The sequence below is a fragment of the Euprymna scolopes genome, chromosome 12 (genome assembly GCF_053919585.1).
Source record: "Euprymna scolopes isolate OS-2025 chromosome 12, ASM5391958v1, whole genome shotgun sequence".
Lineage (NCBI taxonomy): Eukaryota > Metazoa > Mollusca > Cephalopoda > Sepiida > Sepiolidae > Euprymna > Euprymna scolopes.
In genome coordinates, this window is record NC_136493.1 from 151,315,444 (window position 1) to 151,387,532 (window position 72,089).

At 35.0% G+C, this 72,089-nt stretch overlaps 2 protein-coding genes across 2 annotated transcripts; both read left to right on the forward strand.

Annotated features, from left to right (window-relative positions):
- The first annotated feature begins 2,836 nt into the window (after positions 1 to 2,836).
- On the forward strand, positions 2,837 to 16,011 carry LOC145291551 (translationally-controlled tumor protein homolog). The gene is made up of 6 exons (XM_080137565.1): positions 2,837 to 3,021; positions 3,112 to 3,182; positions 13,744 to 13,928; positions 14,284 to 14,399; positions 14,544 to 14,650; positions 15,781 to 16,011. The coding sequence occupies exons 1-6, from the start codon at positions 2,994 to 2,996 to the stop codon at positions 15,781 to 15,783; spliced, it is 510 nt and encodes a 169-aa protein (XP_079993691.1). The 5' UTR covers positions 2,837 to 2,993; the 3' UTR covers positions 15,784 to 16,011.
- A 17,487-nt stretch (positions 16,012 to 33,498) lies between these two features.
- Positions 33,499 to 52,747, forward strand: LOC145291552 (putative peptidyl-tRNA hydrolase PTRHD1). Its single transcript, XM_080137567.1, has 2 exons — positions 33,499 to 33,726; positions 52,520 to 52,747. Exons 1-2 carry the CDS (start codon positions 33,538 to 33,540, stop codon positions 52,688 to 52,690), a joined length of 360 nt encoding a protein of 119 aa, XP_079993693.1. The 5' UTR covers positions 33,499 to 33,537; the 3' UTR covers positions 52,691 to 52,747.
- Positions 52,748 to 72,089: the final 19,342 nt, after the last annotated feature.

The window sequence follows — 72,089 nt, forward strand, 5'->3', positions numbered from 1 at the left end:
TAAAAGGTATAAATGTCTTCTCTCTTCTCTCCCCCTCTGTAATATCTGTATAAATGTCTTCTCTCTTCTCTCCCCCTCTGTAATATCTGTATAAATGTCTTCTCTCTTCTCTCCCCCTCTGTAATATCTGTATAAATGTATTCTCTCTTCTCTCCCCCTCTGTAATATCTGTATAAATGTCTTCTCTCTTCTCTCCCCCTCTGTAATATCTGTATAAATGTCTTCTCTCTTCTCTCCCCCTCTGTAATATCTGTATAAATGCATCCCCCCCCCTCATCAATATGAATGTCCAAAGCCTATCTCCTTAATAAAAGCTATACAACATGAGATACTCCTGCATTTATATCATATTCTTTAAATGTACGACCGTCAAGGACAACCTGCATTCTTCTCTTGCTTAATCTTTCTCGAACGTTCCAACCTGTTTACTGTATTCATATGGTATTCTTGGCAATGCTATTTTATGCCTAATAGACAGAGTCCGGCATATTTGATAACCATGGGTGCAATTAATTGTGACTTTTGATAATATTGTTGGGACTATTTCAATTTAGTGCGTTAACGCTTGTATACTATCTTTCTCAAACGTTCCAACCTGTTTACTGTATTCATAAGCAAAAAAAAAATAATGTAGTCCTTTGGGTTTGTGTATCAAAGTGACGCATTACAACGCGTTTCCTTGGGTGATACAGATTTGCCTAGGCACACGGTTACACAATCAAATTGTTCCCACAATGAATAGATTCCGGCTGTATAAATTCTTCTGTTTATGTGACGAGTGACTTGGTTTAGCTGGTCACTACAGATGTATATTCATTATGTAGTTTAAATTTAATTTTATTTAATGAATGTGAAATATTTATAATTTTGGAACTGTTGATTCTGTGAAAATATTCGGGGGGGGGCGCTGATTTCTGTGAAAATATTCAGGGAGGGAGTGCAAATCGGCTGCCTCCTCTATTTCCTATGAATTGCCACAGAGAAATGGCTCGAATGAGTTAATATGCGTCAGTCGTCATTACCACAAATATAAATTAAAAAAATATAAACTACTTGTTTGTTTTCATTAAAACTTTAGATAACTTTTACTTGAATAGATTAAATTTATTTAAATTTTGATGTTAATCGTTTGAAAGTATTTTTTCTGCATAATACTCATAAATAAATCAGATATATTCATTATGGTTAAAGTTATGGTTAGGTACTTAATTTAATTCTCATAAATAAATGAGATATATTCATTATAGTTAAAGTTATGGTTAGGTACTTAATTTAATACTCATAAATAAATTAGATATATTCATTATGGTTAAAGTTATGGTTAGGTACTTAATTTAATTTCTGGTTGTTGTTACGCAAACCGCTATCGGTGACAAGGCAGAAATGAATCGCTCTCGTCTTGGGGAGGCCTCATGTTTTGACAAGCTTGACCTTTACTCCTGATCTTAAATGGAACACATAAATTAAATCCGTTGCCAAGGCCGCTGGAAAAATGGTGGGATCCTTCTATTGATCCAGTAGATATCTCACTGCTGATGCAATTCTCTATCTATATAAGAGCCAGGTACGTCCAAGGATGGAGTACTGTTGCCACATCTGGGCAGAAGCTGCTAGAAAGGACTTATCCTGCCTTGATAGAGTTCAAAATAGATTTCGTAGCCTTGTGGGGGGATGTCCTTTTCTCTTCCCTGCAACCTCTTTCTCACAGAAGAGATGTTGCGAGTTTGTGTCTGCTTTATCGTTATTTTCATAGCAGGTGCTCGTCTGAGCTCCATTCTATGGTCCCCCCTTGCCAAACTTTCACCAGAAACGCCCGTCTAGCAGAAAACACTATCATTAATTTCCCCTACTCTTTATCTGTGCCTAAACCTAAACGGAGATTCCATGAGCAAAGCTTCTTTCTGTGGAATTGTTTTCCGTTTTTCTGCTTTCCAGCTGACTACAATATGGTTATCTTCAAGTCTAACGTAAACAAGTTTTTAATGAGCCGTTCCATATAAGTTAACAAATTTACCGAATCTTCATTACTAACGGTTATTATATTGTCCAATTTCTACTGTACACTCTTTAACCTTTATCCTCGAGTGGCCTCTGGGCCTTGATAAGTGGTGATGCCTATGTAAAAAAAAAGTGTACCTTCTGGTTATCTTTTTTTATATAAACTATTATTGGAAAAAAATGCGGATCTGTAAAATGAAAAATTATTTATTAAATTTATTTATTTTTTATTTAATATTGAAAATTTGTTTATTAAATTGGAAACATGAAATACAGTGTACTTAATACAGAATACTTTATAAGCCCACCTTCCCATATCCACAATGGCTTTCTAAATAATAACGTTATTTGGAAAGTTATTCTTAACCTGGGGAGAGGAAAGCCTTTTTTTTTTTTTTTTTTTTGTAAAATTAATAATAAAAGATACAATACCAGTGCACTTATTGATCCGTGCTCAAATAATAACGTTATTATTTAGAAAGCCATTCTTACCATGGGGAGGGGGAGAGTGTTTTGTACATATTCTCTACTTTAACCTTACAATTTAATAAAAATAGATATAATAAAACTTTAATTAAACTTGAAAATACTATTTTTTTTTTTTTTTTTTAAATAGCACGGATCAATAAGTGCATTAGCACCAAAGCTACGGTAAACATTCAATTTTAATATGTGAATTTTCATGGTAAGCACTTTCTGACAAGTCACCACGCAAACGTCTGCATATCAGTAACCGGAAATGAAATTCAGGACCTAATCGTAACTTTAAAGTTCATTATTATTTTTTTTTTTTAAATTAATATTACTTGAATAAATAAAATGTGTTGTCAAATGATGCGCCCTTAGTAAAGGAAATAGTCGACAAGGTGGCGTTCAACAAATAGTTTTACTGCGCATGTGCGAAAGCGGCGATCTTTCTTTTTTTTCCCAGTCGTCGTTCACTTCAGCTCGTTGGAGATTCGTCTGCGTGACAAAATCCAATTGAATCCGCCAAAATGATTATTTACAAGGATATTATTACAGGTAAAACTTAATCCTGAATTCTTGAAACACAAATCGAACGTATTTTATTGTTTGTATTACTTATATTTTGTTCATTTCTTTTTATTTTAGGCGACGAACTCTTCAGCGATTCTTACAGCATAAAAACATTCGACGATTGTTACTATGAAATCGAGGGAAAGGTACGTTCCATCCGGGATTTATTTTAAACGATAATTCAATATATTTTGTAATTTCTTTTGTATTTTGTATAAAATATATATATTTTATGTATGTATATGTATGTATTCCTACTTTTATTGCGTAGGCGTTAATGCCGTCTATTAGTCATATTATTGTAGTGGATGTATTAGATTCTACATCCAATTTTTCTATCGTCTTTTTTTTCTTAAACTATGGAATAAGTTTTTGGTATTATTTTGTCGGTTTGATCGCCATTAAATTAACTGGAATAGTTTTCTTTGACAAAATGTCGTGAAATCGAATACTTACGCCTTGTTCTACTTCAGTTTACCAAATTCTCTTCAAGAGACTTTAGTCACAGCTTAATATAAAATTTAAATACTTTTGTTAAATTTGTACATTACACCCTCGCCGCCTCTTTAAAAATTGGGTTACATTCAAACCCTTTAAACTATAATTTAGAGGGATATTGTATCGGTTTCGTTTGGATTCATTTTATGGCAGATTATTAAAAAAAAAATCACCAAGCCCATGTGGAAAGGTCCTTAAACACGAAATTGTCTACCCTCTCCTTACCACAAATAAAAAAAAAAAAAATGTACATTTCCATATCCTATAGAAATAAATCTGCAACGTAATTTACAATTTATAGAATTGGAAACTATCCAAATTCCATATTTTGTGATTAATTTAAATCACACAAGTTAATTCATTCTAACTTCGCTCATCCTTCACATTTGGTTTTGTATTTAGGTTTCTGTAATTCTCCCAACTCCACAAGTGTTTTATAAGTATTTATAATTTACAAAATATGAAACCAAACTCCGAATAATGAGGGAGGTGTCACATGTTGAATAGTTAATTAGATTTTTTTTTCACCATGTGAATTATCAAAATTAAGACGTGGGTCGTTAACCATATTGTCGCGGTTTTTATTTTTGTACTTGTGTATTGTTAGTACCGCGCTGAAATGTTATTTCGAAAGCCATTTTTAACATGGGGAGAGAAGTGTTTTGTAACTATTGTGCTTTCGCTTAGCTATTTAATAATTAAAAAAAAAATCATGAAACTTTAATTTAACCTGAAAAAAATATTTAATAGTTCGCCAAGTACTCTTATTTTTCTATTGCTATGAGAACGATTCCTAACCCTACCATATTAAACACTTGATTCTATGAATTATCCATTTTCTTTATGGACATTTTTGCGTTGTGCATATAACTAATAAACCTGAAGCCATTGTTAATTTTAAAAAAATTTTAATCGGTAAATATATTTGTTTGAAAAGTGCTTAAGAGTCGCTAGAGATCGATTTTTCAAATATGCTGTTTTAAACGAACATTACGTAATGTCAAATAGTAATATATTCAAAAAATGCGAAAGTTTATCGAGTAAAAACTATTTAGTTAAAAGTAATTTTCTAAGAAAATTGCATTTTTCTAAGATGTTAAAGAGTTCACACACAAGGGAAATAACTAAGAATGCAAAATTGAGATTACACCGACATTTGTAGATTTTTTTTTTTTGTAAAAAGTGCGCTGGTTAGTAGTCACCCTCCAGAAGTTGGGTATTTGTTGAACGTATTCTGCTTTGCGGTTAATTTAGAAACCTATTGTTTAACATGGGGGGGGGGGTTGTAACTAATTTGTAATTAAACAATTTAATCCCAGATTCTTAAAGGTAAAGGTGGTCAACCAGCGTACTTTCACTTTTTAAAACACAAAAGCAGTTCTAATTGATGAATTTTCGTAATTTTTGAATATATTACTATTTTCCACATGACAATTACGTGATTCTTTGCTCAATGACATAAAAAAAATCGATGTATCTTAAGCACCTATTCAAGAATTGCTTCAATTAAATCTGGTAAAATGTCTCCGATTTTTAGAAAAAAAATCATTTAGTATTTCTTTTCGTTGGAATTCTTCAAACACTAAATCCCCCCCCCCTCTTTAAATACTCTAAAATGATTTTAATCGTCCATGTTGCAACTATTCTGTCTTTTGGAGAGTTTCCAAGTGTTTAACGTCTTTTCTGTCAGATGGAAGCCTGCCACGCTGACTACTGCCATAAAAAACTAAAAATTCGAAATCTGAAAACTTTGCCAAAATTCTGGACATTTAACGATTCCGACGTGTACACATCGTTTTCTCACATTAAAATCTTTTGTCTTACAAAAGACAACGGCACGAAAAAACAAATGCAATATAATCAAAGGCAAGTTTTAAGTTGGATAATTTTTTTTACTTATTTTCGAACATTTATTCTGTTCGAAAAAAGTGTCGAACGTTATTACGGGAGAACATAAAATGGCTGACACGATAGAATATTTTTCGGTTATCCTGGTCTTTTTGTCTCCCAATTTTTCGTCTGCTAAAAGTTGAATCATGTGATTTCGGTGTAGCGAGATTAAAATAAACATTTCAAGTGCTGTCTACGAGATTTCGTTTTGAGGTGTGGGCCTACCATTTATTATGGAGTTAGTCCCAGAGGTAAAAGTGCACTGGGGGACCAGGGACCACCCGAAGACTTTAAGTTGATTACAGGGAGGTTGAAAATAAAATACCTTTCGGAATCCCCCCCCCCCGAAAAGCTCCCCATGTTAAGAACGGCTTTTGGCATAAACATCCTTTGAAGGTCTTACAACCAGTGTACATTGACTGTCCCGGAAATTGCTGAAGTAGTTTACGAAAGAGATCCGAATATGGAAAAAACGGACAGTCTTGCAGTTAAGTCCCGGCAAAGTTCGACAACTCTAGAAGGGTCACACACAGTGTTTTACACCAAGTCACGAATATTACGAATTAGTTTTTAAATAAAAATATTTCAATATTGAAAGTAAGCACGTGATTAAATAAAGTAAACTAACAAAATATACAGTTTTATAACTATTTAACAGAAAAATGAATTTTTAGAAAGTGTATTGTCTTAACAGAAAAATAAAATCTGAACCAGAACCACGTAACAAAATATAACGGTCGACCTAGACGAGAGGATCCAAAATGGCCGACCAGGACTGAGATATGACACGTGCCGTTGTTTCCTTAATAAATTATTTCAGTTAGGAAGAAATATCTCATGTATTAATAAATGTTAAATAATAATGAAACCTTACCAAAACAAAACGAAGTAAAAAAAAAAAAAAAAAAAAAAAAAAAAAAAAAAAAATATCTGACAATTCATCGGCTCTAGCTGAAATAATTTATTAAGGAAACAACGGCTCGAGCTTATACTAATAAATAGCAACTTACACACAAATAAATGTTAAATAATAATGAAACCTTACCAAAACAAAACGAAGTAAAAAAAAAAAAAAATATCTGACAATTCATCGGCTCTAACTGAAATAATTTATTAAGGAAACAACGGCACGTGTCATATCTCAGTCCTGGTCGGCCATTTTGGATCCTCTCGTCTAGGTCGACCATTCGTGGAAATGCGTGTCCTTTTTCACGCCGTCTCCACAACTCTTCGATTAGATGGGAATGGAACAAATTTTCATTTTTCATATTTTATATTACATACTATTTTAAAACTAATTCGTGATTTGACGGTGTAAAATACTGATGTGACCCTTTTAGAGTTGTCGAACTTTGCCGGGACTTAACTGCAAGACTGCCAAAATTTAGGAAATAAACCAATTTTAATGAAATTAAGTATTTATCAAATGATGATCGCGGAATATAATGAACTAATATTATAACTGCAAAAAATATTTCTATTTTTTTTTTTTTTTTTTTTTTTTTTTTTTTAATTATGGGTTTTGCATAATTTTTATATGCAAGATTTTAATTTCCTTGCTTGCAAGAATCTGAAAATTTCGGCGTAACATATTTTTTATATAATATTGAATAATTTAAAAATGGGAACAGAAAAATAATTAAAAAATGCAAAAATTAATACAAACTTTCAAAAAAGGAATGTACGGATGCGCGACTTGGGGGGGGGGGACTTCCTCCCTTTTAATTACATGACGTCATTTTCAGTTTTTCGACTGCCTGAAAATTCGTAATTTTCGTGTTTTACAAAATTTTAGTTTGTTGCGTTTATGGGATAATTTGTTTTGTACAAATTTAATTCAACATCTCAGGACTTTACTAATTATCTTTGAAATAGACCCAGAAAACTAATATTTATCTTTTTAAAGGATTTTTTACAATGAATTTAACTTCAAAATTTAGCTGATTTGGTGAGCTTGCCGTGAAAACATTTTCATAACTTTTTCACGTGTACAAATATTTTTTCCTTTAGGAAATTAAGTTTAGTCCTTTATCTTTCAAATACAATCAAAAAGTAGCTGGGAACTTACAATTTCCTAAACGTCCGCAAATTTTTTTTTTTATTACATTTTCACCCCAAATAAGGCACATTGCCACTTTGGTGTAGGGGACTACTATCAGGGGCAGCAACTGCTGCGGCACTGGGGATTTGGGCAGCAAGATGTCGGTTCACGTTACACTTGAACTTCTGCATGTCAGTACAGTTAGGAAAGCAGGGACCTGGAATGGAATTCCAGAGTCTAGCGGTTCTGGGAAAGAAACTACTGGAGTAGAAAGATCTTTTACATCTAGGGATCTCTACTGTGTGGGGGTGGGATTTAGCTGCCTGTCGAGGGTGTCTACGTCGTGGGGGCACAAGTGTCTGCAGTTCGTCAGAGCATTCACCATTAAAATACTTGTAGAACGATGCAACGTTTCGTCGATGGGACAGAGGCTGAAGCTTAGATGCCAGTTCAGGGCCTATCAGATTGGCGACTCTTTTGAACATTGTCTAAGAGCGAGAGAGACTAGTAGCAGATGCACCAGCCCAAATGTGACAACAATACTCCATACATGGGCGAATGGTGGCCTTGCTTGCGCCCTTGCAGAGTTTAATTTCTTGGCTGGAGCAAGTTCGTTTCGCCTGATCTGAGTTTTGTATTGCCTATTTATGATAAAATATTAACTTTAAAAAAAAATAAACAAAAAGCACCGAAGATAAAAGGTCTAAGAATTTTCGATATTATTGAAAAACATTTGGTAAAATCCATTGAAGAAAGCGGTCGGTGGTTCTATGAGAAAATAAATCTGTGTACGCATTATGTTTCTTTTCTGTGTCTTACGTTATACATTTAGTACATTAGGGGTCATTTCTAGTTAAAAGTTTATTTACTGCACTCATCTGGACTAGAGAAAATCATGATTTAAATGTGTATGTCTCGTCTAAATAACTAACGATAATTCTCTGATGCATCGCGTGCATTTATTCTACATAAAAAAACATTGAAAAACAAATTTTAAAAACATTTGAAAAAAAAATTAATTATAATTATTTTCCATGTTTTTTGTTGCAAGAAAATAAAATTTGTTTAAATTGTTTCTTTTAGAATTACCGAGTTGTCAATTTGGTCTCATTTCATTTTGCGGTACGCTCGATCTGACTTTCTGATCACCCGTCTGGTCGGCCATATCAGAATTATCGTTAGTTATTTAGACGAGACATACGCATTTAAATCATGATTTTTCTCTAGTTCAGATGAGTGCAGTAAATAAACTTTTAACTCGAAATGACCCCTAATGTAGCAGTATCAGAATTTTTGTAGGAATTTTTGACACCCCTAACACGAAACTGCGAATACAATATAAAAATCTCGTAATTTCTCTGTTAAAAGTGGGTTATTTATTTTCTTTATGGATTGTACTTCCAAAATAAACTATTACAGTTGTTTTAAAAGTAATAAAAATATTTTTTTTTTTTTTTTTTTTTTTTTTTTTAAACGGTAATGAATTTTCCGAACTCAATATTTTTCAATTTTTAAACTTTAAAAATCTATCAAAATTTTTCTATTGATTCTATTTTTACGATATTTTCAGGGTCAATGTGAAATTTTATGTTCTTTCCAATAAATCGAATATAATTTAGACAAACGTTTTTGTTTTTTTTTTAATTCACGACACTGCTACCCCCATCCCAATTTTTAAGTGTCTATTAAAAAGTAAATACTTAATTTAGTAACCCGAAAGTAAATAATTAATTTACTCACAAATTGAAGAGAAAAGGTCAATACATAATATATTCAAATTTAAAAAAAAAAAAGACAGTGTTCTTTTAGAATTTTACCTGTAAAGTTTGAAGTTTAAAACCTTTTTTTTAAACCACGTTATTTGTTTTTTCTTTTTTTTTTAATGGAACCTTGGTCCTTGCTCCTTTAATTGAAAAAAAATTAGGGCTTGAATTACATTTTTCGAGGAGTTATAAGCTTGGAAAGACAGGGGGTCGAATAATTCACGCCTCCCATTTTGTAAATGTCTAATAATAATTAATTTAGACCCCGATAAGTACATGATTATTTACTCACAAATTGAAGAGAAAAGGTCAATACATAATATATTCAAATTTAAAACAAACAAAAACATTATTCTTGTAGAATTTTACCTGTAAAGTCCGAAGTTTAAAACCTTTTTAAAAAAAAAAAAACACTTTTTTTTTTTTTTTTTTTTTTTTTTTTTTTTTTAATGAAATCTTGGTCCTTGCTCCTTTAATTGAAAAAAAAAAAATTAGGGCTTGAATTGCATTTTTCGAGGAGTTATAAGCTTGGAAAGATGGGGTGGAATTATTCGCTATTTTCACGAAATTTCTGACACTGCTACCCCTAATGTACTAAAAGACACAGAAAAGAAACATTTATAATGCGTACACAGCTTTATTTTCTCATAGAACCACCGACCGCTTTCAATGGATTTTACCAAACATTGTTTATTTCATATTTTAATAAATAAAATTCTTTTTAAAACTAATACCAAAACTACCAACTGCTTGAAAAATTAATTAACAGATAACACCGACCACTCTAAATTTTTTTTTTTTTTTTTTTTTTTATAGGTAATTGAGGTCGCTGACAACGAATCTGATAGTCAAACTTGGGGCAAATTTACCGTTTGCATGGTATTTACCCGGCCCTGAACCCACGAACTACTTTTGACCATTTTGCAGCTTCCGTTTATGTTACGCTGTAGCATAAACGACGGCATCACCAAGCAAACTACGTGGGGGGGGGGGGATTTTTTTCCAGGACATAGCGAGCAGGGGGGGGGGGGATGTGATGTTGGGGCGCGCGCGTAGCATAAACGGAATACCATGCAAACGGTAAATTTGCCCCAAGTTTGACTATCAGATTCGTTGTCAGCGACCTCAATTACCTATAAAAAAAAAACAAAAAAAAAAACAAATTAGAGTGGTCGGTGTTATCTGTTAATTAATTTTTCAAGCAGTTGCTTGTTGAAATATTCTGGAAACTTGTATTTGGCGCTGCTGCTGCTGCTAGCCCCCCCCCCCCCCCCCCCCCCCAGTCGTCCTTTTTTTTTTTTTTTTTTTTTTTTTTTTTTTAGCTTTTTTTTTTAGCTTTTTTCCTTGAAAACATTACAAGTTTTCTATTTGACTCCCATGCATGTGAAAAATAATTATGGTAAGTATTTGTTATTATTTGACAATAAAAATTACTTTGCAACTTACCTGCATCATTCATTTTTCTATTTAAAAAAGTAGAAATTATTTTTAAAAAAAAACAAAAAAACAGGGTATGTTTTATGGCATTTCAGAACTTCGCAAGGTTAGCTGAAACCGCTCTAACATTCGATATGAAATAAAAAGCACTTAAAACTACTTAAAAATACCAACGAATGATGCAGATAAGTTGGAAAGTAACTTTTATTGATAATGTTACCATTTATTATTCTTTTAATGGCTAATTTCGTGAATTTGACCTTTTTTGAAATGGTTTGGCCTTCTTTTTTTTTTAATTTGGCTTCAAATTTGGCTTCTGTTTTTTTTTTTTTTTTTAAATAATTTTACCACTATATTAATTTTATAGTAATTAAAGAAAATGCTATAATTAATTTTTTAAGCAGTTTCATGTTGAAATATTCTGGAAACTTGTATTTGGCGCTGCTAGCCCCCCCCCCCCCCCCTGTCGGCCATTTATTTTTTCGCGTTTTCTCTCTTTGTAAGCCCCCCACCCCTCGTCCATTTTCTCCGTCAGATGGCAGCATGTGACGTCATTTTACGGAGAAATCCGAGCGAGTGATAAGCCACGCCCAGGCCAGCTCATGCACTAGTACCTTAAACCCGAAAGGGTTATCCTTTACAGAGATGGTCCCGACGTCCACCTCGTTCTGAATTCGGGGAGGGGCCGTCCGACGTAGGCGGTGTCGAGGCAGAAAATTACCCTAACCCTAAAATAAGCGATATGTCCCAGACAGATGCTTTTACAAATATTGTGAAACAAATCACAGAATTTTACAGGGTTAACTGACCACGTGGTACTATTCTATTCATGTGGGCTGTTTTTTTGTTTTTAAATTCTAATTATTTGAACTGTTTATTTTGTAAAATTCTTATTATTGGAACGGGGTTTTTTTCTCCTTAAGTTAACAACTGAGCACTTTATTGAAGGGGTAATTTTCTGCCTCGACACCGCCTACGTCAGGCGGCCTCTCCCCGAGCTCAGAACGAGGCGGACGTTGGGACCATCTCCGTAAAGGTTATCCCCGAAAGGTTTAAATTGTCATGAAAATTCACGTGATGCAGCATTTTGCCGAATTTGTGCCACTGGCTCTCTCCGTATAAATTCATAAACAAATGAAGTTCCATCAATTCATTCCATTTCGGCTCCATCTTGGTTTTTGATTGCAAAGTCAAGGCTGTATTTTGGTTAACGAATGCCAACTGGGAACCATGTTGATGTATTTGCTTAATGTTTACGTTAATCGTGCATTTCTCGAGTTTTAAGATGATGGATACGGGAAAAAAATGGGGGACCTAGTTTTGAAAGTTGATTTATAATTTTTTTTTTGTAGGTTTCCGACTCTTTGTTTACATTTGAAAGATTAGGAAATTAACTTTAGTCTCTAAAAGAAAAATATTTGTACAGGTGAAAAAAAAAGTTATGAAAATGTTTTCGCGGCGAGCTAACCAATTCATCTAAATTTTGAAGTTAAATAAATTCATTGTAAAAAAAAAAAAAAAAGTTTTCTGGGTCTATTTCAAAGATAATTAGTAAAGTCCTAAAATATTGAATTAAATTAAAAAAAATAAAAATAAAAACACCTTGTTTATACAAAATACAGTTTAAATTAGCCCTCAAAAAGCAAGTAATTATGCCGTTCGGCAAAACGCAACCGATAAGTTGGTAAGCATGTATATATGGAAGCCTAAAATTACAACCAAAACGAAAACGCTGTTTTAAACTGAAGTCATGTTAGTAAAAGGAGATAGGGGTGTCACTACCCCCCACCTCCCCACCCCCCGACGTACATTCATAGTGAACGTTTGTATCGATTATCATTTTTTAATTTGTTTTGTGTTCCTGTTAATTTTTTTATTATTGTTCGAGATTATATAAAAATGATGCAAAAAAAAATTATGCGAAATCTGTAATTTAAAAAAAGTAGAAATATTTTTGCTATTATAATTTTTTGGTGAAAAATATTAAATAAACAATGCTTAATTCAATGGTAATATCGGTAGTTCGAGAAATTCATTTTTCTTTGAGTTATATCGAATTTATTAATACGGACTCTAGAGCTTTTTTTGTAATGTTCCTGTAAAAATTTTATTGTTACAAATTACGATGCTTTATTTATATAAAAAAAAAAAGCAAATTCTTCAGTTTTTTTATTTACTACTGAAAACATAACTTTAAAGGTATTTTTTGTTTTAACCAAAATAATACATCTCCACTCGGATTTAAATAAAAATAATTAGTTCATTATATTCCGATCAGTATTTGATAAATACTGAAAAATTCATTAAAATTAATTAATTCTTTTTTTTTTTTTTTTTTTTTTTTTTTTTTTTTTTTTTTTTAAATTCAGCACATTTATAGTTGAAAAGTTTTTAAGAATCTTGAATTCAAAATTTACAATGAATCAATTTTTAAGTTTTTACTGTTATTTATGGATGTTGAAATGCTTACCTTTATTAGTATCGTACCTATAGTGCTGTTATTTACTGAGTCCCTGTAGATGGCCTCTTCCTAATACTAGTTTGCACTTGCTCCACACTATTTTCTTCACGAGCAAGGTTGCTCGGGTCAAAAGTAGCTTAAAACTTTCTCACTGAATGTACACTTACACATAAATGCGTTTTTATAAATTTCTTTCAGTAAAAAAAAAAAAAAATCAGTTTTTATTCTTTATACATAATTTTTGTTTTTAAAAAAAACAAAAACTGGTGAAATCTTTCAATTTAGGGCAGAAGAATGAATATTTTCTAAATTTTAAATATTATTCATCCGGTACAACATTGGTCCAGAAAATACCAAACTTTTTTAACTGGCCATATAAACTAACAACTGCACTTTATATTAAAGATGTGGTGGACATCACAAATCCTTACTTGTATATATTCCTGAGTAATATGGATGTTTTTTTTTTTTTTTTTTTTTTTTTTTTTTTTTGTGTAAAAATCCAAGCTTGTGTGTTTGGACTCCCTTTAATTTTGGAATCAATTTTTTTTGCATTAGGATGCAAACTATCCATAATACATGCTGGAAAAAAATTATTATTTTTTTTTTTTTTACAGTTGATTACTGAAAAAGATGGTGATTTTGACAGCATGATTGGTTCCAACCCTTCAGCTGAAGGTGGTGGTGAAGACGTGACACTAAACGAAAGAACAGATGTTAACATCGTCATCGCCCATGATCTTCAACCCACTGTTTTCGCTAAAAAACAGTTTATGGCTTTTATAAAGGATTATATGAAAAAGTAAGTATTCTTTGATTAGTGATTTTAATGAAATTATCAGTTATAGTGGACACACCTAATATATGGTTTAGATTTGCTTTTATGATATCGATTTTTTTTTTTTTTTTTTTTTTTTTTTAAGGCTTTCTTTGTACGGCACAACTCAATTTGAATAACTTTTTTGATACCTCCAAAGCCTGTAAGATTATTTTCCAATGTTAATATCAAGAAATGAAAGCTGTTTATATGCAAAATAATTTTGAATATTCAACTTGTTTGTTGCAAGTGAAGAAGTTATAAACGGAAAGAAAAAGATTTGAAAAGTACTAAAGCTTCCATATTAAAATATTTCCTGTAAATCATTTTATTTCTTCAGATTGATAGCACAAGTTGAAGAAAATGAACCTGATCGGGTTGCCAATTTAAAAGTGAAATTACAAGCCAAAGTAAAAGATATATTGAGTCATTTTGATGACTACGAATTTTATAACGGTAAGAAATTCTTATTTATTTGCCAATTTATAATTTTCTCATTTTGTATTTATAATTGCTTTAATTAAATGTAAATTCTTGTGATATAAATAAGTTTCTAAATTTTTTTTTTTTTTTTTTTTTTTTTTTTTCCCCCTTCCACAGGTGCATCCATGAATCCAGATGGTTGCATTTTGCTTTTAAATTACCGGGAAGATGGAAGTACGCCATTTTTCACAGTCTTTAAAGATTCGGTCGTCAGTGAAAAATATGTAAGTAAGAAAAATAGCTGTTTCTGTAAAATTGGTAGACCATATTTTTTATTTGTCCTTCTCTATATTTTGTCTTCCTTTTCTTATGATAGTTCTATGAAAATGCCTCATCCCATCGTAAAGAATACTTGAGTATCACTGGAGTTGCCAGCAAAAGACTCGTCTGCTTCATTGACCTTTTTGGTCTCTAAGAAATATGACTGTACACCAATCATGGTTCATGAAACCTTCATCTTCACCATTCTCCTTTATGGCTGTGAGATTTATCCTATGCGGGCAAGTGACCTATGCAAACTTGAGATATTCTTTGCTTCAGCCTCTGTCCAGTGACAACTTTCTCTCTCTCTCTCTCTCTCTCTCTCTCTCTCTCTCTCTCTCTCTCTCTCTCTCTCTCTCTCTCTCTCTCTCTCTCTCTCTCTCTCTCTCTCTCTCTCTCTCTCTCTCTCTCTCTCTCTCTCTCTCTCTCTCTCTCTCTCTCTCTCTCTCTCTCTCTCTCTCTCTCTCTCTCTCTCTCTCTCTCTCTCTCTCTCTCTCTCTCTCTCTCTCTCTCTCTCTCTCTCTCTCTCTCTCTCTCTCTCTCTCTCTCTCTCTCTCTCTCTCTCTTTCCCCCCCCCCCCCCCCAAAGTACAACTCGCATTTGCTGCACAATCCACTCCCCTGAAAAATCTTTCTGCCAGATGCCTTTGTTGGTGAGTCACCCAGGTGACTATCTATAAAGTCATCGACTCTGCATCACCACTAGGCTGAGAGAAACTTTGCGGAGGTCACTGGAACTGCAAATGGCTTGCACTTGTAATGGAAGCAGTCTTAGATCGTCATGTCTGGGCATTCTGTTTGGGACATGGTAGAACTTATTAGATAGAACCAGCCCAGAATGAATGCTGTAACATGCTAGGAACAAAGTGTAGTTGTTCTGATACGCTTCGTTTCTATTCTCAGTCAGTGAAGCAAATTTGTATCTAGTGGTGGTGGGGGGTGTATTATACTAGTGTTCCTGATTGTTTGGGTGAACAAAACCTCTTTCAGTGCGAGATAATTAATGAAGGATAAGTTATTTACATGCGGATAGTTCATACTTTCTCTACAAGTAAACTATATTTTTTACATTTTTTTTTTTGTTTGTTTTTCAGTAAACGTACAAAATGGAATATCCTGAAATGCAGATTAAAAGATACCAGAGAAAGGAAACAAAAATGAATTTTCTAACAACTTGGATTTCTGAACACAGCCTGGATTCTTTTTGATTGCCTTCCGTTTTTCTTTTACCACCTGGCATCTTTTTAATTTAATAAACGTCTCATTTTAGGCTTGTAATGGAAATAATTTCACAATGCTTTTGCATTAAACAAAAATAAAACGTTCTGACTTCTTTTTACTTTCTTTTGCATGTATTTCCATTTCTGATGTTTGTCAGAAAATATTTCCATTAAACTCTTCCTCCTCTCACAACAAAGAAGCACACTGGGGAAAGGAAATGAATTCTTCATAAAATTAACAAATGTAAACTTTTTAACGAAATGTTATGGACTGAAATTATTTCAGTCTGAATACTGAACATTTTGTACTTCAAAACAATCTTTATTTTTTATTTATTTATTTTTTTTTTTTTTTCTGCTATTCTATTTATATTACCACCAGGCAATAATCAATCTTATTTGTATGAATACTAATAGTGCCAACCTAATATGAAACTGTATCTTCATAAATACTCTTGCTGAGGGGGGGTGTCATGTTAATGATTAGAGTATTGACATTATTGCTTAATTATATTCTAACAATTACTTTCAAACTAGTTGCAAACTAATTCAACTTATTAAAATTATATTTTTTACTTATTTTGCCCCGTAACCTATTAGTTATAATCTGATTATATTAAATATTTCATGCAACAACCTTTAACTTTATCTAATTTCCCAGGCAACACCGGGACACTTGTTGGCTTGTGTGTGTGACTACTTTTTAACAGTAAAGTAGTTTAATATGTTCCAGTGCAGATAAAAAAATTGTGGTCAGCCACGTATGCTTTTTTTTTTTTTTTTACACTTTGGGGATGATTAAACCATTCCTTTTTCAAGAGTAACTGGACTCCTGAAAAGTGCAAGAGATTCAAACAAATGAGCCTCAACTTAAGGGACGGTTAGAATCTTAAAAGATCTCCAGGTGACTGGCATCCAGTAGGATGACCCATCTCCAACTTAAACAAAATGATAAAAATTGAAAGTCTGACTTGAATAAGGGCTTTTAAAAAAAGCACTAACATAGTCATTAATGGTGTGTATGGTTCCCAACCAATTCATAGATTATTAACCTACAGCTTTATATACATTCAAATGTCTGCCAAGATATGATTATTGGTGCCAGATTCCCTTGGATATGATTGGTTATTTTCAAAATAACAGGGTTTGTATAGGCTTAAAAAAAAAAACCAATGTTCAGTAAAAATTTGTCCGAATATTAAAATATTTTAAAAATCATTTTATTTCCAGTTTTGTCACTACAAGAGTTACTTCCCTTTATCACTAAATTACTAGAGCATATCCATATATGCTTTATGGTTGAATACTATTAAAATATTAGCCCAGAAAATGTAGAGGGGATGAACATTTTATTGTTTAAATTACCTGTAGTTTTATAGAAGATGCTGGAAGTGCTCCCCATTCGACATCTTTGCATTTCTGGGCACATTTAACGTTTGCAGATACTGCCTGTAGAGCTTCTATGGTGATTCTCTTAATAGCATTGGTAATATTCTCCTTCAATTGGTCTAGATTGTGAGGCTTATTTGCATAAACTTTTGTTTTTTAAAACCTCCTCCTCCTTCCCCTCTCAGATAAAAATCACATGATGAAAAGACCCGGGAATCTGGTAGCCATAACCCTTTGCTCATTGTACTCTCTTCTGAAAACATATCATAAACTGGTGGCATTGAGATGTTTGGCGTGAGCGCCATCTTGTTGGAGAAAGAGTTGCATTTTGTCTTGTGGTGTCAGTTGGTCAATAAGAGAAAGATTTGGCTACTTTATTAAGCACTTGTGTAATTCATGATAATTATGCAAGAGATAATTTAGGACTCTTAAAATCCAGTGAACTGTTTTAAGTAAATAAGGAAAATAACTCAAGACCATGGTGCTGGAAATTGCTGAGGCAGGTTACAAAAAAGGAAACCGATTAATTCACAGGCTAAAATGAAAAATGATTTAAATAAATCATTAGTATAGCTGAACCGTCAACTGTTCACAACCTACATTGTGAGAACTTCTGATACTCTAATAGCTAGACTAGTATTGAGAGGATTCTCTGGAAATAGTTGGTGAACATGGATAAGAATCTTGTGGCAGAGGATCATTTGTAACCAGGTGGAGGCCACAGGAAGGATGTGGCAATAACACACCCCTTTATTTTTTCATGCTCCATGGCCAGACAGAGGCAAGAAACGGCCCTTGAGTGAGTAGAAGAAAATGAAGACTAGCATTGATGGTATAAGTTGTTCTGCTCATCAATGACTAGTTTTATAGCCTTTATTGGAGAGAAAGGTTATGAAGAGAGCATTTCTACTCTTTGTTATCGTATTGACCAATAATTGAATTCTCAAAATTTAAGTTGCATACTTTGTAGCAGGGTTTGCATAAACTTGAAAAACATGGAAAATATCTTAAAGGCCTTGAAAATCATTTATCTCCAGTAAAAACTTATTGAAATATTAAAAATAAATTGAAATACTGATAAAAAATTGTATTAAATAATAAATACCGAAAATCAAATTCTCATCCTATTGTTGCGTTAACAAAGTATGAAGTTTTCATTTATTTTAAGCAATGAGAACCTTTTAGATTTTAAAATGTATAGTAGTAAGGTGATCGGCAGATTGTTTTGCTTTTAAAGATTAAAGCAAGTGGAAGGGAGCTAAAGGTAACATTCAGCTACTCGTCCCATATGGAGACGAAGGGATCTTTTGAGCTTCTGTTTCAACATGAACTCTCTGATAGCTTTCTAATTAGTTCCACACGTGATTTTGTTTCCTTTTGCTTTCTTCCACATTCTCTCAATGTGATTCGTTGTCACATGCGTAGTGAGGGTCCAGAAAGTTTAGCTGTTTCCTGTTTGTAAACCCCCCCCCCTTTCCAACTCTGTGATACAATTGTTGTCCCAGGCAAATTATTTTTGTGTGGAAGGAGGGTTTTGGCATTCCATTCAGAACATGCATCTCTGCAAAAGTTTTTCCAGTTAGATATTGTATGCTCTGACTTGATGCAGCACTCAAAATGGTTTTAGTTTTTATAATTTGTGCAATTGAACGATTGGAGAAAAATCTCCCTTCCCTGCGACGCAGTTTTGGATCACAGCATCTTCAGGCATAGCTTTTGATGAGGATTTTCGCATGCCCAGCATTTCTTTATGCCAATCTCGTCTGCTAGCTTGAATTACTGGCTATGTGGCATGGCATATCCTGATTCTTTCTATTATCTGGCTGGAAACACTTGTGAAAGTTCGGATTTATCACAGTAACAAAACTGCATAAGTACCATGATTATTCCCGTCGTCAAAATTTGTGGTTTATTATATCCTTGTTTAGATGTTAAATTGTTTTGAAAACTTAATTTTGTCTGAAGAAAAGTCTTGAAAAACGATTTAAAAAGGTGTACGAACGAACCTGCATAGAATCTCTTGCTTAATAATGCTTTACTTGCCTCTACAATGCCTGCCAAACTGAACCTGGAGCATGTAGCTTTCAAGAGATGCCTGAGCATTATTTTGATCTTGGCAACCAGTATTGCAGGTATTATAGTTGGTGTCTTTCTCAACTGCCTATAGGATGTCAATTGGGTAAGTGTGTATGGTAACATGGTACTTTTGATGTTTGGCAATTCTTGGCTACTTCTGATTTACTGAGAGTCCTGGGTCATAGTGCTATACATGGCTTTCCCGCAGATATAATTACAAAAGTTTAAACCAGTCAAAAAAATCATTGAATTCACGAATCCTTGGGAAACGTGCCTGACCACTTAAAAGGCAGTGCCCAAAGTATTTATTCATTATAGTCGGCCAACATAAGTTCCGGTGTGGCTGCTACCGGAAGTGACAAGGCAAATCAGTTCCTTCACTTTTCTTGTTCTTCAGTATTTCCATGGCAAAGTGATTTATTGAAATTTAAGAACATGATTGAAAAATATACAATAAAAATTATAAAAAGTTAAAAATAAGTCTTTATTTTTACTTTTAACAAAATGAAAACTACCAGACTGAGTTAGCGGTATACCGGCAATTTCCAAAAATGCTATGTACTGAGTTACTGCTAAACCGGTATTTTTCTAAAAAATAGCTACCTGATTGTTGCTTAGGCTTGCGTTAAATTGGGGCTAACATTCTGCAAATGGCTTCTTTGTTTTGCCGGAGTTGTTTTGTAGCTATGAAGCATGCTAGTGATGAACCAAGCACTTTGACAGGTAAAAGAGCGAGACCAAGGAGTTTCACGATGCAACAAGTGTTGGATAAAGTAACAAATTCTGATTCAGGCAAATTTGATTAGGAATATTTTTCTGAATCGCGTAACACTAGTGATGAATATATCGATGAGGGAGAAAGTGATGATGCAAGTGGGCCTAGATGAAAATCCGAGTTTTTAAAGTAGGAGGCGTGTCACTCAACCAGGTGATAGGGGACATTCTGATGAGGGATGGAGTCACAATTTTGTAGGTCCGGATCTGGATTTCACAATTTTGTCGGAGGCCAGGCACAGAGCAAATTAGGTTAAGTAGCTCGGGTCTGGTAGGGTTAAAAAGTAAATATTTTTTATTTTAAAAGAAATGTTTATGAAATTATTTTTTAAAAATTATGATTAAAATAACAATTTCAAACAAAAAAAGCATCTCCAATACATATTCCCAAAATAGTTGGCTTTGATTATTCCCCACTGCCTCAGAAATTCTTGCAGATTTATGGCCATGAATTTAATTCTATATACTCCAACTACTTTCCACATGATTTGTGTGAATAGTAGGGTATTTTGGATCAATAAATGTTTACCACAGCAGGGTTCGGTAGTGCATTATGTGCACACTAATCATCTGTCACAATTCATGTGTGGTTGAACGCATTTGAATTATTGGCAGTAGGATTCCTGCATCCATCGTTTGAACTAGCACTCATTGGTGGTATTTTCTGTTCAGAAATTTACTTTAGTCTATTTATACTGTTCAAGCAGGACCACCCATTTACACTGGATTTTCAAGCATGCAGACTGCACAAATATAATTATACCATTCAATTATAATTTGCCGAGACATTTGTTTCTTTTGCTACATTTACTACTGGTTCTTGTAAGGTCCACCAATACAAAATTTGCAATAAATTTTGCAGCGTTAGGCGACTACCTCCGAAGAACAAACCCGTTTTTATATATAATGCGTTCATGCATTTGAGGCAAACGCAAGAATATCCATCAACGCATCCCTTTCTGCATTAATCAGGACACTTTCAGCAGATTTGTTTGTTGGTTATTAAGCCACACTTTGCCAACCATCGCCATTGCACTAAACATGTTCAAAGTTTCGTCTAATAAGTCTTTCATTATTGTTTTGGTGATTCACAGTTCTGTGGCTGGCATTGCTTCATAAACTAAATAGTTCATTGCTTAAAAAGATTTTAAAACATGTTTTCAATTTTTCTTTTAAAAGAAAAACTGGTATTTATGCATCCTTTAAACCAGACATAACTTAGTGCTCACTCGGCTTTCTCCAGAACATAACGTCAAAAGCTGATAAGACCGAGCGTTACTGATGAAATCATAACTAGGCTATGACAACAGCATATTCTTTTCATTGTTTTGACTCTCGAGTATATATCCCACATGGTTAATCAACCGAGAAGCACATCACTACATAAAAGCATATAAGATATCAATGGATACACACTCGAGTCAAAACAATGAAAAGAATATGCTGTTGTCATAGCCCTAATCATAATAACGCTACGTAAAATAAAATAGTAAAATTTTAAATGTAGAATCAACAGAAAAAAAAAGCAAAACCCTATGGTAATTTTTATTAACTGTATGAAGAAAATTTTTTTTGTCCAATAAATAATTCAAAGCAAATGTTTTTTATAAGATTTCTTTGACAAGTATTTTTATTTTATGAAGGAAAATTGAAACAAACTTCTTTGGTAGGTGTTTTTTTTTTTTGTTTTTTGTTTTTCAAGTATCTTTTTTATTTTTTTATATGAAACAACAAAAGTTGGTAGGTTGTGCTATGCTTTTTTATTTTTTATTATTATTATAATAATAATACAAATGGCCGTGATTTTTTTGCAAAGAACGTCCTAATCTGGATTGATGTCCACTATCCACATTTAACATTGTCACATCTCCAGCCATAGCCGTCTGTTAGCCCCACCACCCACACCTTTTTCTGCTAGGAGACACTCGTGGCCGCAGATTGCACGTTTTATGGATTTTTTTTTCCCCCAGTCGTTGCCTCTGTTGACAAAAATCTATTATGGTGTCTGGAGCTGTTATGCCAAGATGGTCAAATTTTTTTTTTTTTTTTTTTTTTAAGCTCTTCTCCACTCTTCCTGACTTAATTTTGTTTTTTTTTTCCTCTTCCAATTGGTACTCCAATTCTCGTCTGCTGCTTGGGCATGCACGTCGAGTTGAAACTCAGCACATTGCGTTGTAATTGGCTGATCGCCATCTTACATCGGACAACAGCTAAAACTGAGCTGTTGATTGCGTGTTCTGGGAAAAGTCGAGCTGAATGCTAAGTTATGTCTGGTTCAAAGGATGCATCCATCCATTTTATAGCTTTCAGCCCCGGTGGGTCATCCTTTGTAGATGCGAGGAGTTTTTTTTTGGAGGGAGGGGGGGCACGTCCAACCTTTCTCAGAAGATACATACAGCACCTAGCCTTCTCAAATAGTTGCCCTCCTGGTACTGGCCAGGCTCAATGTTGCTTAACTTTGGTGATCTGGCAAGAATCCATGTGTCAACGTGATTGTGCTGTACTAAAAAGAAAACTAATTTCAATAATTTTTAATTAAAATAAGACCAAAAAATCATTTTAATGATTATTAAATCAAAAAATAACGGTCAGAAAAACAAGAAAAACATACATGCACAAGGGAAATATAGCAATGAGAAAAACACTGATTTGCCTTGTTGACGCTTCCGGTAGCAGACACACCAGACATTAGGAAGTGTGTTAGCTGACTATTACTTATTTATCAAGGTTACATTTAGGAAAGAAAAACTCGCATACACACCTTTTTAAATTTATTAATACAGAAATATAAATTACGTTTGTGAAATCGTTTAATGATCCGAATGAAAACTGTCAATCTTAATTTTCCTGTTTCATTTTTAAGCAAATTTCACAAAGTCTTTATTCATTAAAATCAAGTTTAAAACCATTTAGCTCACATGTATAATAAAGACCCTTAGTTTAAGTGAAGGGAATGATTGATGGATCATGTCAACGAGTAATTGTAAGTTAATGTGATTTTTTGCCAGTGAAGCAGCCCTAAAAAAAAAACAAAAAAAAAACGTTAGAGCAGATGAACAGTGTGAGTTAGCAAAGAATGGCACCCAAATTGTGCCTCTCTCACAGACACACATGGTGAACTATCTCTTTCTGTACTCCTAATTGTCACTTTTGGAGCCATTAAATCCTCCATTTAAAAGAAGCCTAGTGTGAATTGATTAGACAACTAGAGAGGGGTACACTTGCATAATCAAATAGATTTCAGTCACTTTAGAAATAGTCAACAACCAAAAGGACATGTTTTATCTAAATGCCTTTATTTAACTTCTGGTTGAATTATAAACAATGTTGTATTATGGGATATTTATAAAGTTTAACTGATAGCCTAAAAAGTAGGGTTTTGTTTTTTTATTTATATACATTTTTGTTTAGGTTATTTCCAAAACATTTTGTGGTTGTAAACTTAAATTTATAACTGTTAAAATACAAAGTTTAATTTGAAAAACTTTATTCAAGCAAAATGAAACTGATATTAAAAAAAAACATTTAAAAATCTGAAGAGAATGGTGTAATACAATTTGAAAAAGATAATTTTTTTTTTAATATTGGATTTTCATTATGAAAATTTAAGTGATAAAACCTAAAAAAAAAAAAAAAAAAAAAAAAAAATCTAAAACAATGTGCCATTTTGGTTGTTGTTTATGCTGAAATGCCTCAGATTCATTTTTACACCCCCCTCCTCCAACAAAGCTTGTCAGCCATAACAAACCTTCAAATTCCTACAATGTTTTGGAAACAGTACATTCTTTGATATTCAAGTCTCTTTGATATAAGATATAAGACTGCTTCCTAACCGACTATAGCATGGTCATCTTTAATTTTAATCTAAACAAATATTTGATGAGCTGCTCTCTTGGAAAGTCAGTTTCTTTTAAATAATTTGTTTCTTGCATCCAATGTTTCTGGTCTTCTCGTGGTGGCGATCATCATCCTACTGACTCATCAACCATTATCCTCGAGTATTCACTGTGGCTTGATTAGCTGTAATTCATATGTAAAATAATATTGTAAACATAAGCAATGCTTAGTTTGATGCATGCTGCCATCAGCAGGCCTGCAATGGGTAAAATATTAGTTCACAAGGAAAGAAATCTGTTTGGCCCTTTGAAAAGTATAATGGCTTCTTGAAAACGGTTCATACTGAGGAAGCAGACCACTTAGGGAGTAAGTTTTTATGTCCATAGATAAAACTGCTAATTTTCAAGTAGCTTGTGATGTAGCTTACCCCGAAAAACACTGGCATTCTTAACAAAATGGAAAAGGGTAGATTTGTTTTTTGAGCCAACTAGCAAACAGGCTATCGACCTTGATTATTGTGAAGATTTATATAATTTTTTTTGCCACTTCTACACTATTAGGACGAAATTTTAGAAATTGTAATACTGAATTTCACATGAAAACAATGGTATCCTTGTATTTTTAAGACGATTATATCCAAAAATTACGAAGATAAGGTAGAAAATTATTTATTAAAGAAAATAAAAGTTGATGAAAATGATCGTAAGACACGGGAGATTTCAAAAAGGAGGTAATTATCTGTTTCAATTTAAATGCAGCCACAATTTTTCACCTGTTAACACAAAGTTGTTTCTGTTTTAAATAATTCAGTAATATTCAGCCATTCAGTCATATACCAGATGTTTAGGATTTCCTGTCATAAGTTAATATATTTAGTAGTCAGAGTTGTTTGACAAAGTTTGTGCCTTGGGAAGGTTTCTGAGAGAGTTCAGACAGAGGTCAGAGTTTAGCAGAGATTTAACAGATTGTGAGATGAGCTGACGACTTTGAGTAACAACAATAGTGGCCTCTGCAGACAAATTATTTCAATTGGATATTAGTTGATATATGGGAACTTAAATTGTGATTATCAATGTCTGACGTTATCACAAACAACTGATGTATCACAGCCTGTGTTCTCTTTTGTAAGTCTGTTGGTTTTTGTATACTTTGTCCTCTCAGCAATCGTCAGTGAGATAAATGACATGACCAGAAGATGAAGAAAGAAAATAAGCAAGTATTCGGGTCAACAATCATCACAGGGGACAGTTTGTAATTGGAGTGAATCTTTTTTTTTTTTTTTTTTCCGAGTCATTTGTCTGGAAGGTTCCACTCGACAATTTGCTGTCTGCATACCGTTCAGCAATAATATTGACATGATTGCAAATTTTTTTTTTTTTTTTTTTTTGTGGAGCTAGTTGATATACGGTGGTAGACCAAGAATGCATCCATAATATTTTGTGGTGACGAGTCATCTGTTTCAGGAAGCAGCATTGATCCATCTATTTCGTCAACACGATGGGCTATAAGTGTGTAGAACATCTATGATATAAAAGGCAAAATGTGTTTTTATGTTTGCCAAAAACTTTTCTCGGTGGCATTGGATCAGGTTGAAACTGATACCATCTGAAAGATCCATGTCTCGGCTGCATAATATGTGAAAATTAGAAAAAACGGTCAATTATTTCGTATAGATATGATTGCTTAAAAGGGAGGGCTGCAAAAATTGTTCCTTTTTAACCGACTTCGGCAAACGTGCAAATGCGTCTAGCGTTCTTTCTTGAATGGGTTTGAATGGGAAAAAAAGTTATTTTGATGATGTTGCCGTGGAGCAGTGAGTATCAGAGCTGCATTGTAAGCTCCGCGTTCCATGTTGATGCCCAGATAACAGATTTTTTTTTTCTTGTTGAAAATTTTAACATATGAATAGAGTTGTGATTTTTTTTTTTGTTCGCTTCTTTATTTTCCCGTTTTTATCTTTTTTATTTTTCTATGCTTTTCTTTTTACATCTCGCCCTTGCTCACCCGGGCAACGTCGGGTACCACCACTAGTCTTAGATAAACACTGCTAGTCTAAATTCACAACAGCAAGTCACCATGAATAGATTGCCTGTCCTGCATCAAATGATAAACTGAATAAGCTGTGGTTAGTATGGACTTCAAGGCCAACTGACAAACTGAAAAGGCAGTTCTTTAGAGCAGTAGTGGAGTCTGTCCTTGTTTACGGTGCTACAACCTGGACACTCACCAGAAGATTGGAAAGAAAACTAGACAATATGTAACACCTGTATGTGATGGCTATGATTTGCCGGTCACTTCCAGAGGAGCAAGCCAGAGCTGGTGAGAAATATATTGCTGTGGACTCTGCAGCATTTATGTACAAGCATAGCATGCACATGACGCCAACTGATCCTGAAGATCTGAAGCAGTTGATGGAAGACGGGGAAATCTGGAGAGAGAGAGAGAGAGAGAGAGAGTCACATTGTTCCAGGCAAGGAGCCCGACCAGATAGATATATAGAGATAGTACCAAACGGTCATAATTTACTTTTTTTTAAATCACGTTGAAGGAAATTTCTTAAATTAGATATCAAGTAAATGTCCCATGTTTACTTTATTACTGAAAACCATATAATGCAAAAAAAAAAAAAAAAAAAAAAAAAAAAAGCGATTGTTTTTTTTTTTGTTTTTTTTCAACCCATTAAGTCTTAGGGTATCTAAATTTTTTACTATTGAGTCGAAACTTTTTGTGATGACTAAAAATGAGTTAGAATGCACAAATTGGAAAGAAAAATTTATTTAGAAAATTAAATCTTGACTGTTCTATAAATAGGACAGTGTATACATGTGATTTTCGAAATCAAGAGATTATACATTCAAGTACTGCTCCCACATCTGGGCAGGAGCTGCTAAAAAACAGCCTATCTGCCTTGACAGAGTACAAAATAGACTTTGTGGCTTAGTGGGGGATGCCCTTTTCTCTTCCCTGCAACCTCTCTCCCACAGAAGAGACGTTGCGAGCCTATCGTTATTTCCATGGCAAGTGCTCATCTGAGCTCCAATCTCTGGCTCCCTCCTCGCTAATCTTTCACAAAAAACACCCGTCTTGCTGAAACCACTGTCAGTAATTTTCCCCACTCTTTATCTGTGCCTAAATCAAAGTGTAGATTCTATGAACAACGCTTCTTTCTTAGAAGTGCACGACTGTGGAACTCTCTGCCACTTGCCTGTTTCCCTCCCGACTTCAACTTGGATGTATTCAAGTCCAACATAAACAAATTCCTGATGAACCGCCCCCTTAAGTAATGACACTTTATCAAATCTCCAATACTATTACTACGATACTATCCCATTGATTACTGTACACACAATAACCCTTATCCCCGAGTGGCTTCTGGGCCTTGATAAGTGGTGATCCATGTTAAAAAAAAAAAAAGATAAAAATTTACACATTATGGTAAGGAGCAAAGCAGTTCACGAAAGAGATGCATTGCATTTTTCGCAAAACAAATACAATTTTAACAAATTTCACAAGTATTTTTAAGATGTTTCCAACAGCGCATGCCGAAAAGGCACACTGTCGGTCTGTAGACCGTCCAGCTCGAAAGCTGGTCCAAAAAAGGAAGAAGCTGCTTATTGCTCTTTCTTTTATAGGTGTTTCCGGTGGTCTTTTGCGCATGTGTGGATTTCCTTTGAAAGGGGAAGTGACAGTGTCCATGTGTGTGTACATGTGCGTACGTTAGCGTGTGTGTATACACGTGAATGTGAGTGTATGTACGCGAACGGTAATATATGTATGCGTGTGGACGTGGGCGCGTATGTATATGACGAGTAATATGGTGTGAAATGTGAACGCGTTTTTGTGTGAGACTAGAAAAGGCTCGCGCAAAGGTATCATTTTTTTTTTTTTTTTTTTTTTTTACAAAGGCATCACCACATTATCAAGGCCCAGAGGCCACTCAAGGATAAGGGTTAAAGAGTGTACAGTAGAAATTGGTCAATATAGTAATCATTAGTAATGAAAATTTGGTAAATTTAATAACTTATATGGAACGGCTCATCAAGAACTTATTTACTTTAGACTTAAACACAACCATATTGTAGTCAGTCGGAAAGCAGGAAAACGGAAGACAATTCCACAGGCGTGCAGTTCTAAGAAAGAAGCTTTGTTCATGGAATCTACGTTTAGGTTTAGGCACAGATAAAGAGTGGGGGAAATTATTGATAGTGTTTACAGCTAGACGAGTGTTTCTTGTGAAAGTTTGGTGAGGGGGGACCATAGATTGAAGCTCAGTTGAACACTTTCCATGAAAATAACGATACATCACAGACAAACTCGCAACATCTCTTCTGTGAGATAGAGGTTGCAAGGAGGAGAAAAGTTCAATAAATGTCCTCCATCACTTCTAAATCGAACATTTCACCTTCTTGCTATTACAGGGTGGAATAATAAAATTGTTGTCCGAGAAAAGACATGATTTTATTTCTGTTTGATGAAAACTGGTTTTCTTTTTTTGTTGCAGACCATTAGTTGGCCAGTTGTGTACAAATCCCAAGAGCGATAGGAGCCTTCTGTCATATCTGAAAGTGACACAATGTTTGGTGAGCGAGATCGGAAATATGCCACTGTAGAACTCATGCTCCATATTGATCCAAGTTATAATAACGAGATCATTTCCGGCACCCTCAAAATGCAAATCTGGGCGGTTCAATGCTTGAGGGCACAGCTCAATGAAATTTCTGGCCACGGTTATGGTCTTTAGTGTGGTTTCATCATACCATCTCACATCTTCGAAGTTGACTTGAAAGTCAACACCAAAGTGTATCTGGATATGCTTAAGAATGTTGTAATCCCCTGGTGCAATCAGGTGGCCGCTAGCAGACCCTGGGTGTGGCAGCAGGACTCAGCGTCGGCCCACAAGTCCAAAAAGACCGTCGAGTTAGCTTCAGAAGGAGTGCTACAACTTTGTATCCTTCTCTCACTGGTTACCCTCCTCCCCCTGCTGGACTACTTTGTTTGGTCATATGTCAACAACATCACCAACATGACCTCCCACAACAAAGCAAGCCTGATTGCTGACCTTCCGCTGGTACTTATGGAAAAGGCATGCTCCGAGTTCCAGACCTGAATCAAGGCAGAGATTGAGATTGAAGGCGGCTATATTGAATAGTGTCAGCTCTATTACATAATTAAGTTACCTGAATTGATTTTTTCAATAAAAGTTTTAAAATAAATCTGTAGTACTGTTTTCTTTAAGGTGAAAAATGTATCGTTCCACTGTGTATAATCAACAAGTTTTGCCTTAATCTTATAATTTCAATTGATGGCAATAAATTAAAATTAAAGGATGAAAACGGTTCAAGGCATAACTTTGTTGAATTTCATATTACTGTTGTGAAAAAAATGAAATATTCGGAAAGATTTCCCATTCCACTAGATACGAAAACAAACTCGAAACACATTGAAATATAATCAGACACTATATTTGGAGATTATAAAATGTTGAAATATTTTGGTCCATTTTGCTTTCTGTACGCCTGAAAGATTAATTTCCCACTCATTGGTTTTCTTAAATTTCTTTGTTTTTTATAAGAGATTTAGTCTAACATTGTTTTTCGTGTTATTTGGATTATTCAGATTCATCTTGAGTGTTATTTTCACATTTTAGTTTAGACAATCTTTGCCATTTTTTCAGGTGTATCTTGTCAAATTTGCACGGAATTACGAACAGAACACTTTATTTAATCCACAAGAGTAGTATGCTCTTGTTCCTTCAGCCATGACTGGGTGGAAGTCCTAAATAATTTACAATTGCACTTTGAGTGTCACCTGCACACAGGATTGAACCTTCAACCTCCAGAAGAGTGTAAATTACAATTGAATAATTTTACCAAGTACTTTATCCATCGATTCTAATTTGAAGCCTTTAACCTACTTTTCTTTTTAAATGTACTTCCTTACTATTTATCCCTATACATCACTATTTGTTACATGATAAGGGCTGTCCCCTGTTCATGTAAGTATAAAAATAGAGAGATTAGTTAAAATGGAAATAAGAGAAAGCAGAAATCGAACCCTGGACATAAGTTTTAAAGAACAATAGGTTTAAATGGAATGTCCAGTAAATTGTTAATTCGGATGAAATAAATAATAAATAAACTATTCAATTGTTAAAAGAATTTGGATAATAAAATATGGTTAAATAAATTAGATATGTAGGTTAAATTCCTTTGTGGAAACAACACAAGAAAAATAGGTTATTGGGAAATCAATGTCGAAAACGTGCAAAGTCGCGCATGTTGAGACACGTGAATTTTGCTCACGTGGCCGGGATGCATGGAGTTCTCAATATAGGAGGTGGGAGTTAGTTGGTCGTAGAGAGAGTCAGAGACAGTCAGAGAGACAGTCAGAGGAGACAGAGACAGGCGGACGTCTGAAGCGAGACGTCACTTCAGAAACTAAGATGTGAAACTTTGAGTTCTTAATGGGGAAGTCACGACCGGTCGTAAGAAAATAAATCCATCATGTGTTTTGGATAAAGCTCATCTTTGTGTTTGTGATTTCTACAAAAAGGTAAATTGTATTGTTATAATATGTCTGTGTTATAAAATGTCATTACATACACATCTCTCTCTAAGATACAACATCATATGTAATAAGACAAGAACTCTCACTAAGACTCATATCATTACTAATAAGAACTCACGTAACATACGCGCACAAGTGGTATCGTCTAATAATAATAATAATAATAATAATAACAATATAACATATTTATTATTACAGAATATATATATATATATATATATATATATATATATATATACAAGCAAACAGTTAATAAAACATGTTAAAAAACACTTTGAAATGAGTTAAAAACATATTTAATTTGAAAAGGAAACACTTAATAAAGTGGATAGTCCTTAATCCGCGGAGTTTCGAAGAAATATTTTCCTTCTCATCAGAGGGTAGGAATTAGCAAAATGCAGGATCGGATTTTGCATGCAAAAGTATTTGATGAAACAACAAGTAAGTCAAAGATCTTACTTGAAAACAAAAAGAGTGAAGCAGAGGGAATATGGTGAAGAAAAAGGTAATTACACATGAATGGATAGTCTGGTGGAAGATAAATAATCCAGTGACGGTAAAATCCAAATATATAACTTCAAGAAAGTTAATTGAATTTCCATTTTTTATTTTATATATATATAATTTAGTAATTTAAATTTACGTGAAATGGTTAAATTTCAAATCATCTTTATGCAATGAATTTTCACTTAAAAAAATATTGTTTTTTTTAGAAAAAGGTTTTGAACTTTTGACTTTAAAGGTAAATTTGCACATAACTATTCTTTTGTTTTTGTTTTTATTTATTGATCTTTTATCTTCAATTTGTGATATATAAACCTTAGGTGAGAATATTAATTATTTACTTTTTAATAGACATTTCAAAATGGGGGGGGGGGGATGTAAAAAAAAACCAAAAAAAACGTTGTCTCAGTTTATTGGAAAGAGCATAAAATTTCACATTTAACCTGAAAATATCTTAAAAATTGAACTAATGGAAAAATTTTGATAGATTTTTGAAATGATAAAATTTAACTCGTAAAATTCAATTCATTTCATTACGTAAAAAGAATGGCTGCACGAGCGCATGCATGCACTTTGTAAACACTTTTTTCAAAAAATAAAAACAATATTTGTATTATTTTTTTAAAAACTTTTTTAGTTTATTTTGGAAGTATATTCCATAAAGAAATTACACAACCAACTTAAAAAAAAGAAATTACGAGTTTTTTATATTTTATTCGCAGTTTTGTGTAAAGGGTGTCAAAAATTCCCAAAAATTCTGACACACCTGCAGTAGGTGTATCAGAATTTTGGGGGAATTTTTGACACCCCTAACACGAAACTGCGAATAAAATATAAAAAAAACTCGTAATTTCTCTTTTAAAAGTGGGTTGTTTATTTTGTGGATGTTTTTAGTGTTTATATTTAATGTAACATGTTTATTCAGCTCGAAAAACATTGTTTACTGATGTATTGGAAAATTTAAACTGGCAGCCGATTCTGTCTTTGGAGGTAGGTGTGTCAGAAATTTCGTGAAAAATAGTGAATAATTCCACCCCGTCTTTCCAAGTTTATAACTCCTCGAAAAATGTAATTCAAGCCCTAATTTTTTTTTCAATTAAAGAAGCAAGGACCAAGGTTTCATTAAAGAAAAAAACAAAAGAAAAAAGAAACAACGTGGTTTAAAAAAAGGGGTTTTAAACTTCGAACTTTACAGGTAAATTTCTAAAAAACACTACTTTTTTTTTGTTTTAAATTTGAATATATTATTCATTGACCTTTTCTCTTCAATTTGTGATATATAAAACTTTGGTGAGTAAATTACTTATTTACTTTATAATAGACACTTGAAAATGGGGGGGGGCGTGAATTAAAAAAAAAACGTTTGTCTAAAATATTATATTCGGTTTATTGGAAAGAGTATAAAATTTCACATTGACCCTGAAAATATCGTAAAAATAGAATCAATAGAAAAATTTTGATAGATTTTTAAAGTTTAAAAATTGAAAAATATTGAGTTCGTAAAATTCATTACTGTTTAAAAAAAAATATATATATTTCTATTACTTTTAAAACAACTTTAATAGTTTATTTTGGAAGTATAATCCATAAAAAAAATAAACAACCCACTTTTAAAAGAGAAATTACGAGTTTTTTATATTGTATTCGCAGTTTCGTGTTAGGGGTGTCAAAAATTCCTACAAAAATTCTGATACACCTATTAAGGCGGTAAGTTTGGGAAAAGGAGTTATAAATAAAAAACCAGACGAAATACTGTTAGAAACTCGCTCAAACCGTGACATAGGCTGACATATATTCGGTGGGTTTTTAACAGTATTTTGACTTTTTTTTTATTTATAACTCCTTTCCCCAAACTTACCGTCTCCGAGGGAGAGTCGGCCGACATTTTGAATTTTCGAATACATCGGTAAACACTGTTTTTCGAGCTGAATAAACATGTTACATTAAACACTAAACACATATCCAGTTGGGTAGAAAAATAACTTATCTTGCCTTTGATAACATTTATTTGTTATACATTTGTTTTTTGACAACTTTTTCGAATCTGTGTGTACAGTAAAACAAACCCCATTTTTCAAGTAGTTATAAGTTCGTAAGTTGAATTATTAAAGTTCTGATCATCGTTTGTGATGGCCGCTTTAGTACACTTAGTGCAGTAAAGAACAGGTTTGTTGTTATATTTTAATTTTTGGTGTTTTTATATTCTAATTAGTATCCGATAAATGTTGTTTGTTTTTTTTTTTTTGTTTTTTTCCTAGCGTTTTTAAATTCAACCAGAACTCGACATATTCCAGAGATTACGTCAGTTACCGATCGAACCGGAGCCAACATGACGGAAATTCGGTGCAGTAAGTGCAAAATTACCAGATATTTAGCCAATCAAATTGCAGTGAAAGCGATGATCGCGGACCGACAACAACTTCCGGTACGAAATAAATAAAGAAATAAAAAAATAATAATAAAATACAGAAAGAGAGGGAGAGTATGGCAAGTGTTATCATCCAATACGTAGTGCTACGTTCCGACTTATTAGAGAAATTAGCCTGGCCATTAGGGGCGTTAATCACTCAAGCCTGTCATGCTAGTACTGCTATAATTCATTTAACGAAAGACGACCCAGTCTGTCAGCAATATGTCGCTGATCTGGATAATATGCATAAAGTAGTTCTTAAGGTATGTTTATCGTTTATTTCTTAAGTTATGTCCTCGTAAAATGGACACTGACTTTGTAACCGGTGAAACATTTTTGCAAAATCCAAAACTTTGCATCGTCGGCAGAGGATTGAGCAAATGTTGAGATCGAAGGTCTGAAACAAGTTCTTCAAAAATTCGAATAAAATTAGTGGTACTGGTATATTTGATCAGTACCAAATTATTTCGGTGGACCTGAAGAATCTTGCCCCTCCCCTCTTATTTTTATTTTCGGTGAAATAAAGATAAGTAGGTCCAGCACTCCAGCATACGAACCTCGTTCTGAAAAATCTGAACAGTTAGGTCACGTGACGTGTGACACCGATGCTGGTGCTTCTTCTACCATTATTGACCCTTTAATTCTTTGAATTAAAAAAAAAAAAATTACTTTTAGTTTAACTTTATATTTCACCATTTTGTTTTTTTAGTAATAAATGCTTCTCTATATTAAAAACCTGGTTTGTATTACTGTACACATAGATTCGAAAAAGTTGTCAAAAAACAAATATAGAACAAATAAATGTTATCAAAGGCAAGATAAGTTACTTTTCTACCTAACTGGATGTATTTTTTGTGTTTTTATTCAATGTAACATGTTTATTCAGCTCGAAAAACATGCAGTGTTTACCGATGTATTGGAAAATTCAAAATGGCAGCCGACTCTCTCTCGGAGAGGGTACGTTTGGGAAAAGGTATTATAAATAATAAACTAGACAAAATACTGTTAGAAATTCGCTCAATATATGTTACCGTGACATAAGTTGACATGTATTCGGTTGTTTTCTAACAGTATTTTGTCTAGTTTATTATTTATAATACCTTTTCCCAAACGTACCCTCTCCGAGAGAGAGTCGGCTGCCATTTTGAATTGTCCAATACATCGGTAAACACTGCGTGTTTTTCGAGCTGAATAAACATGTTACACTGAATAAAAACACAAAAAATACATCCAGTTAGGTAGAAAAGTAACTTATCTTGCCTTTGATAACATTTATTTGTTCTATATTTGTTTTTTGACAACTTTTTCGAATCTGTGTACAGTAATACAAACCCTAAAAACCGACCTTGTGTCTAACTTTGCCCTCGCGGGGAGGCAAGTAAATAAGAAGTAATATGACGGCTGAAAAACGTTTTTCGGCCACCATAAAAGCATTACGATAAACCCTGAAGAATTTGCGCACTTGTTCTAAGTAAACTAGCGACTACTTGTTTCAAACTTTTTTAAAATTGCTTTAAAATAAACACTAAAGCTTCTTTTTTTTTTGTTTTGGAAGGGGGATTTCAGGCGCCACTATTATCCCAAAGAACCAGCTATGTAAAATACTTTGCAATATTTTTCAATTTTTTTTTTTTTTTTTTTTTTAATTCTTTACAATCAATTTTTGGTACACCTTGGGCGTTGAGTTCCATGGCGACCAGCATAAAAAACACGCGTCGCTCCCTTCCTGACACAAGCGCACGTAACATTTTTTTTATTTACTGACGTTGTCGTAGTAAATGAACGATTATTTGTCACATTATTTATTTTGAAAAAGAAAGTTTTACTCTTCATGAATATTAAAAGAAAAGTTACTAAACATTTATTAATAATGTCTCACTTTTACAGACATTTGTTTTTAAATTACTTTTTAAATAACGACTTTTATCGACTTTTTTTTTAATAGCATTTGCGGATGGGTAAAAAAACGAAAAAAATAACTGGTTATCCTTTACGGAGATGGTCCCGACGTCCGCCTCGTTCTGAGTTCGGGGAGAGGCCGTCTGACGTAGGCGGTGTCGAGGCAGAAAATTACCCTAACCCTAAAATATGCGATACGTCACAGACAGATGCTTTTACAAATATTGTGAAACAAATCACAGAATTTTGAAGGGTTAACTAACCACGTGGAACTATTCTAATCATGTGGACTGTTTTTTTGTTTTTAAATTCCAATTATTTGAACTGTTGAATTATCAAAAATTTGAACTGTTTATTTTGTAAAATTCTAATTATTTGAAGTTTTTATTTTGTAAAATTCTAATTATTTGAACTGTTTATTTTTTAAAATTCTAATTATTTTAACTGTTTAAAATTTAAAAAAATAAATAAAAATTCTAATTATTGGAACGGGTTTTTTTCTCCTTAAGTTAACAACTGGGCACTTTATTGAAGGGGTAATTTTCTGCCTCGACACCGCCTACGTCAGACGGCCTCTCCCCGAGCTCAGAACGAGGCGGACGTTGGGACCATCTCCGTAAAGGTTATCCAAATAACTAAACCATTTACTGACAATTTCTCGGTTTCTTGACTTTGATAACATTTATTTGTTAAAAATATTTGTAAAAGTGAGAAATTATCAGTAAATGGTTTAGTTATTTTTTCGTTTTTTACCCATCAGCAAAATGCTATTAAAAAAAAAAAGAAAGTCGATAAAAGTCGTCATTTAAAAAGAAATTAAAACAAATGTCAGCATACCCATCCACAAATGCTATTTAAAAAAGAAAAAAAGTCGATCAAAGTCGTTATTTAAAAAGAAATTTAAAAACAAATGTCTGTAAAAGTGAAACATTAATAAATGTTTAGTAATTTTTCTTTTAATATTCATAAAGAGTAAAACTTTTTTCAAAATAAATAATGTGACAGATAATCGTTTAGTTGCTACGACAACGTCAGTAAATATAAAAAAAAATAGATTGTAGTTTGCTTGAAGCATTGTTGAAGAAAATTATAAGGTAAAATTAAAAGCCAAGAACAATGCGAGATTTTTTTTTTATATAGAGTAAAATTAAATGAAAAAAAAGAAATAAATTTCTTTTTTTTGTTGTTTGTTTTTTCTTTTTCACACAAATTTTAACTCTAAACAACAGTCATTTTTTTTTTTTTTCTGTTGTATTGAATGGTGTTATAAATCTCTCTATATATATATGTTATAAAAAAAAATGTTACGTGCGCTTGCGTCAGAAAGGGAGCGACGCATGTTTTTTATGCTGGTCACCATGGAACTCAACGCCCAAGGAGTACCCAATTTTAATTTAAAATTAGAAATTATTTTCTAAAATATTTTGTTTACATATGTTTACATTTTGTTTTTAAGTAAAATATTGTTTCTATCCATCTTCATTCAGAAGGGTTACTTTTCGATAGCTTCACCAGTTGTTAACCTAAATTTTCCTAATGTCAGAACGAGGCTCGACTGCGGGACCTACTTATCTTTGCTTTACCAAAAAGTCAATATTTAAATATTTGTAGGGGGTGCTTAGTTTTTAATGCAATGTTCTAGTAAAGAGATCACTCATTTTTTGAACTCAACGTTTTTAGGCCAAATTTCGCGATTTTTTTTTTTTTTTTTTTAAGCAGTTTAGCATTTTTAAATTGGTAAATATCCAGATACGCTACTACAGAACACCGACCACTCTAATTTGTTTTTTTTTTATAGGTAATTGAGGTCGCTAACAGCGAATCTGATAGTCAAACTTGGGGCAAATTTACCGTTTGCATGGTATTTACCCCCGAACAACTTTTGTCGGATTTTAACCGACTGAAGGAGGGGGGGGGCGTTTCTGCAACTCAACGGCTAAACCTGAACTCGACGTAGAAGGAAAAATGAAACTCTTAACTTGTGTGGAGAATCCTTCTCGGCTTTTCTCGGCTAACTGGAGTTGCAACGTATTGCCTCGTTGCTTACGACAAATTGTCTTTGTAATAGTTACTGTGAAACGTGTAACTTGACTAAACAAAAAAGTCCAACTAACACATCAACGATAGGGGTGTTTTATAACCCACAAGTTGATGTTATGCAAAGTTCAGTCCGACCCACGTGGTGGACAACAAACTACTACACAATCAGTCGACCAAGCACTTTTTTTAAACCTTTTGCTTGAACGACTGCCTCCCAGAATTCCACTGCCTCCCCCCTCCACATCGAGTTCCGGTCAGTAATAATTACCACACATTCCCATATCAAAAAAAAAGAAAAACGAAAAAAAGAAAAATGTCTTTTACGGGATGTGAGATCGGGAAAAGAGAAGGGAATTCATCTTTTAGTTACAGTTTTTAAGGTCTTGCCTGAGACCTTCACCTGATATTTCTGGTTCTTTTTAGACCCCTAACAAACTGGGTCTACCCCGACGCCTTGGTCTGCAAGTTGGACAATACCATTGTTCTTCTTGGGGTGCATCTACCAGGCCCACACAACCAAAGTGGAACCAGTCATTACATTGATCACAAGCCACCATTGGTCTAAAATCTTCTGGTTTATCACATGCAGGGCAAATCCAGATTCTAACACTCTCATCAGGTCGGGACGATATATTTTGATCTGGCTCATCCTCTGGTTCATGAAGAATTTCATTATCCACATTTTCAGAAAGAGACTTAATCTCCAGAGGAAATAAATGGTTGATTGAATGGGTTAATGTAGCTCCATTTCCTTTTCTCACTCTTGCTGAACGAACTAACCCATCCTTTCCTTCAATCAACTCCAGGACTTCACCTATAGACCAAAATGGTCTAGTTTTAAGAGGGTCCTTTATTAACACTATGTCACCCTTTTTGATGGCTTTATCAAAGGAAGGGTCAGATAACTCAAGAGTTCTTTCTCTCAGGCTCAACAGGTAATCTTCGTGCCACATCTTTCTAAACTTTTCTAAACTTTCTTCACGAAGACGGAGCGTTCTCTTTAACTCGATCCTGCTAAGTGGCTCTGTTAGTCCCAGTTCTTCATTGTCCAATCTTATCATTAAACCTTGACCCACATTTGGATTCATGAGAGAGTTGGGAGTTAGGCAATCCATTTCATTAGAGCTTTTATAAGTCAGAGGACGACTATTAATGGCACGCTGGATATCTGATAACATGGTTAATAAACCAAAATAGTCAACCTTTCCCCTTCCTATAGTTTTGTAGAGACAGGATTTAACTGTCTTGATTGTCCTTTCCCAAGTACCTCCATACCAAGCTGAATAAAGTGGAATGGTACAATGCTTAAGGTGATAAGAACCAAACTTCTCCTTGAACTCATCAGTGATCAATCCCTGATCAATTATTTTGGCTGCAGAAATGAAAGTCCTTGCGTTGTTAGAGTAGAGGTGAGAGGGGATTCCATTCGCATTTGTGAAACGAACAAAGGCCTGCAAGAATGAAGATACACTCATATCTGGGACTAGTTCTATGTGAACCGCTCTGATAGCCATGCACGTGAAGATGAGGATATACATTTTATAGTCCTTCACTTCTCCCTTAACCCAGATGTGACTGGTGTAATCCACACCGGTATGGAGATATGGTCTTACCAAATTCACTCTAGAGCTAGGAAGGTCTGTTGCATTCGGTGTTGAGAAGGTAGTGGCATTGTATCTTTTGCACTTGGCACAAGTGCTCACAATATTTTTAACAGCCTGTCTGGCTTGTGGTATCCAATATCCTTTTAACCTTATTTCATTTAAGGTTGTTGCCAAACCCAAATGTTGGTTTCTCTGATGAGTGTCCTTTATGATCAAATCGGTTAAATGGTGTCTTTTTCCTAAAAGAATTGGATTTTGCACCTCATAGGAATGCCATTCCGAGCCACCTATCCTTCCTCTTGAACGAATGATATTGGAGGGATCCAGCAATAGGTTTAAGTTTTTCACTAATTTTGGTGGACTCTTACCTTCAGGATCCAACAAAAAATCCAACTCTGCGGCAAAAGATTCCCCTTGCATCAACTTTATCAAATAGATTTTTGCTAGAAGGTGATTGTCCTCACTTCTCTTCAACGTTTTGTTGACAAACTTAAAAACTTCCGAGAGACAACCTAACTCGAGCTTGTTCCACCGAATTTCTTCCTGCTTTATCCATGCAGGGCCTTCATACCAATAGGAAAGGTGTTCCTGAAATTTTTTAAAGGAAAGTCCTCTTGTGATGTAGTCGGCTGGGTTCTCCTTAGTTGGCACGTATTGGAAACTCAACTCCAACTTCATCTCTGACCTGATTGTTGCAGACATTTGCGTTATATCTTGCAGTCTGTTGCGCGCAAAGATGTTTTTTGTGGTTATCGACTTTGATAGAATCCAAGCCAATACCACTTGAGCGTCCGTTAGAACATATACTTTTTCTATCAGGGAGTTCATCAAGGCTTTCTTTATAAAGGGAAAACATTTCAATGCTAGAAACACTGACAAAAGCTCCAAAGTGGGTAGAGATTGACCTTTTAAGGGTGCTACTTTTACTTTAGCAAACACCAGTGCAGACTGTCCATCTTGTACAGCATATGCTGAAAAGCCGTATGCACTTTTGGAGGCATCACAAAATAGGAATAATTTTAGGGACTTATTGTCATCTAGGACTCTCCTTGGAAATGACACAGAGCCCAATTCTGTTAAGTCCCTTGTCAGAGCTTTCCAGGTTTTTTTTGACTCTTCTGAAACTTCATCATCCCAATCCAACTTTTGCCTCCAAAGTTCTCCTATCAGCATTCTGCTCCTTACTGTCACTGGAAGATATAGGGACAAGGGATCAAATATTTTGGAAGCTTCAGACAGCATTTTCCTTTTTGTTGATGCGGTTACATCGCATTGGTGCGAACAGACCTTCATAGTATCATGTTGAGGGTTGTACAAATACCCTAAAACTTTCTCCACACCAGAATCAAAACCTGACAGAGTTCCATCTACCGCCATTTTTTCTTGTAACACTGCACTGTTCCTTGGACCTCTATTGTTCCTGATATTCATAAATGACCTCCCCGACAACATTGCCTCTGAGATGGGTATATATGCTGATGACACTACACTCTATGGCAGACACGACAGGAAGACGAATGAACACATTTCTAAAGAAATGGCAGAAACACTAGAGGAAGACCTCCAATCTGTAGTGGAATGGGGACAAAAGTGGTTGGTCGCGTTCAATGCTGCCAAGACTAAACTAGTTTCATTCAATAATTACAAGAAACCCTCTCTACCACCCATAGCAATGGCCAACGACTCTTTATCTGAGAGTCCATCTTTCAAACTCCTTGGCCTAACGTTCACAGGAAACATGAGTTGGAACAATTACATTGAAGGCATTGCCAGGGCCGCTGCAAGAAAGGTAGGCTCTCTCTACCGTGCTAGAAAACTACTAACACCCGAAAGTATCCTGTACCTCTATAAGGCCACCATTCGCCCATGTATGGAGTATTGCTGCCACATCTGGGCTGGTGCATCTGCTACTAGTCTCTCGCTCCTTGACAAGGTTCAAAAGAGAGTCGCAAACCTGATAGGCCCTGAACTGGCATCTAAGCTTCAGCCTCTGTCCCATCGACGAAATGTTGCATCCCTCTGCCTTTTCTACAAGTATTTTAGTGGTGAATGCTCTGACGAACTGCAATCACTTGTGCCCCCACGACGCGAGCACCCTCGACAAACCCGACAGGCTACTAGATCCTACCCCCACACTGTAGAGATCCCTAGATGTAAAAGATCTTTTTACTCCAATAGTTTCTTCCCCAGAACCGCAAGACTCTGGAATTCTATTCCAGGTCCCTGCTTCCCCAACAGTACTGACGTGCAGAAGTTCAAGTGTAACGTGAACCGACACCTTGCTGCCCAAATCCCTACATAGTACCCCAGTAGTTGTTGCCCCTGATAGTAGCCCCCTACACCAAAGTGGCAATTTGCCTTGTTTGGGGTGAAAATGTAATAAAAAAAAAAATTTAAAAAAAAAAAAAAAAAGAGTTACAGGATTGTATCTCAAAGTTACCCTTTTGCAGTTGTTCCTTCACCGCTGAGTATAACGTAGATAGAGAATCTACATCATTTCCTGTTTTCACTAAATTATCCACATAAAAGTTTGACTTGAGTACTTGGGAACATTCATCTGCAGGAAATTTTTCTGCATGATATTTTAAGACATAATTTAATATAAATGGACTTGCATTGAAACCGAATAAGATGGTAGAGTATCTAACAATGTAAGTTGTCACCTTTCTTTAAAAAGAAACAAAAACGATTGCGGTCCTCTTCTAGCTCTAGACGAATCATAAGGAATGCTTTCCTTATGTCGGCCAATAACACATATTTGTTGGCCCTAAAGCGAATCAACAGTTCTAACATGTCTCCCATTAGGTTGACTCCTGGATAGGCTGCCTCATTCAAAGATGTAGCATTTGCCCCCTTGTAGGAACAATTGAACACAGGTCTCACCTTCGTGGTCGTCTGATCAGCCAGTTTGAGTACCGGTCTGTGCGGAATCCATATGTACTTTTGAAAGTCTTCTGGAGTCACTGTTATTTCCTCTGTAATCCCTTCATCTTCCTGTTGTCTAAAGACGTCTACGTATTGGTCATAGAGGCCTTTCTTCTCCAGGTCTTTAACTACTCTTTCCAGTATTCTAAGAGCGGCATTGTGGTTAGAAGGCACAGACTTCACTTTGTCTTCATACCATGGCAGCTGTACATGGTATCGGCCATCTTTGTAGGATATAGTGTTCCTAAACTTTTGTACCATCTCTTCATCCACGGTGGAGAATTCCTCTGTGATAGGTAACCCTAGTGACTCCATGCTAAACATGTTTTCTAGTCCTCTCTGGACGTTTCCTTCTTCAAACCAAGCTTTTAACGGGTCTGGGTATTTCTCCTCTGGATTCAGCACAAAATTAATTTTGTACTCTGAAAGTGGAGGTGTTTTGTCCAACAAGGAGGTATAATTAAATTTTGCCCCTCTCTTTACTTTGTGTCTTGGTTTGAACTGATTCTCATACATGAAGCAACGGCTGTTACCAAAGGGTACAAATCCTCTCGGTGTGGAAAAAGCGGCTCCATACATGCAGGGGACGATTTCAAATGGTTCTATGAATTGAATGGCGTCAACTCCCAACAGCCCCTCAATTTTAATATAACTGGCCCGGGAATTGTACTTAGTTGCTAACTGATGTTGTTTCAGGTTTTTAATTATCTGCGGAAGCTCCAGTAACTCATGCGAAAGACTCAAATTACTGGACAGAATTTGAAGAGTGTGAACTTTCTCAGGGATAAGTCTTAACTCCACTGTGGCCTCTTTAAAAGGTCTTGTCTCTGAGCCCAAAAAGGTTTTCACTTCCAACCTACTTTCTTTAGCTGTAGAAATGCAATTCAGTTTTTCCAGCACAGAGGTATCCAAGTAGGTCCTTTGGCTTCCGGTGTCCAGGAGACAATTTATTTCCAACTGGCTATTTCCCTTTCCTACTACTATGTTGATTACAGGAGACATGAAACCATAGCTGTAGTCATTCGTATGTACACAGGTGTCCACACGCACCTTGCCTCTCTTGTCTGGGCACATTGCTGTCACGTGACAGTGCAGCTGCTACAGCTACTATTTTTAGCTGTTCTCAAAGGGCACATTGCTCCCCTATGTGTCTTTTTAGGCATCTAAGACACAGCCAAAGTTCTTTGCACCTTGTAATCCGGGCTTCATGGGAGGTGTAGCAGGGACAATTTTCCGAAGAATGTTCGTGCTTTTTACAAAACTCACATTTTTGTGGTTTTGATTCCACTTTGGCATTGAAAGCCTTCAGGGAGGAATGTGATTCTTCTTCACTTTCTTTCCTAAGTCTAGGTGGGGGCCTCAGCTTGGTCACAGGGTGCTGTTCAGGTTTTCTAATAATCAAAAAACGCTTAATAATTTCTGGTGTCTTCAACATGATTATTGATAATGTTGGATAGTTTTTTCCAGAAATCCTGATCAGTTCATTTTTTATGTTGGATGGTAATTTTGCAAACAATACCTGAGAAATTATTATGGCACCTGCCGACTGGTCATCATATAAGTCACAGCTGTATGATGTTCTAAGTTCCCATACGTCCGCCTGCGTTTTTATCATAAAGTCCTTCAACCCCACCAAGTCTTTTGGACTCTCCAAGCGAAAATCTAATATACCTTGGATTATTTCGCCTCATATTTCTTCCTCATCCAAGTATTGTTCTTTCAACAATTTTAGAGCCACTGGGTAACTGTCTTCGGAGACGGACAAGTGGTCAATAAGTTGAAGGGCTCTACCCTCAAGAGAACACCTAAAAAATATATCTTTCCTGATGCCGATGGTATAGACATTGCACAATTCTCAAACTTAGTGAGAAAGTCCTTAAAACTTCTATTTCTTTCAAAATCCCTTCCACTGAAATGTGGCCCTTTCAGTTTGATTTCAAAAGGTTCTACTGAAAAGGAAGAATGTGCGGTTGGGTTGAAGGATTTGGTTGCTTCTGGGATACTAGTGGCTTCCTGACTATGAGGGTTGAAGGTTGGTTCAACGTTGGTGGACCTCCTATCTTCTATAGGGACCTCTGAAGTATTTCCTTCACTGACTGTCCGTACAACTCCCAGTCTCTGTCGTATCTCTCTCTTAAATCTAAACGAAGCTTGAAAAAGTTCAGCAAGCGATTCAGCTTCCTCTTCTGCAGCCAGTTGCTCCTCCATACTCCAAGACACACCCTCTAGCTCCTCTAGCCATCCTTCTATATCCTTTTCAAAGGATAAAAACACATTCAAGGATAGATGTTCTTCTTCCATACCTACCACAGTCGCCCTTATTTTTCTTTGAAGAAGGGATAGCCTTCTCTCTAGTTCCCTCCGAGTAATAGGGTCATTCATTTTTTTTTTTTCCGTTACGTTGCAAAGTATTTACCCCCGAACAACTTTTGTCGGATTTTAACCGACTGAAGGAGGGGGGGGGCGTTTCTGCAACTCAACGGCTAAACCTGAACTCGACGTAGAAGGAAAAATGAAACTCTTAACTTGTGTGGAGAATCCTTCTCGGCTTTTCTCGGCTAACTGGAGTTGCAACGTATTGCCTCGTTGCTTACGACAAATTGTCTTTGTAATAGTAACTGTGAAACGTGTAACTTGACTAAACAAAAAAGTCCAACTAACACATCAACGATAGGGGTGTTTTATAACCCACAAGTTGATGTGATGCAAAGTTCAGTCCGACCCACGTGGTGGACAACAAACTACTACACAATCAGTCGACCAAGCACTTTTTTTAAACCTTTTGCTTGAACGACTGCCTCCCAGAATTCCACTGCCTCCCCCCTCCACATCGAGTTCCGGTCAGTAATAATTACCACACTTTCCACCATGCAAACTGCCTTCTCACATGGCGTACCAATCAAAAAATTACGGACTGGCATTTTTTTTAATGACTTACAGTTAAAGAAAAGTACAACAAATTCGGGGACTTTTTTTTTTTTTGTCTCGCGTAGCTTTTAATGTGGTTTACAAAAACATAAGCACCAAACATCTTTATGTTTTTCATTCTTTTTTTGCGGGAGGGGGGGGCGGATGTGATGTTGGGGCACGCGCCCCGCAACATCACATCCCCCCCCGCTCGCGCCCCCAATGTACACAGTAAAATCGTCGGAAAATGTTAAATGGTGTTCTAATTGGTAAATGTCGGTGCGTTACTTTTTGAAAATTTGAAAATTCTATGTTCCAGGTAAAAAAAAACAAAAAAAAAACAGATAAATTAACCCCCCCCCCCCTACTCCAACTTGGAGTGCTTTCCTTTTCTTATTTTATTTCTTTTTCAGCTAATTTTAAATTTTCCACCCAAAAAGTGCTATAATGTATTTTTGAAAATTAGAAAAAAAAAAAATCCTCTCCCCCCAACGTAGTTTGCTTGGTGAAGCCGTCGTTTATGCTACAGCGTACATGCGCGTAGCATAAACGGAAGCTGCAAAATGGTAGAAAGAAGTTCGTGGGTTCAGGGGTAAATACCATGCAAACGGTAAATTTGCCCCAAGTTTGACTATCAGATTCGTTGTCAGTGACCTCAATTACCTATAAAAAAACAAATTAGAGTGGTCGGTGTTCTGTAGTAGCGGATCTGGATATTTACCAAAAATATTTTAATATTGGAAGTAAGCACTTTTAAATGAACAAAATATACCTTTTTTGGTACTCTTGCATAATTTGACCCGAATTCTCGTGATTTCCCGTCAAGCCCGGATCGGGCGAGACTGGCAATCATCGGTGTCGGACGAGCGTTATTCAAATGTTGAAACGCTAATTCGACTTTAAAAAGTTTTTTTTATTTATTTTTTAATGTTTTTAGTAATTTTTTATTTTATGATTAGTTATTTTTAATGATTTATTGGTACTAGTGCAGAGAGTGATCCGGGCGTAAATAATAAAGTTATAATTTAAAAAGCCATTCTTAACATGGGGAGGGGAAGGTGTTTTGTACCTATTCTATATTTCAACCTTACAATTGAATAAAAAAAATATATCATAAAACTTTAATTAAACTTGGAAATACAATTTAAAAAAATAGCGCAGATCACTCTCTGCACTATCACCGATTTATTTAATTTGAATATTTTTTTGGTACTTCAATTTCTGGGAGTTTGCTTAGCTAATGCAAAAGCGATATGTAAATGAAAGCAGGCGACATTCGAATTGGAAAAAATCGACTGAACCCCCCAAAAAGCTGACAAACAACTATATTTTCAGACTCGCCAAACAGAAAAAAAATGACAGGCAAGGAAATAAATCTGTGCATGCTAGAAAAACGAGTGTAAACGCCGATGCAGACAATCTCATATTGTCAGGAAAAGAAATTGCTTTCCCAAAGAATGAGGTGCACCAATTGTAAACACAAATGTTTACTAAAAAAAAAAAAAAAATTGTGCGTAAAGGATGGCTTCTCCTGGTGGTGTACTAATGGACACTGTAGACAATGTGTATCATTGCGCACAGGATCGTTAACTTTCTGAGAGAAATTTGTCAGGAGTATTTCCTGAGGAATCCCCGGCAGATAGGAGGCCCAAGGGCTCTGGGCACACTGTAGAAATTGATGAATCTCTATTCAACCAAGAAAACATAACGTAGGGAGAATCCTTGAACTGCTCTGGGTCAAAACGGCGTTACAAGCAAGAATGCGGGACCAGCTGGGAGCTTCTGGGTACATATTTACTTGAATACTTGGAGACAAAAATTTGGAAACGATCCTTTTGTCTACATCATCATTTCCGAAAGCTACCCGGTTGGGGGGCTTTCTTCCATTTCCTCTACCCCACCCATCACCTCTCTTTGCTGTCGATGGCCGATCAACAGTCGACCGATGTAAAAGATTCCTAAGGAAATATCCTCATCTCAAGTTCTTCCGCCGGCAATTAACAACCGTAAAAAAAAAAAAAACTTGACTGAACAAAAAGTCTTGAAAATAAAAAAAATAAAGAAGAAAATATGGTTAAAGAAAAACAAAAAATTTTACTTATACCTAACATTTATACGAGTAAACCACCTTTTATTGAACATAACAATATTTAGATAACTTATTGTTGATAAATATTTTGTAAAAAAAAAAAAATAAATAAATAAATACTAAAATAAATTAAATAAACATATTTGCTTTTTTTCAAGGTAGTTGTTTGTTTTGTTTTTTTCCTTAGTCTGCGTCTGTTACGCCGCTCGGCTGACACCGATGATTGTTGGTCTCGCTCTATCCAGGCTTGACGGGAAATCACGAGAATTTGGGTCAAATTATGCAAGAGTACCCATTTTTTATATATTTATAACTATTTATTAAACAGAAAAATGAAACAATTTTTAGAAAGTGTATTATTGTCTTAACAGAAAAACAGGTACTTTTTTTTTTTTTTTTTTTTTTTTTTTTTTACACAGTGATCATCACTTATCAAGGCCCGGAAGCCACTCAGGGATAAGGGTTATTGTAAGTACATCACGTTAGTGAGATGATTTTATGAAGTGTTTAATTAGGGGGGCGGTTCATTAGGAATTTGTTAACATTAGACTTGAAGACATCCAAGTTGTAGTCCGGAGGGAAGCAGGTACTTGTAACGTTTAGTCAAGACATTAAAAAATGAAAATATCGAGAAAAACAAAAAAAGGTTATATTGCACGTATCCGTTTTGGACTGAAGATCTCTGAAAAAATTTCATTTAATTTGATCGAGTAGTTTTTTTTTGTTTTTTTTTACAGCGGAAAAACACTTTCTTATGAGAGCGCATCCATTGAAGTCAGCCATTGTGAAATTTGCTGAACACACCACGGGGAGATAACTCCATGTAAAGCGCTGATACTCCCTCCCCATCTTTAATTCTAGCTTTTCTTCCTAAAAATCGAACCTTTTGCTCGGTATCATAACAAATGTTTTTTTCGCTGTAAAACGAAAACTACTTGAAATTAAGTGAAATTTTTTTTTTTGGAGAACTTCATTCCATAACGGATACATACGATTTAAACTTTTTTTGATATTTTCAATTTTTTAATGACTTAATTAAACTGTAAAAGTACCGAAAAACGAACAAAATAAAATCTGAAGTAATGAACCACGTAACAAAATATAAATTTATACAAAATAAAATCTGAAGTAATGAACCACGTAACAAAATATAAATTTATACAAAATAAAATCTGAAGTAATGACCCATGTAACAAAATATAAATTCATACAAAATAAAATAAAACTTTCAAAATTAAATATTTCTTAAAAAGTGTATTGTCTTATGCTTTTAATAATTCGTGGAAATGCGTGTCCTTTCTCGCGCCATCTCCACAACTCTTCCATTAGATGGGAATGGAACAAATTTTCATATTTTTTTATATTAATTATATAATATATTTTATTTTAAGACTTTAATAATTTTTATTTTTATTTTAAGATTGATTCATAATATTCATGAATATAGTGTATTGACCCTTCTAGAGTTGTTAAACTTTGCCGAGACTTAACTGCAAGACTGCCATTTTTTAAAATTTTTTTCTTTGTTTGAAAACTTTATTCCATAACGAATATGTAACATTTTTTCCAATATTTTCTTTTTTTAATTTACTGATTAAACGGGTTTGTTTTACTGTACACATAGATTTGAAAAAGTTGTCACAAAACAAATATAGAACAAATAAATGTTATCAAAGGCAAGATAAGTTACTTTTCTGACTAAATGGATATGTTTTTAGTGTTTATATTTAATGTAACATGTTTATTCAGCTCGAAAAACATAGTGTTTACTGATGTATTGGAAAATTTAAAATGGCAGCCGATTCTGTCTTTGAGGCGGTAAGTTTGGGAAAAGGAGTTATAAATAAAAAACCAGACAAAATACTGTTAGAAACTCGCTCAATATATGTTACCGTGACATAGGCTGACATATATTCGGCGGGTTTTTAACAGTATTTTGACTGGTTTTTTATTTATAACTCCTTTTCCCAAACTTACCGTCTCCGAGAGAGAGTCGGCCGCCATTTTGAATTTTCGAATGTCATCGGTAAACACTGTATGTTTTTCGAGCTGAATAAACATGTTACATTAAATATAAACACTAAAAACATATCCAGTTGGGTAGAAAAATAACTTATCTTGCCTTTGATAACATTTATTTGTTCTATATTTTTTTTGACAACTTTTTCGAATCTATGTGTGCAGTAAAACAAACCCGATGAAATTGTACAAGTACTATTATTTTAACAAGAAAAATTTTTTAAAATTAAATTCTCGAAAGTTGGCCTAAAAATGTCACATGGTTCTAAAATGGGTGATAGATTTACTAGAACGTTGCATTACAAACTGAGCACCCCCTACAAATATATAGATATTGATATTTTATTTTCTAAAAAGTTTTTGATAATCTGGTAGACTAGTGTCTATTCGATAATAATCTGATGAAACAAAAACATAAAAAGATGATGAAAATAAGAAATAGAAATAGAGCAAGATTCTTTTGGTCCACCCAAATTTCTGCCATCAAAAAGTTCTTTTTTTTTAAACTCCTTTCAGGGGGAGACAATTCAAGTTAGTTAAAACCAAATAAATGCACTTAAGTAATATAATAACACAAAATAAAACGGTTAAGGTAGCAATATGGGGTCCCAAAATCCAGTCTTGTTCTGAGTCTGGGGAAGGTGAGTCATGTGATACTCTGTCACTGATATCAAGGCAGAACCCAACCCTTTTGAATAAAGTGCCGAATTGTTAACTTCAAACAACAAAAAATCAGAAAAGGTGTAATACGGCAAATAAATACTACTAAATGCAAGATAAGGTAAAAAGAAAAACAGTTCAAAGAATTTTCGAGCATTTTACTATAGAGAACATTTTAGAATTAGATTGTTTCTTTTTTTTAATTATCAGTTTTACTGGGTTAATTAATCTCTTGGAACTGTTTAATTGTAAAAAAATATTTTAATTATTTGAATAATTGAATTTTTAAAAAAAATGATTCTTTGAACCGTTTAATTTAAAAAAAAAAATGATTCTTTGAACCGTTTAATTAAAAAAAAAAAAAAATGATTCTTTGAACCGTTTAAAAAAAAAAAATGATTCTTTGAACCGTTTATTTAAAAAAAAAAAATGATTCTTTGAACCGTTTAATTTAAAAAAAAAAAAATGATTCTTTGAACCGTTTAATTTAAAAAAAAATTCTAATTCTAAAATGTTGTCTAGAGTAATAAATGCTCGAAAATTCTTTGAATTGTTTTCATTTTTAACTTATCTTGCCTTTGGTAGGGTTGGGTTTGAGACTCCTAACAAACGGTTCCCCAGTTCGATACAAAACACCTGACGAAGGCCGGAGGGCAAAACGGCCGAAACGTTGTGACAATAACAACCAAGATGAGGAAGTCAGTCCGACAATCTCAATCAACCTTTTCTGTTGTTCGAAATTAACAACTCGGCACTTTATCAAAGGGAGTAGGTCAATTAACAGTTTATTATTATTATTATTAATCTGCAGTTATAACCAGCTGTTATGTTTGTAATTCATTCCACCATATACAGTCGTCCGAAAATTTTGTTAAAAGTTTGGAGGCTAAATGAGTCTTGCATCTTTTTTTACAAGTTCCTGTTATTAGCTAGGTGATTAAAAACAACTCTGCTGAGTCGACATATGGTGCTCTTCTCCCCCAGCCCCCCCCCCCGATCCCATTGTGATGGTATGTTCACACCACGGCTTTGTCAATGGCTTCGTTACGTGATTACAATTGATGACAGCTACCATTTTTCAAAGTTAGATTCTCTTGCGTTTGACAATGAGTAGAAATTATCTGTTTGAAACTAATTTTTTATTCACTTTTCTTTTCTTACATTTTTTTCTTTTTCTGTAAAAAGAGTAGGCATTACCCGTAGAAGTTATCTGTGTGGTGGAGAGGTGAGAGGAGGCAAATTAATGCCATTCAGGGGAGGATTTAGGTGTTTCTGGCAGTGTTCAAAATTGCTAGGGTGTATAAATTCAGACGATAAGCGTTTCAAAATTACAAAAAAAAATAAAAAATAAAAACAAAACACAATGTGAAAAAAAAAAAAGCTTAAAATGTTATTTTTATAATCTTACAAATCGTTTCACACGTTAAAACTAAGCACGTCTAGCAGAGAATTCCATTCTAGTGCATTTTATATAAATTGTATATTGTTTAGAAGTTCTTGTGTGTTAACTATTTTGTTGTTATACTGACAACTGTTTCACCTTAGAGAGTGGTTAAGTTATTCATGCTAAGTTTGGCAATTTTCATGTTCGGATGCCGTTTTAAAAAAAAAAAAGATTAATTCAATGAAACATTTGGTTTGTGTGCTCTAATCAGAGTTGCCGACCCAATGAATCACGGTTTTTACAATTATTCTACATTTGATATATCACCACCTGCACTGAATTTGATATACAATCTTACAAGTAACTTGTTACCAAGAAAGAATGGTGGGAGTTTGTGTTTGCATAAAACTAAATATAACCAACATATAACCCTTATACCTATGTTTCAAAATTGATCATGATCAGTTAATTAGTTTTAGAGTGAATCCTGTACATGTATTCACATTTCTGTATTAACATCAACATTGGTTTTTATAATGATTAAGTTTATGCCCCCCCCCCCCAAAAAAAAATGTGAAAATCAAAATATATTCCTTTGTCTTCATAGAATGCAAAAGTAAATGTAGAAATTTTATTTTTCTGAATGAACATTTAAAACTTGCAAACTCTTTATAATAAATTTGAAAATAAATATAAGATTATCGTGGTTTAGATTTGCAATCAGCCTAATACTAAGAAATGGAGGATGTGAGTTTGTATTTTTATTTATTTATTTTTTTATTTACATGGTAGTCACCACTTATCAAGGCCTGGAAGCCACTCAGGGATAAGGGTTATTGCGTGTACAGTAATCAATGGGATATTATCATAGTAATCATTAGTATTGGAGATTTGATAAAGTGTCTTACTTATGGGGGCGGTTCTTCAAGAATTTGTTTATGTTGGATGAGAAAGGATTCTAATCGGCTTATTGTTTTTGTTTTCTAAACAAAATTTTTTTTTTCCAATTTTAGTTAAATTCCAAAAATGTATTACTGTTTTGTTTTGTCAACCAATATTTTTGTTTATAGTTACATTTCGTTGTAAACATCTGATCGGTTTTGAATTGAATTTCTTTTGACATTCGATTGGTAATCATTCAAGGTTACACAGAAGAATATAAAAAACAATTCTGTATAGTAATTAAAAATGGTTTTATGTTTTTGTTAAATGTTAAATAATCATTTCAAGTTAAAATCCAGTTAGTATTACGCATGTGAACTTGAGAAAAGCATGCTTGAAATGTATCAAAATTATCTAAGGAAAATCCAAACAAGATGCCGTCTGAATTTGACCTGATGTCATGTTTATTCACATAATGTTGATATTTCAAGCATGCTTTTTCTCAAGTTTACCTACATAACTCTTAAATGGATTTCTCATCTAATATTATTTAACATGAAACTTTTTAATGCCAATATGCAATATTTTTAGTCCCATTTTTCATGTTTGTCCTAACCAGTTTTCTAAAATTTTTTTTTTTTCTCCAGATCTCAAATGAAGAAGAGCTTCGGAATCTCTCGAAAACTTTAACTGAAGAAAACGTCGAACATAAATTATGGATTGAACAACCAGAAGATGTAGCCACTTGTCTTGCTACAAAACCTTCTCACAAAAACAATGTACAGAAATATTTCAAGAAATTAAAATTGTTTAAATGAATCTCAAAGTCTTACTGTAAAAATAATTGTCAATTAAATATTCTTTAAATAAAACAAGTGTTTCTTATTTATCAAATATTCTGTCTTCTTACTGAAAAAGAAAATGTCAATGTTCTTCAAATCAATAAAACAAAGGTCATTTTTTTTTTTTTTTCAATTGTATTTGAATTGTACTGCTTTAGCTGAGGTTAAAGATAATTTGATTTTGGAACAATTCATTTAAAAATGAGTAAAATCAAGTTTTGCATATTCAGAATTCCCCCTATATTAAAAAACAAAAATAAAGAAACATCTGTATGATGTATGTGCTTGTGACGGAAAAAAGATATTGTATTAAATTATAAAAATCATGTAAATTGATCAAGTAGTTTTTTAAATAAGAAAATCAAATTTTATGGCTAACCGAGAAGTGACTATCTAGCAATACTAGTTTGAAAACCGTATCAAGGAACAAAGAGAGATAATTCAATATAATTCAAACTTGTGAGAATTTTGTTGTAATGCTTACGAATTCCCATTAGTTGCTTGAAAATTATTTTATTAAAAAAAAAAAAAAAATTTTTTTAAATGTCAGTGTTTTACTGAATAGTCCAAATCATGGGATTTTCAAAATTAATGAAAGAAAATATCAATGTGTAATCGCTATATTGAGCATGTGGTAAAAGCCACACCCTCTTTTCTCATAGAAAACAAATTAAACCATTTTACGACAATATAAATATTGCCTCATTCAAACCACAAAACTGTAATTTAAAAGACATTAATTCTGATTCATGCAACATTTATAAAGTTAAATACCATTTGTGTTGTATATTAGAATACCAGTCCCAGGGCGAGTAAAAATAACTGGACAGAATAGTTTTGCACCACTTATGTGCATCTTACAAAGATTAAAATAAAGATGCTACTAAACCTTATGTCTAGAATCTATTACGTGATTTCAATACTAGGGAGTTTTATCCTCAGCTCCTGAAATCAACAGACATTAGATCATTCATGTAATGATCCGATTCCTGTTGATTTTGTGGTGAGAGTTAAGTTCTGTGCAGTTCTAGGCGGTCCACCCTCCCAGGCGTTTCTTTCTCTCTTTGAGAAGGGATTAGTTTATTGCTAATCACCTTATACGCTTTCATTAGAGAATGCCGACAGGGCTGCTCAGGCACTTTTTGCAAGTCAGAGTGACCTCTCCTCGGGGGCGTTGACTTCTTAATCCCACTTTCTGACCATGGTGTCTAAGTTCTTGCAGTGCGTTAGAACTAAACCTCTCCTATTCCATGATTTGATTTTAGAAAATATTTAATGAATAAAATTGTTGTTAATTGATATCGACTGCATTTGAAATTTGAAAAGTTCAAAAGAGAAATTGTGCCCATATTATTGCTTCAACCCCCCCCTCCAACTTTAAAAAATTTGCAGAACTTTTTTTCATGTTTAATTCAATCTGACATGAAGCAAAAATACTTTGATGTTAGTGAAAAACTACCCATTAAACATGGGAGGATTTTCTAAAATTTTTCTTAAACTAAGTTTAATAATCAAAGAATCCTGTATATGTTTAATCCTTTATGACCTGATTGAATGAATTCATTCGGTCGTAAATAAATGAATATAACGGCATAAATAAAGGGAGAATTGATTCAAACACGCCTTGTCTGGATAGATGCCAGATACCTCCAGATTGCAACTGTCTTTGCTTACATCCAGTATGTCGCCATCTGTTTCAGAGTGGAGGGTTTCATTTTTTGTCAAACACATTTTTTCAAGCACTATGGATAATAAAGGTAGGTTTATGAAATGCAAAAATTCTCAGTGAACAATATTGAAATAAACTCGCATTTATGAAAGATAAATTGCATGTTATCTATTCCAAGTACCCTTCTTTTTTTTAAATGCACAAATAAATAATACACAGAAAAACGTTGAGGAAGTGTGAAGCATCAATTTCCATGAAAGGTTGTCATGACAATTAAATTTGTGGTAAATTTTCAGTCTAAGTTTACTCAGCATTCCCCTTGGAAATGGGGTGTTATGTATAATCATGCTGCAAAGCCTCACTTATATATTAACATTTCTATTCTTTTTTTTTTTTTTTTTTTTATCTTTTATCAGACTGTACTATATTCTTGTATTCCTCTGTTAATAATGGTACGAAAGTGGAACTTTGCACCTTTAAATCAACCAAAAGAGGAAATTAGACTCATTTGATTCTAAGTGCCTTAGTATGATTCTAAGAATCAGGAGTGATCGAACTATCAATTAAGAAGTCAGAGATCGCACAAACCGACAGGTAGTATCGTCAATAATCTGCAAATGTCTTGGTTGGCTCGGACATACCCGAAGATTGGCTCAGAGAGAAATTGCCAACCAAGTGTTTGAATGGACTTCTGATAGAAAAAGTACAAAAATGAATTGGAAGCAGACAATCGAGAGAGATTGGATTGCAACAGGAAGAAACTGGAAGGATACTGTGGATCTGACTTCAGACGGACTATGATGGTATACTTTGATTACCTCTTGTGTTGCAGGACACGAAAATTCTTAAATCTAAGTAAGTCTTAACACTGAAACCCACTCATCCAAATATTCAGGTTAATGTAGCTTTGGATTCATTGCCTATTCAATCATCTACATATTAATACCGTAATAATTTTGACGTCCATGACAGCAGAGTTACTATCTTTAAAAGCATATCTGAGAAAATTGACCAAGTTCTATCAGCGTATCCTTCAGCTAACATTCACGTATGTGGAGACTTCAATGTTCACAATGTGGAATGGTTGACCCACTCAAACAAGACCGATGATGAGGGGAGATTCTGTCATGATTTCTCCATTGCTTATGACCTCACTCAGATTGTTCACGAACCCACCCGTGTGCCCGACAATGACGGCCAGTATGCAAGTCTCCTAGACCTTTTTCTCACAACTTGCCCTGAACTATGTTCAGTTTCTGTTCTGTCCCCTCTTGGATCTTCTGACCACTCAGTTGTATCAATTAAGATAAAAATGAAATGTAATAAGTCCTCAGACGTACCTCTCCATCGAACAGTATATCGATACACTATGGCTGACTGGAATAGTTTCCGTACATTTATATCGGATATTCCTCTGAGTTCCATGTTTAAAAAGGATGTGTCGTCTATAGTATCAGACCTGACAGAATGGTTAATTGTAGGTATAGACAATTTCATACCCTCGAAAAAGTTCCAGCAAAAACCTAACAGCCAGCCATGTTTTTCTCCAGAATGTTCTGCTGCTATTGCGCACAGAAATCACTTTTTCCACTGCTTCCAACCTAATAGATGTATGGAAACTAAAGCCACTTTCAGGACTGCCAGCAACCATTGTATGAAAGTAATAAAGAACGCAAGAGAGTTGTATGCTCAGTCCATCAAGTCCAAAGTAGCTGAGCAGCGGCTTGGTTCCCACCAGTTTTGGCAAATTGCAAACAGAATCCTGAACAGAAGCGTGTGCTCTATCCCAACTATCATCAATGAACCCGAGTTAATCTCGTCAGCATCAGACAAAGCCAAACTCTTTGCCAAGAACTTTGCAGCCAATTCTACCCTTTGCGACCAAGGCCGCCAACCCCCAATATTTCCTCCTGTATCAGAAAACACACTATGTGATATACAAATATCTGTACGTGATGTTGCCAAGCTAATCAAAAACCTTGATTCCAGTAAAGCAACCGGCCCTGACGGTATTCCAGTTATAGTACTCAAAAAACTTCAACCAGAACTAGCGCCCATACTTACAAAACTGTTTAAACGTTGTCTTAAGGAGAATTGCTTCCCATCACCCTGGAAAATTTCATCAGCATGCCCTGTATTTAAGAATTCAGGTGATCGTTCATCCCCTCTCAGTACAGGCCAATAAGTCTCCTGTGCTTCATGAGTAAGTTGCTGAAATCTGTGTTAAATAGAGAAGTAATCAACAATCTCAGCAAAAATAACATTCTTAGTGACACACAATATGGTTTCCGTTCTGCTAGATCTACAGCAGATGTGCTTACAGTTATATCCCATAGGATTAGCAAATCTCTTGACAGAGGCAACCTTTCTAGGGCAATTGCTCTTGACATATCAAAGGCCTTTGATAGGGTATGGCATAAAGGTTTACTTCACAAGATCTCCAGCTATGGTATAACTGGAAATGTCTTCTCAATTATTAAATCATTTCTCTCTGATAGGTTCATAAGATTGATGGGCAAAAATCAGAAGCTCACAGTATAAATGCTGGAGTCCCTCAGGGGTCCATCCTGGGCCCAACTCTTTTCCTGATTTACATTAATGATCTTCCAAATCACATCCATACATCATTCGTAGACATTTTTGCTGACGACACTACCATCTATGGTAGCACATCTAAAACAGTAAACGACCAAGTTCTCTCCGATTCTCTCTCCTCTGATCTTGATCACATTGTACAATGGGGAAAGGAGTGGCTGGTTACTTTTAATGCATCTAAAACCAAGCTTCTATCTTTACATCATCAACGTTCTGATCCCCATCTGGCATCAATTAAAATGAATGGCTCTCGTCTTGGGGAGGCCTCAAGTTTTGACAGGCTTCTGGGCTTGACCATTACTCCTGATCTTAAATGGAATACGTACATCAAATTTGTTGCCAAGGCCGCTGGAAAAATGGTCGGATCCTTCTATCGATCCAGTAGATATTTCACTGCTGATGCAATTCTCGATCTATATAAGAGCCAGATACGTCCAAGGATGGAATACTGTTGCCACATATGGGCAGGAGCTGCTAGAAAAGACTTGTCCTGTCTTGATAGGGTTCAAAATAGACTTTGTGGCCTGGTGGGAGATGTCCTTTTCTCTTTGCTGCAACCTCTATCTCACAGATGACATGTTGCGAGTTTGCTTTATCGTTATTTTCATGGAAAGTGTTCGACTGAGCTTCAATCTATGGTCCCCCCCCCTCGCCAAACTTTCACAAGAAACACTAGACTAGCTGAAAACATTATCAATAATTTCCCCACTCTTTATCTGTGCCTAAACCTAAACATAGATTCAATGATCAAAGCTTCTTTCTTAGAACTGCACGCCTGTGGAATTGTCTTCCGTTTTCCTGCTTTCCAGCTGTCTATAATATGGTTGTCTTCAAGTCCAACGTGAACAAATTTCTGATGAGCCGTTCCACTTAAGTTAACAAATTTACCGAACTTCCATTACTATCGATTACTATATTGTCCTTTTGACTACTCTACACTCTTTAACCCTTATCCTTGAGTGGCCTATCGGCCTTGATAAGTGGTGACGCCTATGTAAAAAAAAAAAAAAAAATATGTGTGTGCGTGTGTTGAGGTTTCTAGATTATAAATTATTTGATAGGGAGATCCTATTTATTAAAAAAGTATAGAATGTGATAATAAAAAAAGTCACCTATGGAAACGAGAACCTCCCAAATTAAAGTCCTGAATAATTATCTAAACTCAAATGTAAATTAATATTAAGCCGACTTCACAAATTGATAAAATTCAATTATTGGATTTTAATTATAAGGTGAAGCTCGAAGATTTCAATCCTGATAGATAAAGCAAAAAAAAAAAAAAAAAAAGAAAAGAAATAAAATAAAATAAAAAATAAATAAAAGCATTACCCCACACTGCCTCAAAAATACACACACAACGCCCACCATATTCTTATGTAGTTAGAATGAGTCTGCTAGGTTCCCACTTCCGATATGACCCTAATAAAGGGTACGTTGCTGTTTCCAGACTCTTCAGCTAAGGTTAAAAAATGTTTCCAACTTTTGAACCTAATTTGTACTAATTACCGCTAACTGTTTTCTTATTACAGCTTTGACTTAAAAACTCGTAACTGAATTTTACCTATCTTGTCTTGCTTTTTGTTCTGTTCTGAAATCTTTGTCAAATATGCTGTTAACCAATATCGTCTTGTTACATGTAAAACGGAAAGAAAAAAAAAAGTCACCTATGTAAACGAGAACCTCCAAAAGTAAAGTCTTGAATAATTATCTAAACTCAAATGTAAATTAATATTAAGCTGACTTCACAAATTGATAAAAGTTAATTATTGGATTTTAATTATAAGGTGAAGCTCGAATTATTCAAACTCGACATATATAATGCCAAAACATCGACCCATTAATATGGGAGGGGAGATTATCTTCAAAAGCGTTCAGAATTGATAATTGAGCCCCGGACTTTTACTAAGTAGATATTAATAAGTCCCTTATAGCCCCCCCCTTTTTTGAAATGGGGAGTAGATAATAAAGTGGATGTGTTATCGGCAGCTCCAGTAACTCTCGCTTCTCCTTTTTTGTCCCTCAGTCCTCATGCAAATGAGTGATGTTTCTGACAAAGGGTGAAGAAAAAGCTGCTTTAAAGGTCGGTAGTACTTGGTAAACAGTAGTCCGAGATGTTGGAAATTTTTCTGTCTCTATGTCTATCTATATTGTGGCCATGTCACTAGTAAGGGTGCTGGAGGTAAACGTTTTGTCTTGGCTGACGTTATCCGCCTGATATTCAGGGACCCGAACCTTGGATTAACCACTAAGGAGGCTGTCCTATCAGCAGGCGCAAAGTACTGGGACTGCTGTATTGCCATTTGGTGAATGGACTCTGGATCATGCAGTAGTCTCTGGTGGGGCCTCTCGATGCCATACTAGTGGGTAATTGTTATGGCTTTACCTTTTCATATGCTACAAAAAAAAAAAAAAAAAAAAATTTCCTGTCTTTTTCTCTCTTACTTTCCCTCTCTGTACTGCTCTAACCAAGTATGCCGACCTGTTCCACAAATCCCAAAACCTCAACATGAAACATCTCCAGAAAAAAACTTGAATAAACCTAGAACCCCCATCTTCCAACAGACCCCTACTACCATGTCGCCTTCTCCAACATCAGGGGTCTACGTTCCAACCTTCTAGAGGTTGAAACCCAATTACAGGAGACAACACTGGACATATTCTTTCTAAGCGAAACTGGAATAGGGCCAACCACCTCCCTAGATGAGTTCATAATTAACGGATACTCTAACTTAACATCTAAATCTGACCCCCAAGATCGCCATGGGCATGGAATATGTGCCTACATTAAAGATGGCTTCCCATATGGCAGGGATATCTCTAGAGAAGATCCTAATTTACCTTATATGTGCTTCCGGGTTGCACTTGCTTACACCACTGCATTTATATTTGCCCTCTATTGGCCCCACAACAGCGGAGTTACTATCTTTAAGAGCATATCTGAGAAAATAGACCACATCCTGTCTGCACACCCCTCGGCTAACATCCATATCTGTGGTGACTTCAACGTTAATAACATGGAATGGCTGACCCACTCAAATAAGACGGACGATAAGGGGAGGTTCTGTCATGATTTTGCCATTGCTTATGACCTCACTCAGATTGTTCGCGAGCCCACCCCTGTGCCCGATACTACAGGTCAATATGCAAGCCTCCTAGACCTTTTTCTCTCAACTTCCCCTGAGCTATGTTCATGTTCCGTTCTTTCTCCTCTAGGATCCTCCGACCACTCCGTCGTATCAGTTAAGATAAAAATGAAATGTAATAAGTCTCCAGACGTACCCCTCCACCGTACTGTATACCGATAATCCATAGCTGACTGGGATAGCTTCCGTACATTTATATCTGATCTACCTCTGCATTCCATGTTTAAAAATGATGTGTCTTCTATAGTATCAGACCTGAACGAATGGTTAACTGTAGGCATAGACCGATTCATACCATCTAAAAAATTCCAATAAAAAACTAGCAGCCAGCCATGGTTCTCCCCAGAATGTGCTGCTGCCATTGCGCACAGAAATCACTTTTTCCATAACTACCAACGTAATAAATGCACTGAGACTAAAGCTGCTTTCAGGAATGCCAGCAATCACTGTAAAAGAGTAATAAAAAATGCAAGAGAGCTATATGCTCAGTCTGTTAAATCCAAAGTAGCTGATCAGTGGCTTGGTTCCCACCAGTTTTGGCAAATAACAAACAGGATCCTGAACAGAAGTGTGCGTTCTATCCCAACCATTATCAACAGACCAGAGGTCATCTCCTCAGCTTCAGACAAGGCCAAACTATTTGCCAAGAACTTTGCAGCTAATTCTACCCTATGCAATGAAGGCCATCAACTCCCCATATTTCCTCCTATAACACAGAACACGCTAGGTAACATACAAATATCTGTGCATGAGGTCGGCAAGCTAATCAAGAACCTTGATTCCAGTAAAGCTACTGGCCCTGACGCCATCCCAATTATAGTATTAAAAAAGCTTCAACCAGAACTTGCTCTCATACTTACAAAACTGTTTAAGCGTTGCCTTAAGGAGAAGTGCTTTCCAACACCCTGGAAAACCTTATCAGTATGCCCTGTATTTAAGAACTCAGGTGATAAGTCATCTCCCTCTCAGTACAGACCAATAAGTCTCCTGTGTATCATGAGTAAGTTGCTGGAATCCATATTAAATAGAGAAATAGTCAACCACCTCAGCAGAAATAACCTTCTTAGTGACACGCAATATGGTTTCTGTTCTGCAAGATCTACCGCAGATGTGCTAACGGTTATATCTCATAGGATTAGTGAATCTCTTGACAAAGGCTTCCTTTCTAGGGCAATTGCTCTTGACATATCAAAGGCCTTCGACAAGGTATGGCATAAAGGCCTACTTCACAAGATCTCCAGCTACGGTATAACTGGAAATATTCTCTATCATTAAATCATTTCTCTCTGATAGGTGCATAAGAGTAGTGATTGATGGACAAAAATCAGAGGCCTGCAGTATTAATGCTGGAGTCCCTCAGAGATTCCTGGGCCCAACTCTCTTCCGTATCTACATCAATGATCTCCCTAAACACATACTTAAATCATTCATTGACATCTATGCTGATGACACGACCATCTACGGCAACACATCAAAGGCTGTAAATGACAAAGCTCTCTGATTCTCTCTCCTCTGATCTTGAACGAGTGGTTCAGTGGGGGAAGACGTAGCTGGTTATCTTTAATGAATCTAAAACCAAACTCCTATCTTTACATCATCAATGCTCTGATCCCCATCTGGCATCAATTGAAATGGATGGCTCTCGTCTAGGAGAAGCCCCATGTTTTGACAAACTTCTGGGCTTGACCTTTACTCCTGATCTGAAATGGAACACGTACATCAAGTCTGTTGCCACGTTCGCTGGAAAGATGGTAGGATCCTTCTACTGCTCCAGAAGATATCTCACTACTGATGCAATTCTCTATCTATATAAAAGTCAAGTACGTCCAAGGATGGAATACTGCTGCCATATCTGGGCAGGAGCTGCTAAAAACAGCCTATCCTGCCTTGACAGAGTACAAAATAGACTTCGTGGCTTAGTGGAGGATGCTCTTTTCTCTTCCCTGCAACCTCTTTCCCACAGAAGAGATGTTGCAAGCCTATCTTTTATCATTATTTCCATGGCAGGTGCTTGTCTGAACTCCAATCTCTGGTCCCCCCTCGCCAATCTTTTACAAAAAACACCCGTCTAGCTGAATCCACTGTCAAAAACTCTCCCCACTCTTTATTTATGCCTAAATCAAAACGTAGATTCCATGAAGAAAGCTTCTTTCTTAGAACTGCACGCCTGTGGAACTCTGTTCCGTCTGCTTTCTTCCCTCCTGACTACAACTTGGATGTCTTCAAGTCCAATGTAAACAAATTCCTGATGAACCGCCCCCTTAAGTAGACACTCTAAATATCCACACTAACGTACTGTACTTACAATAACCCATATCCCCGAGTGGCTTCCGGGCCTTGATAAGTGGCGACCACCTTGTAAAAAAAAAAAAATATATATATATATATATATATATATATATACTACGAACATTAAATTAACATATCTATATCACACTAATTTAATGTTTGTAGTATGTTATCACCTATCCTCCTTTGAATAAATAGGAACTCCCGATCACTGAAAATGTAATGTAAAAAAAATAAAAATAATTGATATTGCTTTTGAGCCGTATGTGAAACTATAATATACCTTCTTTGTCTTCTGGTTAGGATCCAAGGTTAGTATCTGTTCTGCTTAAAGATGATATGATATTGTGAGGTTTCTGTTCGTGCTGAGCGTCCATACAATGGAAATATGTCACAGACTCCTATAAGGATATTGGAATTACCTAAATAAATAATTTTACAGGTTTAACAAAAAGGCTACAATAATATCATGGGGTCTCCATTCACGCTGAACATCCACAGAATGCATATCAGCAATTTATTACATATGAAAGATGCCACTGTGGAATTTCCACAGGTCCTGCTAGTTTTCATAAATACGGTTCAAAAAGGTATAAACCTATTTCTCCAGCTACAATAGTTAAAAAGAATAATTTGATAGAATAAAAATGTCTCATAGGAGTACCTCAGGAATTTATCAATAAACTAACCTATTCTCAAAGGGAGAAAAAAGCCTGATTGGTTGGACCTCCTAGAACTGCACAGGACTAGAGACATACGTCAGTCGACAGGGAAAAAAGACATTTTAACAATGGCCTCGACTGTTCTCAGAAGGAGACATTTTTGTTTTCATCAACCTGCATCATGAACACCAAAATGAAATATACTTATTCGATTATTCTCTGTTCTGTGATTTCAGAGTATATATGGTTTGTGATACTATGAAGTGCTGAGGGGGGGGGACAATAGACAGATAGGAAGTGTGTTATAATGTACAATGAAATAGCAAACAATGAATCTGTAGGTATTTTTTAGATTGAGCCTTTTAGATTTGACAATGACAATAGAAACCTACAGATTAGATAACAAAGAGAACCAACGACATTTGATGGGGGTATCAATGAGATGCTTCCGGGTAATCAGGGTGAGGGGACTTCAGATAGTGACACAGAGAAGAGTAGTTGACACCAAGCTGCCGTTTGCGATGGATGGGAGCTGATAACAAGTAGCGTTGGCCAACAGATCGACAGTTATAGAACTGACAACGAAACAGAGATTGAGACAAATTGCGACTGACAAACGTAACATTGATAGAACGGAGAGAAGACATGCACACTCAGGTCCAACCGTCAAAAAAATATGCGAAACGTTTGGGGTTTCTGGTTTTGCTCTATTCTTTTACTTTGTCGACTCACGTGTGTTCACATCGACAGTCGCCAGCGAGAAAATGACGATCTGGTAATTAGAATAGTTGAATGAAAAATCCACGACACACAATGTTGGGGGTTGGCGTACTGTCGGGGCCCCACACGTATTGTCACAGTTGAAGGAGGAGTATATCTATCTCCCAAACTATAGATGGAGTTTGTGACATATTTCTTTTTAGGGATGTTTAGCATGATCATAAACCTCACAATATTGTACGCACTTCGATGAAAACAAATTATACATATTCAATGTTAGTTTGTTCTATCAAGTGTTTTCTGTGCAATACTATCAGCGTCTCTTCTGCCAAGTGTTAAGGAAAAAAGAAGAGGAAAAAATTTATCAGGTAAACAAAGGTGTAAGAAATTGTTCATCAATGCACACAAAGGAGAGCTGAAGTGTAATCAACGTGTGGCAGATGATTGGGACAAAAGGACTGGAGATATTTAGAGTTAGCTGACACTGAGGAGTGACAATTAATGTTACGACAATTCACAGTTGAGGAAAGTTGTGAGTTGGAGACAGTCGAAAGCAGATCACAGCTTGGACCTGGTCGAGAAAGCTTGGCCTTGCCCGGTCGGAAAGTACGCTTAAATATATTTTAATTTGTCTAGATTTTGTATATATTATAGTCGTGATTTCAAAAGTAAAAAAAAAAGTATTTGTGCCATCAGCTAGAATTGAAACCAAAAACAAAACTACCATTCAAAGCTGGTGACGTTACCACTGTACCGACGTGACACGCATATGAATTGATTATAAATAAAAAATAAATTAAGATGAATGTACAAAATGTATAACGATTTTTTAAATTTTCACCCATTAAACACTAAAGACCCATAAAAAATCTAACCATATGAGGTCCATAGTGCCGCTCTGCAACTTTTGGTTTCAGAAGAGATAGAGTTTGAAAATATGGTTGGTTGGTTGTTTTATGGCATATCAACCCTTTTCAGGTTATTTAATGTCGAATCCATTGATTTTGAAGAACAATTTTTTTAAATAGAATATATTTGTTTTTTTAAAGTTGGTTTCTATTTAACCCATAGTTGGGACTCTAACAGGTACTACCACTCCGGGTCAGAGTGAACCTGGGAGCAATGGCAATTAAGGGGTGGCTCCACACTCCACAAAGCCTGCAAGCTGGGGCCTCACCATCGATATAGTTTAAGGTCATATCCAGGACCTTCGAAAATATGGAGACAGACATACAGCCTTTTATATATTAGATTTCGATCTTCTCCTGTGTATAGTAATTTTGCTTGTGCCACCTGCTAGGGTCAGGTCATCATCAACTGATTTCTCCATGTGTTCATTGATTTACAACGTCACTTTGATGTAAGGGGTTACTATCTGGGACATAATTTACACTATGTAGGGAGTTGAGCAGCAAGATGTCTGTTCACATTACACTTGAACTTCTGCATGTCAGTACAGTCAGGGAATTTCAAAGTCTAGCAATTCTGAGGAAGAAACTATAGGAATAGAAGGCTTTCTGGCATCTGTGTAGGGGTGGGATTTTGCTGCTTGTCAGGTTTCTTGGGGGTATTTATGTTGAGGGGGTACAAGGGCTTGTAGTTGTTAGAGCATCTACCATTAAAATACTTGTTAAACAGGCAGAGGGATGCAACATTTCGTTGATGGGACAGTGGCTGAAGCCTAGCTGACAGTTCAGGATCTATTAGATGGACCACTGTCTTTTGAACCCTGTCTAGGAGTGAGAGACTAGCAGCAGATGCACCAACTCAAATGTGACAACAGCACTCCATACATGGGCGAATGGTGGCCTTGTAGAGATATAGGATACTTTCATGCATAAGTAGCTTTCTAGCACGGTAGAAAGATTCCACCTTTCTCGCAGCAGCAGCGGCAGCAATGCCCTTAATATATCTGTTCCCAGTGAACGTTAAGCCGAGGAGTTTGAACAAAGTACTTTCAGGTGATGTATCATTACTCATTGCTATTGGTGGTTGAGAAAGTTTCTTGTAATTTATTAAAGGAAACAAGTTTAGTCTTGGCAGCATTGAATATGACCATCCATTCCACTACAGACTGGAGGTCATCCTCTAGAGTTTCTGCCATTGCCTTAGATATGTGCCAGTCAACATGTTGTTCAAATTTCTCATGACGGTCTTTACAGTCAGATCTGCAATTTTCTCCACCTGATACACCGCAGATAAAATCGTGTTATTTTTACGTGTAAAAGAAAAAGCAAAAGACATTGAAGTATACATGTTTATTTTAACTCTCACCGTATACCTTTACATGTGTGTAGGCATGGACACGTGCATATTAGCATGTTTTGTTAGTGAGCAAATGTTTATGTTACTGTTTTTTTTTGTTCTTTTTACATTTTTTTTTTTTTACATAGGCATCACCACTTATCAAGGCCAAGAGGCCACTCGAGGATAAGGGTTAAATAGTGTACAGTAGAAATTAGACAATACAGTAATCGTTAGTAATGGAAATTCGGTAAATTTGTAAACTTATATGAAACGGCTCATCAAAAACTTGTTTACGTTAGATTTGAAGACAACCATATTGTAGTCAGCTGGAAAGCAGGAAAACGGAAGACAATTCCACAGGCGTGCAGTTCTAAGAAAGAAGCTTTGTTCATGGAATCTACGTTTAGATTTAGGCACAGATAAAGAGTGGGGGTAATTATTCATAGTGTTTTCTGCTAAACGGGTGTTTCTTGTGAAAGTTTGGCGAGGGTGGGACCATAGATTGGAGCTCCGTCGACCACCTGCCATGAAAATAACGATAAAGCAGAGACAAACTCGCAACATCTCTTCTGTGAGAAAGAGGTTGCAGGGAAGAGAAAAGGACATCACTACGAGGCTATGAAGTCTATTTTGAACTCTATCAAGGCATGATAAGTCTTTTCTGGCAGCCCCTGCCCAGATGTGGCAACAGTACTCCATCCTTGGACGTACCTGGCTCTTATATAGATAGAGAATTGCATCAGCAGTGAAATATCTACTGGATCGATAGAAGGATCCCACCATTTTTCCAGCAGCCTTGGCAACAGATTTAATGTATGTGTTCCATTTAAGATCAGGAGTAAAGATCAAGCCCAGAAGCTTGTCAAAACATGAGGCCTCCGCAAGACGAGAGCCATTCATTTCAATTGATTTCAATTCATTTTTTATTAAGCACATGTTCCAAAAAGAGATGAATATTTCTTTTGTTTATTTTTCCCCACTTTTTCAGAAAGTAATTTCGTATTAACGGGTTTTTCTATTTAGATGAAATAAGAAACAATTGCAAAAAAAATAAAGAGTTGCCTCCTTGGAATGTAAGATATACCAAGGAAATGTGTAATCTGTATATATATATAAAACTCACTATGTCAATCTGTCGGTCACCCATTTTTTTCAAACTGCATATCCTTGTATATTTTATAGACAGTTGTTTTTACATATAAGTCAGTGAAAATAGCCGGTAAGGGGTCAAAATTGAAAAAAATTAAAACTTGGCAGGCGTAAGTCAACTTAAAGTCTGCTTGTATGCAGACGAAAAATATATTCTTATATGTTAAAGATGATTTATTTTTAACTATTACTTATTTCTGATGATAGCTCAAACTGTAACAAATAAGGCTGAAATACTAAATGTTTTGGTTTCGATTCGAGCTGATAGCATTAAAATTTTTTTTTTTACTTTTGGAATCACGACTATATATTGGGTATCAAATAATAATCAGAGAATTGGCTAATAATAATAAATATGCAATCTGCATAAATTAAAATATCATATTTAAGTGTATTTTGTGACTGAACAACGCCGAGTGCTCTGGTAGTATAAAAGGGCAGTTTTCTGTTTGCATGTGTAAATCCATCTAAAAATTAAAAACTACACAAGACACATTCAGCTAGGAGTTGGATGATAGCTAATTATACATGTACATTTAATCCCTAAAATCTTGGAAAGTTCCTAGAAGGGATAGAATATCTTAAAAAAAATGTTTTTCCACCAATTTAAGACTAATTACGTTCCGGATTTTTTGAGATGAGAATTGGTTATTCGTATTATTTGGATTCTTCAGACAATTCTGAAGATGAGATTCAAGATGAGAACAGAAGTGTGAAGAACCAACATAATACGAATAAATCTAATTGTTTGGTAATTGTAATTGTTTCAAGTTTAATGTAATTCAATTTTCAAATAATAAACAAAAACAATTTTTCACTGTTAATTAGATGCAATCAAGACTTATTATTAGGAAGCTATTTTGATTTTTGTAAACACAAACTAAAACAGAAGTTTATTTTCCATATTATGAGTTATCAATTACTCTTAGCAAAAATTATTTTGGAGAAAAAATGTTGGGAAATTAAAATTAATTTGGGTTTACCTAATTATTTGGAATCTGTATTGAAAATAATTTAATAGCCTTTGAAATTACCATAAATATCGATTCTGAGTACAATAGCCATCTTCAGTCAAAAGAAGTAAAGTCTACGAGCTAAACAATTGAGACAGGAAAATGACTACTTTGCTTACAATCAATATTTATATAATTTTAAAAGTGCATGTGGGAAGAAGCGCCTCCTCCCCGCTATCTGCTTCATATGGCACAATCACTGGTTGACATCTATGCTGATAACACAACCATCTACAGTAACACATCAAAGGCTGTAAATGACCAAATTCTCTCTGATTCTCTCTCCTCTGATCTCGAGCGTGTGGTACAGTGGGGGAAGAGGTGGCTGGTTACTTTTAATGCATCTAAAACCAAGCTCCTATCTTTACATCATCAACGCTCTGATCCCCATCTGGTATCAATTAAAATAAATGGCTCTCGTCTAGGGGAAGCCCCATGTTTTGACAAACTTCTGGGTTTGACCTTCACTCCTGATCTGAAATGGAACACGTACATCAAGTCTGTTGCCAAGGTCGCTGGAAAGATGGTGGGATCCTTCTACCGCTCCAGAGGATATCTCACTAATGATGCAATTCTCTATCTATATAAAAGCCAAGTACGCCCAAGGATGAAGTACTGCTGCCACATCTGGGCAGGAGCTGTTTTTAAACAACCTATCCTGCCTTGACAGAGTACAAAATAGACTTTGTAGCTTAGTGGAGGATGTCTTTTTCTCTTCCCTACAACCTCTCTCCCACAGAAGAGATGTTGCGAACCTGTCTTTGTTTTATCGTTACTTCCATGGCAAGTGCTCGTCAGAGCTCCAATCTCTGGTCCCCCCCTTGCCAATCTTTCACAAAAAACACCCGTCTAGCTGAAACCACTGTCAATAATTTTCCTACTCTTTATCTGTGCCAAAACCAAAACATAGATTCCATGAACAAAGCTTCTTTCTTAGAAGTGCACGCCTGTGGAACTCTGTTCTGTTTGCCTGTTTCCCACCTGACTACAACCTGGATGTCTTCAAGTCCAACATAAACAAATTCCTAATGAACCGCCCCTTTAAATAAGACACTTTATTAAATCTCCAATACTAACATACTGAACACACAATAACCCTTATCCCCGAGTGGCTTCCAGGACTTGATAAGTGGTGACCACCTTGTAAAAAAAACAAAAAACAAATCACATTGACACACTGGTTCTCACAAGATCACTGAAGTTAAGCAACGATGAGCCTGGTCAGCACCAGATGGGTGACCATTTGGGAAGGCTAGGCGCTCTATGTATCGCGCAGAGTAACAGAAATTTCTAAGTTGGTATCTGGGGGCTTGTTTAAATCATGGGGGGAGATGCACCCCTGAATCAAGACGGAAAGCAACAGGAAACTACCAGTTGTAGTTCTCTTCCCGAGATTACCATGTTTACACAATTTGGGAAGCCGTGGTCGCTGTTAAAACAGCAGAGCCACTGCCTGCATCGTTCGAAGTATGATTGAATCATTCGAAGTATGGCAAGTTATCTCATGAGGGAAGGGGGCAAAGATAAGAGAGGAAGAGGAAGGTAAATCGAGAGAGAGAGAGAGAGAGAGAAATATGTCCGAATAAAGGACAACAACAAATAACGGCATAAAACTTTATCAATTTTCTTATTTGAAATGAAACTCATCCCCTATTCAAGCATGAAGATCATTTAAGAATCGTTTGAATTGTTGTTTTTTGTGATGAATGATTGCCGTTGAAATGATTATCGTTTGAATTCAATTCAATGATTATGTCAGCATTCGAATTTGTCTCAGCCAAAGGTAAAAATTGTGTAAAGATATGTAAAAAAAAAACAAAACAAAAAAAAACAAAAACAAAGCGTTCCATTCATTACTATCTGATTAGCATTAGTACTTATACAAATAACAAAAAAGTTATACAAATAACAAAAAAACTTATACAAATAACAAAAAAGTTAATTATCGTCTGGTGATAATATAAATACTTTTAATGACAATAGTAGAAAATACTAATAGCTAATTAACAATAATAATACTAATTTTTTATTAGTATTATTATTGTTAATTAGCTATTAGTATTTTCTGTAATAGTAATTATAATAATCTGATAACGACGATAATAAAAAATCTGATTCATTAGAAAATAATATTTTGGATGAAGACAAAAAATACAAAATCAAAAGCAATCACAAAAAAAAATGCAGAAAAAATGTTATCAACTTTTGTTGATGTAAATAAAGAGGAAGGATTCAAAATTTTTATATTTTTGGGATCCTACGCCATTAAGCAGCGATTTAAGTTAGCTAGTGTGAGTTTTGACAGGAGTCACATTTAGTGATGGTCAGGATAACCTAGGCAAACAAATGTACCCAGAGACTCCTAACAAACGGTTCCCCAGTTCAATACAAAAACACCTGATGAAGGCCGGACGGCAAAACGGCCGAAACGTTGTGACTATAACAACCAAGATGAGGAAGTCAGTCCGACAATCTCAATAAATACCCAGAGGTAGGCGGCGTGATTTGAAGCGGAGGCCAAAGGTCAACTTCCTAGGCAAAACATGCTAGAAAAGACAGGTGTGGAATGATACGAGATGACGTCCCATGTCAGAGAGAGAGAACAAAGGGTTTCTAGTGTTCTCTCCAGGAAGTCAATCTATGCAATAATACAATTAATCTATAAGTGACCGTTATCTGAAGAGACTGTTCGTCATTCTTAAGAGTAGTTAGTAACATGAGAAGTAAATAATTAATTTGTCATATTGGTCTCTCCCTCTGAGTAAATTTTCTCTCCAAATAAAACCTTTAAAACCAGAGTTTTTTTTTATCCACAAGAAATAGTGTTATGACTAAACAAAGGTTTGTATGGCAAGTTGAATTTTCATCAGCGACAACATTTGGGTTCTTCCTTATATAGTCAATATGAATAGGTGATCGGTTCCCAGTGATGCCTCTCCAATTGATTACAGTTTGGTATAAGCAACTAATCAAGATCGAGTATTTTGATAGAATTGACGTAAGGTTTGATCTACTTAATAATTTTAATTTCCAGCCTGACTGCTAAACCCCATTTGCTGCAGTACTTAGCAAAACATACATATTTGACTCTACGCATGTTCTCCAGATACGTTCGATAAAGAGGTGATGCTTTGAAATATTAGGATAACACTCTATAAATTGATGAAAGAATAGTAGGAAATAGAAAAATTATCAAAACTCACATTTCATACGAAAATACCATATTTTGTCTGTTCGTTCTTTTTCAGTTTTCCCAGCGAACACATTTTCTTTTTGCATTGTCGCATCACTTAACAAACCATGCTCAATCGAATACTTATTCATGCAAACTATGAAACTTCTCCCATCTTTATTAGCTTCTGTCCAGTTGATCTGTCGCACTTGAGTCTGAAATAGCATTTTTGGATACATTCACATGTCGGTATAAAAGGACATGTCCATCAGTTGATCCGTCACACATTTGAAATAGAATTTTCGTTGCTAGACATTAATCTCGCTTTGCTTTTCAGAGTTCCAGCGTTATGTTGAAATCTTATCGACTTCTGTTTATAACATTTTTTTTATTGTTGGTTGGGAATTTGAACAAAATGTGTTTAGATTTAGTAATGGCCGAGTCTACAGCTGAAGGATACTCTGAAAGACTGACCAAGAATGTCATACAATCCACAGACGGAGGTTATTTTCAAAGCTATTGTACAAGCGATGAACGGAGGCTATTTTCATGGGTGTTGTTCATTACTTCAAGTTGTGACCTCACAAATTATGCAATACATAAATGCTAATTTTGTAAGGTTTGACGACAATCCTGGCTTCAACTCTAAAAAATAGTGTAAGAACAGCAAACTACTTTAACCCATAAAAAAAAACAAAAATAACACTTGGTGGAAT

Excerpts from the sequence above, each read along its gene's own strand:
- LOC145291551 (XM_080137565.1), top strand. The coding sequence starts at position 2,994 with ATGATTATTTACAAGGATATTATTACAG. Across the intron at positions 13,929-14,283 it reads ATAAAGGATTATATGAAAAA|ATTGATAGCACAAGTTGAAG; the intron begins GTAAGTATTCTT and ends TTATTTCTTCAG. Across the intron at positions 14,400-14,543 it reads TGACTACGAATTTTATAACG|GTGCATCCATGAATCCAGAT; the intron begins GTAAGAAATTCT and ends CCCCTTCCACAG.
- LOC145291552 (XM_080137567.1), top strand. The coding sequence starts at position 33,538 with ATGGCAAGTGTTATCATCCAATACGTAGTGCTACGTTCCGACTTATTA. Across the intron at positions 33,727-52,519 it reads TGCATAAAGTAGTTCTTAAG|ATCTCAAATGAAGAAGAGCT; the intron begins GTATGTTTATCG and ends TTTTTTCTCCAG.